At 37.4% G+C, this 72089-nt stretch overlaps 3 protein-coding genes across 12 annotated transcripts; 1 reads left to right on the forward strand and 2 right to left on the reverse strand.

Moving 5' to 3' along the window:
• Window positions 1–2013: 2013 nt before the first annotated feature.
• LOC131542826 (NLR family CARD domain-containing protein 3-like) lies at window positions 2014–17751 on the forward strand. 6 transcript variants are annotated; one of them, XM_058779849.1, is made up of 8 exons: window positions 2014–2095; window positions 6488–6643; window positions 9552–9674; window positions 9870–11756; window positions 11878–12051; window positions 13596–13769; window positions 13968–14014; window positions 16584–17751. In XM_058779849.1, the coding sequence occupies exons 2-8, from the start codon at window positions 6513–6515 to the stop codon at window positions 17102–17104; spliced, it is 3057 nt and encodes a 1018-aa protein (XP_058635832.1). In that variant the 5' UTR covers window positions 2014–2095; window positions 6488–6512; the 3' UTR covers window positions 17105–17751. The 6 variants fall into 6 exon arrangements, with proteins under 6 accessions (XP_058635832.1, XP_058635823.1, XP_058635841.1 ...); XM_058779875.1 differs by lacking the exon at window positions 2014–2095 and adding an exon at window positions 8510–8576 and having other exon boundaries at window positions 6564–6643; XM_058779840.1 differs by having other exon boundaries at window positions 2038–6643.
• A 3440-nt stretch (window positions 17752–21191) lies between these two features.
• On the reverse strand, window positions 21192–39669 carry LOC131542804 (NLR family CARD domain-containing protein 3-like). Of its 2 annotated transcripts, none has more exons than XM_058779819.1 (8): window positions 39583–39669; window positions 38263–38461; window positions 36093–36227; window positions 29239–31137; window positions 28935–29108; window positions 25081–25254; window positions 22455–22501; window positions 21192–22245 (listed from the first exon to the last, which is right to left on the reverse strand). In XM_058779819.1, the coding sequence occupies exons 2-8, from the start codon at window positions 38409–38411 to the stop codon at window positions 21686–21688; spliced, it is 3138 nt and encodes a 1045-aa protein (XP_058635802.1). In that variant the 5' UTR covers window positions 38412–38461; window positions 39583–39669; the 3' UTR covers window positions 21192–21685. The 2 variants fall into 2 exon arrangements, with proteins under 2 accessions (XP_058635802.1, XP_058635793.1); XM_058779810.1 differs by having other exon boundaries at window positions 38995–39638.
• Window positions 39670–39861: 192 nt separating this feature from the next.
• LOC131542953 (polymeric immunoglobulin receptor-like) lies at window positions 39862–56736 on the reverse strand. 4 transcript variants are annotated; one of them, XM_058780094.1, is made up of 10 exons: window positions 56719–56736; window positions 56500–56626; window positions 56092–56403; window positions 55229–55579; window positions 54476–54784; window positions 50519–50821; window positions 50147–50434; window positions 44432–44527; window positions 44272–44315; window positions 43225–44169 (listed from the first exon to the last, which is right to left on the reverse strand). In XM_058780094.1, the coding sequence occupies exons 4-10, from the start codon at window positions 55560–55562 to the stop codon at window positions 43960–43962; spliced, it is 1584 nt and encodes a 527-aa protein (XP_058636077.1). In that variant the 5' UTR covers window positions 55563–55579; window positions 56092–56403; window positions 56500–56626; window positions 56719–56736; the 3' UTR covers window positions 43225–43959. The 4 variants fall into 4 exon arrangements, with proteins under 4 accessions (XP_058636085.1, XP_058636077.1, XP_058636069.1 ...); XM_058780086.1 differs by having other exon boundaries at window positions 56500–56730; XM_058780102.1 differs by lacking the exons at window positions 43225–44169; window positions 44272–44315; window positions 44432–44527 and adding an exon at window positions 39862–40465 and having other exon boundaries at window positions 56500–56730.
• Window positions 56737–72089: the final 15353 nt, after the last annotated feature.

A 72089-nucleotide genomic window follows, 5' to 3' on the forward strand; every position in this document is an offset into this window, starting at 1 on the left:
GTTTCTAAGTATATCCTTGTTGTTTCTATAATTACTGACTGATTTCCATTGGTATCTAGTTTGGTTCCTCATTTTCTCTTTTGTATAGTCCTTTGTCTTAGGCCCGAAACACTGCATGATTTTAGCAATCCTATAAGATCACTGCATGTCACTCTGTGCAACATGGATCTAATACCCCCGCCCGCCCGCACATTTCATGTTTCTCTTATCACGCACGATGTTTGTTCTATTCGACCGAAGTGAAAATCACCAGATATTCCACCATGATTCCAGTTCGAAACGAGTGTATATGTTCCATTCAAAGTGCATTAAAGTGTGCGAGACGTGAATTTTAATAGTATTTATTTACAGAGGTATATTATGTCACACTTCTCCAGAAAGTTTCGTCTGTGTGTGAAGACTGAATGAATGTTCCTATGTGAAGTAAACTTCAACGGTTTTCCATAGAATACTGTGTAGGGATCATATCAATCGGAACACAGTTCATGCACGGAGCTCTCTTCTAACGAGCTGATTATCTGAATCAGGTGTGTTAACTAAGAGAGACATGCAAAATATGCAGAGCAGGGGCCGCGAGGACTGGGATTGGGAACCGCTGCACTAGTGGTAAACAAAACGAGCAAAATAAATCACACTTTAGCAGTTGTAGTTTTTATGTGTGCTGAATAAAAGTGGAAGGGATAAGAGCTTGAGGTAAGCAGTTTTATGTTTTAGTGCCATATGTCGCATTTTTATTGGTTCGTCAGTAAACGTGGATCGTACCAGCAAACACACGGTGCGATGATCATGCTGTATCGTAGGCATCTTTGTATCTTTGGTCGCAAGACCGTAACAACGGCCGTCTTTGAGCCTCTTTCACGGTACAACACATGACCACCGATTAGGAGCCATGATCACAGAAATCACCACAATTGATTCATGATGCCAATCTTTCATCTGGGACAGCCAAAAACTGTGCAGTGTGTTTAGGGTTTAGGTTGTTGTCATACAGGATTCATCCAATCAGATGATGACTCTGAAACTCCCTAGAGTTTCCCATTTTGTTTGGCTTATCCATCAGATATTCAGCCAACAGTATGTGATTGTGACATCAAAGTAACAATATAGGCCACATGGCACAAAACATTGTTGTGATGTCCTTATCTGAATGCCCCACTAGATGGCACTCTAGTTCCTTACTTAGAGGGTGTATAAGAAAAAGGGGATAGAGGAAGTGTTTTTAGAGAGAAGGCTGTGAATGTGCATGTGAGTTACTAGGCTAGTTTAATGAGTTATTAAGTTCCTGAGAAGAATACATCGCTGTGTTTCTTGCCTGCATGACGACATAACAATTGCCACATTCAGACTTTTGATCATAAATGAGAAATAATGTTTAAAATATGAAAACAGAACTATACAAGTGGAATAAATATTCATTAAAATATGCAGACTTGCAATATACCTCCATTACAGGAGTTGTTTTCTAAAATTTTCAGAACAAACACTGTCATCTTATTTTAGTCTCCCTAAATAAATAAATACATTAATGAATAAATTAACAAACAAACAAACAAATAATACAACCAACCTCTATTCAAATCCAAAATTTTATGGATTTGCTAAATGTCCTCTGGAGTTGTTTCTTGACAGATGTGTTTACACATGTGAGTGATAAAAAAGCATTTGCAAAATAATAATATAATAAATACATTTTAAAAAATAATAATAATTTATATACATGGAATCTTACGAAAAACGATTTGATATTTTTCATTTTTCAAAAATGCTAACTAGTATAGTTATTTAAAAACCAGACAAAAAAAAAAAAAACTTATTAAACTTACCAAATGAGTATACTGAGAATTTGTCTTGTGGTGTTAGTAAGTAGTGTTTATCATGTAATAGAGTGGTGAATATCAACATTAAGCATTTACCTTATTATTATTAAACTTAAAAAAGTTTAATTTCATTCATACTCTGTGTTCTGCTCTGAGCCACTAGAGGGAGTGTGATTGTCCGTCGAATGAGCTTCCGAAACGAAAGTGAAAGAAGGAAATAAGAGACGCCTTTTCAAGTCGAAAAAAGGAACACTATTCAAACAGCCTTATGTTTTGTGGTAAGCAAGTAACTTTTTCTTCATGTAACTATGTATTCAAAAGGAAGTGATTTTTTTTTTTTTTGGTCTTCCTTTGGTCATCGAGTAAATGTTTTAAAAGTTGATATGTGTAAATGTTTCTCTACCGTGACTCTTTTAAATGCACAGGGATGACATTATTGTAAGTACAGTAAACAGAAACAATCTCCATGGACCTATGATTATTGATTGTTGCACAAACACAAAAAAAAGGGGTCAGGTGCCTAGGGCCTTTAACTGTAACAAAAGTGATACATTCAGCAACACTGCAAAACAGCAGTGATGAAAATCACACTTCTACTGCATCCAAATGACCACAGCAGCACGTAAACAGTCATAGATTTAAAGCTGAAACAACACTTCACAATAATGAACATGATATTTTTGGTGAGTAAAGTGAATTATGCCATCAAAGAAAGCCCTATTGTTGTCAGGGAGTAAATTTTTGCCCGTCTTGCCTTTTTGCTTGCAAAGTCATTTTTCATTTAGCTGGCTGCCAACCTCACGATTGATCCAACCCGATCTCTTGAAAATGTGTCAATAGAACGAGTTTATGTTTCAATTTGGTGTACTATATGCATAAATGGACTTTGGCGTGCATATGATACACAGTGGTTAGGATTAGGGGTATGGTGTAGATGCGTATCATTTGCATGCATAAACTGCATATCAAATGCATGCCAAACATATGCGTATCATATGCACACCAAAGTGAATATAGCATGGTTTTCTGTTTTTATGTGGCATACTATTTATATGCATTTTCATGAGACCAGGCTCGACTGATGCTAATTATGGCATGGCACTTGAGCTTTGAGAAGCTTCACTCCGCCAATGCCACTGGTACATGAAATGCTAAGAAGAGCTACCTGAATGTTTGGGTACAAATCACATTTCCCTTTATCATGCAGGAATGCAAGTAGTTCCAGTGCTGTTAGTTTGCTTTAGGGAAAGTTATGATACTTTCTAATTCCATGATGAGGTATTTCCAGTCAACATCAGACTCATTTCTAGTGCTCAATGTTCTTCCAAGCTGCTAAAATTGATACCTTATTGTCTGAACATCAATATTTTGAAAGTTATTTTGCACTCTAAAATTGTCTCTCACCTCACCCAGGGAGCTGAAATGGTCCTCAAGCATTTGGATAGCATATTCCACCACAAGATTAAAGAATGACACATCCATTCTTTTTTGGGCACTGGGCTTTGGCTCATCAGCTGCTTTATAATTGTCTCTTTGTGGTTCAGAGCCTTTTCTCCTTAAAGTCCATATAAAGTCAATTCTGAGAATTGTTTGTAGATACATTATAAATGTTAGAAATGCATCGCTGAAACATGTTACAAAGACTGTGAACTATGTAGTACTAAATTGTGGAGTTAGACCGCTAACGGTTTTTCACCATTTTCGTGATCAGGATTTTTGGGGCGGAGCTAAATCATGACTCGATGATGCAATCAAGCCACCGAGCACGGCCCCTCCTCCAACGCTATAAGAGATGTGTTCGACTTGAAGCAGCACTGCAGAACGATCAGTGTGTGACATCAAAGTACAGTGAGAGCTACAGAGAGCAGACGCTCCTGATGCTTTCGAATCGATCTCACGGTACTTTGATGTCATGCACTGATCGTTGTGCAGTGCTGCTTCATGTCGAACACACCTAATAACTAGAGCGCTTTAGCATCAGTGGTTTATGATTCAATCACGAGTTCCTGTCATTACCGTTAGTTACTACATCCTACAGTTTGCTAGCTAGCTATGCCTTCGTCATGTAAATGCTTAATTGGTTGCGATCATTTACTAAACAGATCGGTCTCTTTATCAAATAAGCTGCTAGAGGAAGACAGTTTAGAGAGACGGCAGCATTCCCATGAGTGGGCGTGGTTTCAGCACCGCCAGTGGACACGCCGCCAGCGTTTGAGAGCAGAACGCAGCTTATTTGACAGCTTATTTTTTCAAGATTTTGATACCTTTTATTATTTACTTGACAGGTTTTTTTTAGCATTCAAACTCAAAACACACATTTAATATTGACTTTACACGGACTATAAGCACTGCTTAGACATATATTTCCTCAAGCTTTTTTTTCGGTTGCTGTCTTGACTGCATCGTTAAAGATGATTTCACTGTAGGGTAAGGTAGTGGCAACAGATAAACTGAAAGCAGAGGTGGAGAAAGCAAGACCAAAGGAGGCTGATGCAGTGGCAACAATGTCATGTTAGGTAGTTGCAGCTTCTGCATGGGGCCCTGTACAACCCCGCTGTTATGATCCAAAGGAAACATATGCACAGAACTGACAGTTTCGATTTCTCCTTCCAGTTTTCAACATAGAACAATGTTATGAACCAAATGGACCAGTGGTACAGTACTTTACAACCACAAATAGATGTTAAATTGATGTCTGCTTACTGGATATAACAAATATCTGAACATTGTGTTGTGTCAATGTAAACATTGACAAATATTTGAGAAAACTTAAAAAAAAATAAAAAAATAAACCAATCGCAGCTCGCATCAAGTTCAAGTCACTGATGCTTGCTCATAGAACAACCACAGGCTCAGCACCCGCCTACATGCACTCACTATTAAGAATCTACATCCCCTCCAGAAATCTGAGATCTGCTAGTGAGCGACGCCTCGTGGTACCATCACAAAGAGGCTCAAAATCACTCTCCAGAACATTCTCGTTCACCATTCCTGGCTGGTGGAATGATCTTCCCACCCATATTCGGAGTACTGGATCCCTGTCAATCTTCAAGCAACAGCTGAAAACTCATCTCTTTCGACACTACTTGACTTCAACCTACACATAATAAAAAAAAAAAAAAAAAAATCTTTCTCCTTACTTATTCCTTCCCTTGCTAGCTTGTACTTATTTAAACAATGCCTGAGACTTGGTGTTACAAGAACTTCCTTTGTCGAATTGCCTCTTCAAGATGAATCGCTTCATGTGTTCCCCAAATTGTAAGTCGCTTTGGATAAAAGCGTCTGCAAAATGACTAAATGTAAATGTAAATGTAAATTATAGCTACTAGCAAGCACTGTTTAATTCAGTTTGAAAAGTTGCAAAAATTGCAATTGTGGTTCTATTTGAACTTTAGCTTAAAAGTACATTGATTCATTATATTTTAAATTATATTATAATTAATTGATATATTTATATTATGGGAAATGTAAATAAACTGCATAAATCTTGAGCTGTGCTGCAGTTATACAACAGTAGATTGTGTGCATCCTTAGGAGTATAGCTTTACTACAAAGCACCAGTGTTGGGAACGTTACTTTAAAAAAGTAATTAGTTATAGTTACTAGTTACTTCTCACAAATAGTAACTGAGTTAGTAACTGAGTTACATCATTATAAAAGTAACTAATTACCAGGGAAAGTAACTATTGTGTTACTTTTAAAAAAAATGTTCAAATGTCAAATAACTTTGGATGCCCCCAATATTAAATATGTTAAATTAATGAAATGGACACTAAAAAGAATAAATTATTATTATAAAACATTGTACATTAATCTACACTATGTATCTACTGACACTTAGTATCAGTCAGTCAAGCATTATAATATAATACTATGATAATTTAATATTATATGATGATAGAACTTTAGTAATTAGAATAACCAAGTATGAATGCAAATTTGTCATCAATATAAAACGCACTAAGGATTAATGAGCTGCTGGGTTCATGAATATTAATCACATTGTCTGCGTTCGCTCGAATTGATTTGCTGAAATCAAAACAGGGGCGATAATAGGTGAGCGCCAGCCAATGAGATTGTCGTTTGCGCATTAGTTCCGCCCACTACCGGAGAAACCGGCAGTTCTTAAAAGCTGAAGAATTCCAAAGGAACTCCGTTATTTTGACAGGAAAATACAACAAAGAATATAATTTACATCTATAATGTAGCGCGTCAATTCTGCAAGTTATGAAAGACTCTGCGTGCGTGAACGTGAGAGAAAGCGACGGCGAGTCGTGCGCCTTCACACTAGAGTTTATGGTACGTCAAATACAGCTACACTGCACATCCATTCAGATGAACTGAAAAATTGAATTCTAATAATATAATATAGTAACGCCACATTTTATTGTCAGTAACGGTAACGGCGTTGTAACGGGGGAAACAGTAATTCGTTTGATTACTCGTTACTGAAAAAAATAACGCCGTTAGTAACTCCGTTTATTTATAACGCTGTTATTCCCATCACTGCAAAGCACTAAAGGGAAAATTCACACCAAAATGAAAATTCCGTCATCATTTACTCACCCTACATCCTGCTTTGTATGCTTTCCGTCCATTTAATTCTTTTTGGCATTTTTTTATTTCAACAATAAAAAAAAGGTAATCAATCTATAAACACTCTTTTTAAGAAAAGAGGAGGAATCTGACGCCAAAATGAGTCTCTGTAAAGAAAAAGAAGATGAAGACACTGCCGCCAAAATGAGTTTTCCTGAATCAAGCTGCAATCAACCCAGAGAGAATTTGCCCTCTTCCTTCAATGATGCAGTAAAGACCTCTGACCCCAGGTAAAACACATTTTAGCATTTGGTACACAGTAAAACCTCCAGTGTTAAATCAACACTCCCAGTGTATATATAATCCACACTCATAGTGTTAAAAAAGTAACACTGAAGCAGTGTTAAAGTTAATGAGATAATTAGTTTAGTAATTGAGTGATGATTGAGCATTAATGAAGAACACCTGCTGTTAACAAACTGAACCATTGAAAAAAATAGAAGAAACGAGCAGAAAAACAAGATCTACAACTGACTTCAGCCACGGCCTTAGATGAAATCAACACAAGGTAAAAGAAGACATTAAATCTCTCAAGATCTCAGCAGAGGATGATTAAACAACTCCACAAACAGTATCACCTGCTTCACACGTTACTAACCAGATTGACTTTAGATGTTGATGTTTTAGTTTTGTTTGAATTACCATTATCGAGGTCAGTGTTTGCTTTAGTTGGGCTCTTGACCCTTGACTTAAAACATTACAGTTCCTTTGGCTGCCATAACAGCGTGTTTGTTTAGACATGTTAGTTATGGCAACCAAGTGTCGTTGGTTTGACTTCTATAAAGAAATCACCAGCATTTAGTGATGCACATAACTGGTTTCATGCAGAGCATTGTCACTGAGTGATTAAAATTTAGTTTGTTCACATAAAATATAAAGCTTGATCCATCAGTTTTAAGATTAATCTGAAAGACTTTTGAAAGTAAATCGGCACTGAAAGGTTAAAACTGCATTATCATACAGACATCAAGACTCAGCGTATGAATCTCAACAATGGTGACAATCAACATATTCAGATAAACAGATACTCTGTGAACATTACAAAACAAGCTACTAAAAGTCACAACAAAATAGAAAAACAAAAGGAAATGGTAAGAATAAAAGAAAATACTAAGACAACTGCATAATTTATTCATGTCGCATTGCATGCTGGGAGCCATGGATTAGTTTTGATTGGTGCTCCCAGAATGCACTGCAAAATGGAGCTTTATGTTGATTGTCACCATTATTGAGATTCATATGCTGATTCTTGAAGTCTGTGTGATGAAGAAAAGTACATTTTCAGTGCAGAAAAAGTTTCAAAAGTCTTTCAGATTAAACTTTCAGGTTGTTATGTACAGAATCTCAATAACAAAGTTAACTAATAAATCTATCAGTGACTATACTTCAAATTAATTCAGTTACTCAAGCCACTATACGCTGATTACATCTTTATAAACGTAACCAACTACTGATCACATTTTTTCTTGGCTTTTTTTCTTTTCGCCATAACTAACATGTCTAAACAAACACCCAGTTATGGCAGCCAAAGTAACTGTAAGTCAAGGGTCAAGAGCCCAACTAAAGCAAACGCTGACCTCGATAATGGTAATTCAAACAAAACTAAAACTAAAACATCCAAAGTCAGTCTGGTTAGTAACGTGTGAAGCTGGTGATGATGTTTGTGGAGTTGTTTATTAATCATCCTCTGCTGAGATCATGAGAGATTTAATGTCTTCTTTCTTGTGTTGATTTCATCTAAGGCTGTGACTGAAGTCAGTTGTAGTTCTTGTATTTCTGCTAGTCTTGTCTCTTTTTTTCTCTTTCTTTCAGTGATTCAGTTTGTTAACAGCAGGTGTTCTTCATTAATGCTCAATCATCACTCAATTACTAAACTAATTATCTCATTAACTTTAACACTGCTCCAGTGTTACTTTTTTAACACTCTGAGTGTGGATTATATATACACTGGGAGTGTTGATTTAACACTGGAGGTTTTACTGTGTAGATGCTTTTATCCAAAGTGACTTACGCTGAATTCCAGAAGGCTGTGATCGGTGAATGAGCAATGTTGCAGTACAGAGCAAAAAATAACTTTCCAGAACTTTCATTCCCAGTCAACACGTGAGATCACGCGATGATCACAGTGACATCACAACATTTTCATATGGCGATACTCACAGTGTGAGTAATATGTGAGCTCATTGTGAATTCAAAATGTTGAGTGTGTGTGTGTGTGTGTGTGTGTGTGTGTGTGTGTGTGTGGGGGGGGTTCTTATTTCTGTTAGACATCTACAAAAGTGCTTATTGAGAATTAACAGAGATTTAGATGATAATGTTTTATTGTTTTGTTTGACGTTACCATCGTAGTGAGTAGTGTTTGCTTTAGTTGGGCTCTTGACCCTTGACTTTATAACATTATATTTTTTGGGGCTGCTGTAACTGTGTTTGAAAAGCACATTTGTTACGGCAAAGAAAACCAAAAAGAGACTGCAATCAGGTGGTATTGGTTTATTATGGGTGATAACAGCGCAACCATCACCTAGATTCCGTATGCAGTCTTTGTGAGGAGTTATTAATCTAAAGTTTTTAATAATAGCTCTGTGATTACACAGTATAGGGCCCAGCAGTGTCATAATCGTTTATGAAGGATTTTAAAAGCATGATAAAACACAAACATTTTGAACTACTACTGATTAAGAATCAGTGTATGAATCTCAACAATGGTGACAATCAAAAGCTTCATGCTGCATTGCATGCTGGGTACCTAGTCTCTGTGCAGTGAGTGCACTTTGACCTCACATGTGAGGTTACACTCTTAGCTCACTGTTACCTCACATTGTGACCTCATCAAGAGTATCCTGTGATCTCATGGTGACATCACTCTGAGATCAAATTGTTGACTGGGTTGTTATTGTCCCTCTTAAATATTATCCATACATTTATTATTTATTTTTGCATTTCATTAACAGTTTAATTACAACACTTCTTATGTCACTGAATCTATTTGTTGTACTGTTTATTTGTAAGTTGTTTTGGATTAAAGTTTCTTCTAAATGAATAAATGTAAATCAAGGTTGCATGGAAGATGTAGACATGGAGATTGACAAACATTGATGAAAAGTGGGTTAAAATGCTGTTTGGTTTGTCTGTTGTCAGCAACAGCAGAAAGAAGAGAACGAGATCAGAGTCTCCAGCTCCCAGTGCCGTGCCTGTGAAAAGTGACAGCTCTAATGAGCAACATCCTGGATTTAGTACTGGAACAGTGACCTCTGATCCTCTGTTAGTATGCATTTACTTGCTAATATAAAACAGTGCATCTCAGATAAATAATGCTTTCAGTTAAATAACACCAAATGTTCTCCAAAATGCATGCAACAGGGGTACCTAACTCATATCTGGAAGCCAATATATTTCTGATGGGTCATTGTAATAGCTGTATTTGTCTTTTTTGATGCTCATTTATTTGAATTTCAGAAGGGGGGAGATACAAGAGCTCAGATCTGTGCAGTCCTCTACATCCCACTATCAGATTTACATCAAGCAGGAAAGTACCAAATCAGTCCTGCGGAAACAAACACTGGAGACTGGAGACCTACAGAGAGTCAAAGACCGGCACAAAACTAGCATGAAGAACAAGTACGAGAGATTATTTGAGGGTATCAATCTCCAAGAGAATCAAGCCCTCCTGAACAGGATCTACACAAAGCTCCACATCATGGAGGGAGAGAGTGAAGGAGTGAAGGAAGAACATGAGGTTTTACAGATGGAGAAAACAGCCAGAACAAAACACTTACAAGACACTCCAATCTACTGCAATGACATCTTTAAAGCCTCACCTGAACCAGGATGTGAGGAGAAAGACCAAATCAAGACTGTTCTTACTAAAGGCATCGCTGGAATCGGAAAAACCGTCTCTGTGCAGAAGTTCATTCTGGACTGGGCCGAGGGAAAAGCCAATCAGGATGTAGATTTAATTTTTGTGCTTCCATTTCGAGAGCTGAACTTGATCCGAGATCATCAGTACAGTCTTCACAGTCTCCTGCTGGACTTTCATCCTGAACTTCAAGATCTGGACTCAAAGATTTATGAGGAGTGTAAAGTTGTGTTCATCTTTGATGGTCTGGATGAAAGCAGAATCACACTGATGTTTTCAGATGATCAGAAAGTTTGTGATGTGACGGAGACTTCATCAGTGGGTGTGTTGATGTCAAAGCTCATGAAAGGAGAGCTGCTTCCCTCTGCTCTCATCTGGATCACCTCCAGACCAGCAGCAGCCAATCAGATCCCCTCCAAATACATCAACCGTTTGACAGAAATTCAGGGATTCAATGAACCTCAGAAGGAGGAATATTTCAGGAAGAGAATCAGTGACCAGCATCAAGCCAGCAGAATCATCTCACACATCAGAAGAGCAAGAAGCCTCCACATCATGTGCCACATCCCCGTCTTCTGCTGGATCTCATCCACTGTGCTTCAGAAGCTCCTGGAAGAAGATTTGAGTGCAGAAATCCCTCAAACTCTGACTGAAATGTACATCCACTTCCTGCTGATTCAGATCAACCTGAGGAACCAGAAGTATGAAGAGAGAGATCCAGAGAAACTCCTGCAGTCCAACAGTGAAGTGATTGTGAAACTTGCTGAAGTGGCTTTCAAACAGCTGATGAAGGGCAATATGATGTTCTATGAGGAGGACCTGATTGAGAGCAGCATAGATGTCACTGATGCCTCAGTGTATTCTGGGATTTGCACTGAGATCTTTAAGGAGGAATCTGTGATTCATCAGAGGAAAGTCTACAGCTTCATTCATCTGAGTGTTCAGGAATTTCTTGCTGCTTTCTTTGTGTTTTACTATTACAACAGACAAACATCTGTCACATCCGAGTTTTTTGATTTAATTTATAGTTTACTGGAAGGTGCAGTAGATAAAGCTGTTGAGAGTGAGAATGGACAGCTGGATCTGTTCCTGCGGTTCCTGCTGGGAATCTCACTGAAGTCCAATCAGAGTTTCTTACAGGATCTACTGACACACACAGAGAACAGCTCAGAGAGCATCAGGAGAACCACACAGTACATTAAAGAGAAGATCAAAGATGGACATGGACTCTCCACTGAAAGATCCATCAATCTGTTCCTCTGTCTGCTGGAAGTGAAAGATCAGACTCTGTCCAGAGAGATTCAGGAGTTTGTGAAATCAGACAAACACTCAGAGAAGAAACTCTCTCCTGCTCACTGCTCAACAATCGCCTACATGCTTCAGATGTCTGAGGAGGTGCTAGATGAGCTGGACCCAAAGAAATACAACACATCAGATGAGGGGAGAAGAAGACTGATACCAGCTGTGATCAACTGCAGAAAAGCTCTGTGAGTGTTTATTAATATCTTAATTATTTAAGTTGGATGTCTTTTTTGTAGAATAAAGCTGACATCATTAAAATACAGTTGAGGAATTAGGTTAACAATCATGTCTGTCACTTTCTCTCAGTCTTGCTGGCTGTAATCTCACTGCTCAGGATTGTGAAATTATGTCATCAGCTTTACAATCTTCAAATTCTGTCCTGAGAGAGCTGGATCTGAGTAACAACGACCTGCAGGATTCAGGAGTGAAGCTGCTCTCTGATGGACTGAAGAGTCCAAACTGTCAGCTGCAGATACTGAGGTAAGAAAGGAAGAAAAATTTTCCAACAACTGTAAAATTTAATTTACATTGCATTTTCTTTGATTTTTTTTTTTTTTTGTTTGTTTGTTTGTTTGAAGCTTTTTAAGAGTTTTGGATGTCTGTGATGTTGTTAAAATATGGCAGAAAAAATATTAACATATGTCTTTGAAAAAGAAAAGCAAGTTGAATTGCACTAACAGAAAAAAATAAATAAATAATGCATTGCATTAACAGTGCTTGCATTTAATACCTTGTATTCTCAGGGGCTGAAATTCAACATCATTTTTGAAATTCAGAATTAGTTTTTGTGAATGAATGACTTGTTCTACCTCAGGGGTCCTCAACTCAGGACCTCGAGATCCACTTTCCTACAGAGTTTAGCTCCAACCCTAATCAAACACGCCTGAACAAGCTGATCAGGGTTTTCAGGATTGCTACAAAGTTGCAGGTATAGGTGTGTTATGTAAGAGGCTAAATGATCATCCCATGAAACCAAATATCAGGAACTCACACAAAACAAATCCGTGTATCATTAGTTCATTAGTTTTTTTATTTAATATGGAAAGTAGAAAATATTTGAAAATGGCTCCTTTTTCGTTTTTTCCTTTTTTTTTCTCCAAAAAACTAAAAACAAGAATGCTGCTTAAATTCTCGTTTTTCATTCAGGGGTAAAACAAAAACAAACAAAAAAAACAACAACTTGAATATTCGATTTCTACACGTAAAGCTGTGTAAAGCTGGATATTCTGCCAGTGAATTTGTGGAAGCAAATTTGTAAAGTGAAATAAAATGGACCAAAAATTAAATGGATTGTATATTATGTAATTGTTAATGTAATTGTTCTTATGACATCTAATTCAGTGATGGCCCTTAAAGTAAGGGCTTGTTCCACTGTATTAACTGGACAAACGTCTGTATACAAAACAGGAGAAAAAAAAATAACATTGTGCAATTGTGACTACAGAATCAATAAAGTAGTGATTAAATACTTCAGCCACTTCAGGAACCCAAATAGCAGGGCATCTCCCTTTTGCAATCTTTAAATTTTAAGAGACTATAAATCATGAAATATGCTTCAGAATAACACAATCCGAATAATGATTGTAAACTGTGGTTGATATGTTATCTGTGAGCAATTGTGCATCAATTAATCGCAACAATCCCCTGCTATGGGCACTGCAACTGATACAGGGTACAGTAGAAGTTATTTTATTTTACACTATTATTCGATCCTTCCACTTTTCAAATATAGTGGGGAAGTATGCAATTTTGGACACAGCCAATGAGTCCATGAAAAATGTCAAAATAAGAATCTTTAGAACACACAAGAACAACTGATATGTAGCAAATATATGGTTTGTATGTGTTTACTTTTCTATGTGATTTGGAGTACTTTTTATCGGAATAAAATAGCGGAATAAAAATTATATTTCCAAACAATAAATGAACCTTTTGGTTTTTGCACCTAAATAGAAATCAAATCTGAATGCAAACATGTCTGCATATGAGTATTTTCAAAAAGGAGGATAATTTTTCATCTATAGGTTGTCAGGCTGTATGGTGACAGAGGAAGGCTGTGGTTATTTGTCTTCAGCTCTGAGTTCAAACCCCTCACACCTGAGAGAGCTGGATCTGAGCTACAATCACCCAGGACCATCAGGAGTCCAGCTGCTCAAACACAAACTGAAGGATCCAAACTATAAACTGCAGATACTCAAGTATGGAAAATCTAGTATTTTCTTTCTTTTTTCTTTTTTTTTTTTCATGGTTAAAATTTAGTAGGTATGCCTGATATTATTCACAGTACTGGATGTTCGGATTTTGACATATTAACATATTAAGTTACAATACAAAATGCAATAGTTTACAGTAGATACTGTATGTCTCTGTAATTTGTTATGTTTGTGTTGCTGTAGTATGGACCATGGAGGACAGACCAGGATTTCACTAGGACTGCGGAAATGTATGTTTTAAAACAAACACACAGACACATCCTCACATACCGACTTTGTACTGTTTATGTTGTCATCTGGATCATTCTCCAGAAAAAGTAATTTTTCTTTGTCTACATATAATATTCCCCAAGCAAGTTATGGCCATTTATTACAGCATTATAGGCAATTTTCAGTGAAAAACAGGTCTATTCAGTTTACTGACAATATAGATGTGTCCAAAAAAACGTTTAGGGAGTAAAGTAAATGGAAACAGTGTGATATAATAACAAAACACAGTAAAAAAGTGACTTTTTTCAGAGAAATATATTTTTAGTCTGAGCATGAACAACAAACACAAACAGTACAGTACGTATTGAAAACAATTGCACAAATTAGAACAAAAACATCAACATCTGATCCTCTGTGATTCTCAATAACAGCAGGTGTTCATCACTAACGCACAATCAACATTTAATTAGTCACTTAATTATCTCATTAACGTTAACTCTTTGAGGACTTGAGATTTGACTTATTAATCAGCTGCTGAGTTCATGGGTGGAACAAAAATATGGCAGGACTTTTACTTTCTGACCCCTGTTGATATCACTTCTGTGAGCCCATCACGGAATTTTCGGCGATTCCGTGATGTCACCACAGATTCGGGGGTTAAGAGTCTGTGGTCATTACACGGAATTCTGTAAGATCAGGTTGTCACAGCGCCCTCACTGTGTGCTCATACTAATGTGAGGTCAAAGTGCACTCACTGCACAGAGACTAGGTACCCAGCATGCATTGCAGCATGAAGCTTTTGATTGTCACCATTGTTGAGATTCATACACTGATTCTTGATTTCTCTCTTTGTGTTTGAATGAGGGGGTAGTTAATAATGTTTGTGTCTTATGCTTTTATAATCCTTCATAACTGATTATGAGACTGCTGGATCCTATGCTGTGTAATCACAGAGCTCTTATATTTAGAAGCTATAGATTAATAAAACCTTACCAAGACTGCATTTTGAGTCTAGGTGATGACTGTGTTGTTGTCATCAATAACAAACCAATATCACCTGGTTGCAGTCTCTTTTTGGTTTTCCTTGCCATAACAAATGTGTTTTACAAACACAGTTACAGCAGCCCCAAAAATATAGTTTTATAAAGTCAAGGGTCAAGAGCCCAACTAAAGCAAACACCACTCGCCACGATGGTAACGTCAAACAAAACAATAAAACATCATCATCTAAATCTCTGTTAATTCTCAATAAGTGCTTTTGTAGATGTCTGACAGAAATAAAGTCAGTCTGGTTAATAATGAGTGAAGCTGGTGATTTGTTTATTTCAGTTGATTTCATCTGAGGCTGTGTCTGGAAGTCAGTTGTATGTTTGGAGAAGGTTCTTATAACAGAAATCTGTTAGCTGTGTGTGCACTCATGAGCTCATCATGTGAGAGCACTGTGATATCACTGTGATAGTGTTGAGAAACAGGAAGTAGAATGTCCCCCGGTGAGCTAGCTATGGGCCTGGATGTGTAAAGTGAATTGAGTGTAAACTATAGGCTAGCCTATATGAATGAAATGAGTGCAAATCAGTAGCTGCATTGGGGTCAATGCGCGTCTCTCAGAAATCAGAGCTTTGTCTGGAGTTATATCAACTCGACAAAAATATCCTAAAAACGGTCCTAACTTCAAAACTTTTCGAAATCCAACTGTAAAAACGCATTACATTAGCTCTTTTCTTGAATGGCATTACATGTAATTATACAAGACGAAGAAAAGCAATGTTTGATCAAGGCTTTTGGAGGGTCAAAAAAAAAAAAAAAACTTGTAAATGATCACAGACTTCCGCAACACATGATCTAAGTTATTTAAAGTTCAAGCGAGCTTTATTGTCATTCTGCTATGAGTAGGCTTCTGAACAAACACTTTCTTTCCATTTCTCTCTCTCTCTCTCTCTCTCTCTCTCTCTCTCTCTATATATATATATATATATTTTTTTTCTTTTTTTTTTTTCTTTATATATATATATATTTATATATATACTTTTTGTCTACTAGTGCTCTTATTTAAGATTGTGGATGCTTGTCTCTTGTCAAAATTAGTTATTTTTCTTTTTTGATAAAGTTTTAAATAAAACATATTTACAAAGTTATAATTTTAATAAAAAAGAATACCTTCTTTAGTTATACAAGGCATATTTGTTAAATGAAAACTACGAATCGAACAGATTTACATTTAAAATGGTATTTTCATGTAATTCGATGAACTTCCGGTTTAAGCCACACCCACTTCCGGATCTATCTGAATACAGATACAGATACAAATAATTTTGAGATTGTCACAGATACAGATACAAATAATGGCTCCGCTGCACACCCCTAGTGTTGAGAAACAGGAAGTAGAATGTCCCCCTGGTGACTGATATTTGAGCTGCCTCCTCTCAACCTGCTCAACATTTTGAATTCACAATGAGCTCATATATTACTCACACTGTGAGGATCACCGTATGAGAATGGTGTGATATCACTGTGATCATCGCGTGATCTCACGTGTTGACTGGGTGTGTTGTAAAAGTTCCCTCTTTTCTTCTCTCTTCTTGTGTTCAGATGCCTGTGATCTCACACTGGATCCAAACACAGCACATGCTAATCTCGTCCTGTCCGAGGAGAACAGGAAGGTGACACGAGAGGAAGATCATCAGCCGTATCCTGATCATCCAGACAGATTTGATGGCTTTGAGCAGGTTCTGTGTGGAGAGAGTCTGACTGGACGCTGTTACTGGGAAGCTGAATGGAGTGGAAGGGGAGCTGATATTTCAGTAGCTTATAAAGGAATCAGGAGGAAAGGGCTGAGTGAAGACTGTTGGTTTGGATACAGTGAAATGTCCTGGAATCTGTATTGCTCTAGTAGAAGTTATTCTGCTTGCCACAATCTAAAGAAAACAGATATACCTGCTCCTTCATCGTCTAAAAGAGTAGGAGTGTATCTGGACTGTCCATCTGGCACTCTGTCCTTCTACAGCGTCTCTGACACACTCACACACTTACACACATTCAACACCACATTCACTGAACCCCTCTACGCTGGATTCAAGGTTTATCCAGACTCCCCTGTGTTATTGCAGTAGAACAGCAAAACCCCCTAGACATACCTGCCATGTAAAAACACAGCTAAATATGCTTAAAACATGGTCCTAGATTTAAAGGGAGACAAAACCCTTATTTATTATGATGCCATCTATTTTTGATTTTACAAAGTTTGAACTTGTACATTATTTTATGAAATTTGTTATTATTTGTGATCTGTTGTTATCACGTGAAACAGCATATTTGAGTCATCCTATTGTTATAGTCAGAAAAAAACAATACTACTACTATTACTCCTCTGTTACTATTACATGTCCCACATTTTGAAAACAATCACCAATCATTCAATAAGAAAAACAAATCCTATATTATTACATTGTGTGGTTGGTGTTTTGGTCAGCGTTTATTTAAATAATCTTACAATGCCATCGCCAGCAATACTCAGACTGTGCTAATACCAATCAGCATTATTACACTGAGTGACATTGCTAGTTATGGTTATTTCTGTTTAGACACTCGTATGCTGATTTGTTTCTGTTCCTGTTATATTGAGTTCTAGTTTCCTATGTTTATTTCCAGTTTTCTGTGTTTATATTCTCATTTGTTTCTAATTATGATTAGTTCATCCTTTGTTTTATTCACTGATTGTCCTGTCTTGTCTTAACATGGTCAGCTTGTGGTTTAATAAAGCCCATATAAATATGAAACATACATGTTTAATTATAAAAAGAAAAAAAAATCATGAAGGTGTGACGTGATGGGTTGAGACAATGAAGTGCAGATCCATCTGCAGGCTTTATTACACAAAACGTGGTCAACTACAGGCAAACAGTGGTAAACAAGGCAACACAAAATAATAATCCAGGATACAGGTGAGGGTTGATCTACGACAAACAGCATCCAACAGGGCTAGACAAAAGGTCATTCAGTATACAGGCGAAGGGTCAGGGCAGGCAGCGAAAAAGCAAGACAAGATAAACAGGTTAGGATCAAAGAAACGGGAAATCAGGCAATGACAAGACCAGACTAGACTATGGATGGCTCCTTAACGCTGCTAATAGCTGAACAATACTCAGCCCTGAATGTGTGTGTTAAATAGTCCATCTGATAGGGTACATGTGTTTCTGCTGATCAATATGGATTGTGGGAAATGTAGTCCAAGGTGAAATGCAACAGTCTTTGTGGTGCAAGGAGACCTCTGGTGGAGAACTGGAGGAAGAACAAGGACCATATATATACTCAGTTAAGGACCTTATAACTCAGTCAGAACAGCCAAACAAAATCTAATGTTAAAAAATCAAGGGCCATAAAGACCTTGGACCAGTGTGTGTGTTACTAGGTGAAATAAAACCCACAAAAAATTTAAAAAACAACACTTTTTGCTGTGCAGGGCCCACAACCGATCTGATCCCATTCTCAATGGGAAAGTGCTTAAGCAACATTGCTCAAAAAGTTGCCCTGTGTGTCATCAGCCTAACAATCCTTTAACACACTGATTCTCAAAGTGTGGTAGGCGTACCACTAATGGATGTCAGGTGTGCTGTGGGAAAATTATCAAAAACATCCTTATCTCTATTATATTTTGTTATTATTTTAAATAAGTGCTATGGTCATTGTAATGTCGGTTTGTGGGTTTTACAAATTTTTAACCAAAGAAAAGCATTCAAAAGAGCTTGAGACTAAACCTAGCAAGGCCATTGGATCCTCAAATTATCAGTCAAACCTCATAACTCACCTCCATTCAGAATGAAGTGCCACGCTGCGCAGTTTGAAGACAGGTGTCTACTTCTTCGCAATACAAGGGTAAATAAAGAACTGATGTTTGAATAAGTAGAGCGTTTTCTTTACTCAAGAAACGCTGTCTATAAAGTCTAATGTTTTTGTGTGTATAAAGAGCAGAGAAGAGTCTTAGCATTTGCTGTCTAGTTGTAGCCAATACACTTTTGTACGTTTTAAATATCATCGCTGTTCGTATTTTATATCGTGAGATTTTGGCCAAATGTATTAACAACAAGAGAAACTGAGCGCCCATATAGCTACAATAAACGTTATAACCTGCAAACTTGTGAAAACGTGATGCTATTAATTTACTGCCTCAGAGGCGCTGTTCTAATGATGGACAAAACACAGACAAAACTGTAACTCACTTGTCAAAAACCTCATTAACTCCATTTGAGCATGATTTTCAGAAAGTAAGTGCAAGTGTCTAATCATATATATAGCCAAAATACCAGCTCTGAACACTTTTGTGTTTTTTTGCAAAGGTGTAAAGTGGCTAAATGATGCCTGTGTTATTTATTTTTTGATCAAGTACTGTACATTTTTTACTTTACATTTAAGTAGCCTACAGTGCATTTTTTTTAAATTTCAAGTACAGTGCAGTTTTTATTTAACTTTTAGGTATAGTACATTTTAATTTAATAATTTGTTTTATTTACCTGTTTGTAAGCACAGTGCAGTGTTAATGTTCAAACTATTTACAATGTTTAAAGTGGCCAACAATAATAAATATTCTTATTAGGAATAAAACTGCCTCGTTTTTGAACTGTGCATAGTAGCTGAATAATTAGTCCTACTACACTACTGTATTTTAATGTTGGTCATTACGGGGGTACTTGGAGAGCCAAATATTTTCTGAGGTGGTACTTGTTGTAAAAAGTTTGAGAACCACTGCTTTAACAAATTTGCCTCAATCTGAAGGTGAAGGTACTCCTAAACAACACTAGGTAGATTGTTCCAGAATTTGGGCACTAAATAGAAAAGGATCTGCTGCCCGCAGTTTATTTGGATATTCTAGGTATTATCAAATGGATGAGGCAAATCTTTCAGGGCTTTAAGTAATTAACAAGATTTTAAAATGTGTACAATGTTTAATAGGGAGCCAGTGCAGTGTAAGCAGATCAAATTTAATGTTACATTCAACATTTTTCATTTAATTTCTGAAAGCAGTAATGGATTTAGTTTGACAGGGGCATTTTAGTCACAAGCCCCTATTAATTTCTGACCCATGGCCAGCAGCCTTACAGATGCTCCACCTATAGTCTTTACCTTCGGCTCTGAGTCGTTCACAAGCTGCATGCGCAATAAAGAGCTGCATCGTTTTTGACAAATGACAGAAGACATTTGCTAGTTTTGCTTCCAACTGTGGATTGTAGGTAAATATCCACCTCATCCAGCACTGTTTTTTTTTATCTCTGTTCCTTTCGCTGCAAATGATCCAGCGTGTGAGTGAATTGTCCGAATGACTCAAACTGAATTGCGAACAATTTCAGACCTATTTGCAAACCTGTTTGACCGATTAGTTATAAAAAGTGATTAATTTGCATATCTGGCACCACCAGTTCTGATTCTAAACAGCGGATAAAAAGCACAAATGACTTGATTGTTGAAATATTATCAGAGAAAATGATTCTCAGGTCAGTATATGTAAATCCCACTGAAATATAAGGATTCATCAGTAATATTTTACTAGAGAAGATGCCCCGATAAAAATAATCTAGCAACACTCCTGACTATTAGAAGAGATCTTAAATCATTCAACTGAACACAATTTCAAGATCTTTTGTGATTTATACATTTCTCATCTGAAAGAGAGCTTGTATGGAAGGTTTTGTGTGTGTGTGTGTGTTTGTGTGTACATTCATTCTCTGATTCACATGTATACACATTTGAGAAAAGAGGATCAAAAAGCAGGGGCATTAAACTCAGTTCCTGGAGGGCCAGAGCCCATCAGAGTTTAGTTTCAACCCCAATTAAACACACCTGATCAACTAAAGCAAACACTGATCTCCATGACGGTGGCATCATTTTAACCAATAAAACATCAACATCTGATCCTAGATGTTGATGTTATCCAGGTTTGGTAAATTTTAACATCGCAATCACAAAGAGTCGGAAATTGTTTCTTCTAGAATAAGACACGTGTAAGTCCATTTGATTCTCTGTAGGATTCACATGAGAAAATCCTAAATATGTTTCATCTTATAATTTTCTAGTTTCTTGTGCCATTAAATGTAATAGTCTCATGTCTGGATAGAAATATGCATATGGAAATTGTATGCAGACTAAGTTATGAATAACAACAATTATACATTAAGTATAAGTAAAAAGTCTACACAATGTTTTTTGTACAAGGTCATTTTATTGAGCAATATCAACAGCAATGCTACTAACAAAATCAGAGAAATCATCTCAGAGAAATTTTCTTAACACACTTCTAAAAGTCTTGGTGTGTTAGATTTTCTTGTTTTCGGCTGAGCAGTTGTTTAGGTGGCTTGCTAATGTGCTAGATTTCTTCTAAACACACATAAAATAAGTTAGTTTGACCAAAGTTCTTGCAAGGAGAAGAATTTATTGAGGGTAGAAGTGTAGCACAGTTCCTCAACAGAGATGTTAGCGCATTGGCCTTCAACAATCTTAACTGTAAATTATGTCTGTGGGACAGAGTTATATACTTAAATACAAAAAGGATAGAAACAATCGATACAGTACAGGATAACAGTACAATAAAATACAGGAATCTCCTTAGGAACTATGTCCATTTCTTCTATTTGCTAACTACATCTGTTAACTATCTTTGTAACTACTTCTGAATCAGTTCAATTCTTTAAGTCCCTGTGTCTCTAACACAAAAACACGGATGAGCCTGGATATAAACCAAATCCAGCATAGAGGGGTTCAGTGAATGTGGTGTTGAATGTGTGTAAGTGTGTGAGTGTGACTCTTTCTGTGTCTGTGTGTGTCTCTTTGTCTGTGTGTGTGTCAGAGACACTGTAGAAGGACAGAGTACCGGCCGACACATCCACATACACTCCTACTCTGTTAGAGGATGAAGGAGCTGGTATGTCAGTGCTTATTTTATTGTGTAATGCAGAGAAATTGCTACTTGTGCAGTAAACAGTCCAGGATTTTTCATTGTATCCAAGAAAACACTCATTACTGTTTCCTTTCCGCTGTATTCCTTTACATACCACTGCTATGTCAGCCACTCCACTCCATTCAGCTTCCCAGTAACAGCGTCCAGTCAGACTCTCTCTACATAAAACGTTACCATAGTAATCAAATCTCTCTGGATGATCAGGGTATGGTTGATGCTCTTTCACTCGGATCACTTTTCGATTCCCCTCGGTCAGAGCAAGACGAGAGTCTGCTGTATTTTCATCTAGTGTGAGATCACAGTAATCTGTGGTTGAGAAAAAAAAAAAACAGCAAAATCATTCATAACGTGGTAAAATGAGTGAGAATAAAAAAAATAAAGTTTTCAAGTAAAACTACCCCTGGGTAAATAGTGATCATGCCATCTATCTTTCTTTGACTGTATTATTATATATAAATGCATAAATGTATATCATGTTAAGTACTATATGTGTGGTTGTGTTTATTAAAACTTACATTTTTTCAGTCCTGGTTTAATTCTCTCCTCTCCTCCATGACCCAACCTATAGAAGCCCAAACACACACCACACTGGTAAGTATGAAGGGATAACACAATAAGATGATGTTGTAGTCATGCTTAGGTATAAAACATAAAAGACAACGTACATCCAGTGATACACAGATTTATTTCAATTTTTCAAATCATCTTCATAAACTATATATTTTTTGAAAGCTCAAAACCTCTGAATTTGACTATGAAGTTCCAATTAATACAAAATAACGGAAATAATACTTTAAAAAAATGGAAAGTATGTTTTTATACAAGAAATTAAATAAAAAAATCACTCGGTGTGATATGCCCTGTGATGTTGTTCATCTGAACCCCAAAAAAAAAAAAAAAATCTTTAGGATTGCCTAGGACCAGATTTTTTTTTTAATTATTATGTCCTGATATAGAAATCCATGGAATTCCATGGGTGTCCTAACTTTTTTCACAGCTTTTAGAACAAGCACGTTCTCAATAACAACCAGAGAGCTTAAGAACAAGCATATTCCCAATACAACTACACAGCACAAGCATGTCTGATATCGGAGCAGAATCAACGTTGAACTGACAGTGCATCCGAAACTGGAAAATGCTGCCTTTAGATGTATCCTTCGCTGCCTTGATTCCCACAATCCTGTGTGTTCTATCCTGTTCTATATGATGGTTGTGCAAAATAAAGATAGCATCTGAAGTTATTTCTAGTGAGAAATAAATATTAAGCAATTACATATTTGCTTATTTATCACCAAAGCTCGTTCTATTTTGTTGTAATCATTGAACCGTTAAGCTGCATCAGAAGCATGTCCGTTTTATGAGTTACCTACGTGAACAAATGCTGCCTGCGAAGTCATTGGCTGATAGGCAGCATGACAGCAGCCTAGGTTTTCGGATGCAGATGACTTCAACTGGACAACAACCATATTCTCTTTGGAGCTGTGCCACAGCAGAAATGATTCCGTTAGCACCATGGTCGTTATTTCCTGCTGCTTAAATCTGTGCTGTAAGTGCAATAAAAATAAGGGCAACCTGACTAGGTTAAAGGGATAGGGACTATTTGAAACACACACAGTTTAGCCAATCTCATGATAATCTTGAGTACCTATTGTGTAGTAATGCATCATTCACAACCCCCGAAGAGTCTTCAGTTTTATCAGATTTCTAAAAGAAAGATTTCTAAAAGAAAGATTCACGATTCTCTCCGAAAAGGTCGCATAAACTAGCACAAACATTTAACTGAAAACAACTAGGCTAAATGAGCCTAAGCAACACTGATAGCCTTAGCAACACGCATGTTGCCAATAACCTGAGAGCATTAAAAGGAACTTAGATTGTGAAGACGTTCGAGAGAGTGAAACATAGCAGCTGTGAAGAGGATGCTTGATCTCTTGATATCCTTCTTGGGAATGAAGTTCCCATCTGAAATAGTTCTTGAGTCGGTCACATATCTCGTGGAGTCCATGTCAATAATGTAATGATGCGGGAAGTAATGATAACTCAGTCAATTCCGAATCAGGCAGCTGATCAATGCGGTGAATTCCCGTGTTCAAGTTAATGAACTTGAATGAATCAGAGGTGAGTCCATTGGGGAAACGAATTACACTCGCTAAATTCCAGATTCCTAGTGATGATGGTGTTTTGCCTGCCGAATTCACCATTTAATTAGCTACTGAGCAATGTGAAAACTGCTGATGATACTGAGGGACCTTATATGTATGAATGCTTAGATAGGTGTCGTATTCCTGTAGGTAGATGGGGATCAGCTGAGAGTCAGATGATGCGAGCTTGACTAACGTGACCTGTCAGAACTAACGCTACGCTTGATTTCTCTGAATCACACGTATGCACATTTGAGAAATAATCTTAGATCAAATGTAGGACATATTGCAGTAGCGTCTCCTGACTGTAAATTTAGGTGGGGAAGATTCTGGGTTGTAGAGCGAATTTATAATAAACTCATGAAAACTGTGTGTTTATATCTAATCTAATCACTGAACACATGCACACACACTTTGGCAGAAATCTAATGTCCTCACGTTATTCAGCCTGTGGGTGGCACGCTAATGTTGACTGACAGGCTTGAAGTTCACACACATTGAATGCTATAGAATTACTGCCTTAATATTGTCTCCGAATGTTGATTTAGAATGTTACAAGTTGTAGAGGAATTTAAGTGAAGAAACGAATACCATGTCTCATCTCAAAACAAACATATTACAAACACAACAAAATGAATGTTATATAAAGGCTTTTTCACTTTATTAATTCAAAATAAAATAAATGTTGCAGAATGCTGAACACATTTACAGTTTATTATTTATTCAGTTTATATAGAGGTCTATGTTTTGGGTGGATATTTTGGTGGGGATTGTATGCAGCATTTTTTTTTAAATTAGGCCCCTGGTGTCCTTTTGGAGTGTCCAAGTGTTCTCGGAAATACACCTAAATATGCTTTGACAAAAACTTATCTTTGAAATCATAGGGTAAATTATTGTTTATATATACAATAATTCTATATTTTAGAAAAGGCATTTTTCACTCTATTTGAGCTTCTATTTTATGTGGGTTGAAGGTTAAATAGATAAATATTTGTCATACTTGAGTATCTGCAGTGAGCAGTTTGGATCCTCCAGTCTGTGTTTGAGCAGCTGGACTCCTGATGGTCCTGGGTGATTGTAGCTCAGATCCAGCTCTCTCAGGTGTGAGGGGTTTGAACTCAGAGCTGAAGACAAATAACCACAGCCTTCCTCTGTCACCATACAGCCAGATAATCTACAGATGAAAAATTATGAATGGTTAGTTCTGAAATATTTTTTATTTTGACAGAACAGAGCTAATGGATTTATTATGAGTATTATGCATTAATTAGACCAAATTATTTAGGTCTAACTAAAATTGTGCTTTTTACCAATGAAGCAGTTGGATGTGTCAGTTCATTGTTACTGATACATTGAACGTGTGTGGGTGTGACTGTTTTTAAAGCGGCTCTTGCATACTGTGCAAGTTCAGATTTACAGATATAAAAACATAGAACAACAGGAAAAGTCATTGAATAATAGCTGATCCAAATGGAGATCATAGTTATTTTATCTATTAAATTCATCCCTCTTCAAATAAAATAATAATAATCACATGCCAGTGCTACTACACAGGACTAAGGTGAGCAACTACCGAGCCTACAGGGATGTCGAGATACATTGGCAAGTTAGCTAAAAGGTTAAAGCCAAATCTTATTTCATTATAAAGTAATTTTATTTCACAATAACAATTTATATCATGATATAGTCATTTTTGTTATTAAAAATAAGAACGTAGATGCAAGTAACAAACTAAAGGACAAATACTATAAAACAAAGACACAAATGAAATAATTAGGGCCCTATCTATGAAATCTGTGTTATTTTTTTCGGAATTCCATTTAAATTTTTCTAGACTATATTTTAATGGTTACTTTATAAAAATATTAATCAAAAAGCATGTCTAATTAATTAAATTCATGAAACGTATTATGAATCAGTATTATGAAACAATTTAATAGCTATTTATTAAAAGCTATTTATTTATTTATTTTTTAAAGCCCTAGGAAATACACTTTATTATATTATTAAACACTTTATGTTTCTGTGAATCTGTTTTCCATTAATTTTCTGGATTCCATTTTAATAGTTTCATTACATTTTCAAAATCAAAAGCATATCTAATTAATTTATTTTTTATTTTAAATAATTAATTTAGGCTATTTATTTATTTATTTTTCAGAAATGCTATGTTATGTATTTACAATTTTCTGGTAAATAAATGATGGTAAATATTTTTTTTCCTGGTAAATATTCCTTACATATCGTTTTAATAATATTTTTTATAGTAATAGTAGTACTATCATTACATTAAGTAATATATTTCTGTCAAGTTAAACCAAACTTTTATTTTGACAGGTTGCTGCAAAGACCTTTAAGTTTGTTTGTATATGATATGACGTTAGTTTTCTCAAAAGAAACAGTAAAATACTCATGACGTGACTCTCAGAGCAGTACTGGAGATGTTGTTCATGTACTCATATACTCATATATTGAGACGGCAGAGGCTGAAAACACCGCGAGCGTCACGCGTACTTCAGTACAGTAGGTAGTCAACCAGAATGCCTATTACCACCGCAGCAGCAAATACAAATTACTCAGATGTGAAAGTCGTTCGCGAAATCACCACCAGGTGGCGCAAAGGGAAGGTTGACACGCTGGGGTTTTTTTGTCCTTCACCCACCCGCTCCCGCTATTCACTCTTTGTTCACCCGCTGTCTGCTTAATTAGAATAATTTCTTCCTGACCCGACCGTTCTCACTAAATATAGATCTCGTTTCCAGAATCTCACATTTAAATTTAAGCTACTGAAAGAGAGATATAGGCTAATGAATAAAAGTGTAGCCTGCACAAAATTGTATTTGTTATTTTATTCGTCTTGTCATTCATTTAATATTTACAACACAATAGGAAAAAGTGTCGCAGAGAGATAAAAAAAGTTTGTACAAAAAAAGTTGTACAACTTACTTTTTGTAGTAAGTTGTACAAAAATAGCCTTTTATTAATCTTGTCAAAATACTAAATTCGTTTGACATTTTTCCGTTAACACGGTAGGAAAAGTGTCGCAGAGAAAAATAAATAAATAGGACATCTGTCATTTAAAATGATAGGTTAAGCAAAATATAAACAAAACCGAGTTGATCGTCCTTCAAGGACAGATCCACACTTTGCTCCACACTTACTCCCCATATCTCCTCACTGGACGCGCCTTTAGAGAGAAATGCATCTTCATGCATTACATAGGCTAATGAAAGACTTTTTAATTTTCGATTTGAATTATTTCGTTGTAAAGTAGTATTTTAATACTGGGAATTAAATAATACAATGTGCTCACATTTTCACTAAAATTAACCCTTTAAAACCTAAGGGTAAAATAGGTCATTTTCACACATTTTGTTTATTTGACTGTAAAATTCTAACAGAATGTGCTATTTTTAAGTGCAAGGTGTCTTTTTTTTTCAGAAAACAAATGGCTTTCCAAAAAGTACAGTTTTTGACCATTAATCTTGTGTTTTGAGTTTGTGAAGAGAATTTAAATAGACAAAAATAAAAAAAACGGAATATTTTTTTGTATTATTATTTAGAAAAAAAAGAGAAAAATCATGATCGAAATAATCCAACACTTCTTACTTCAAAATTCAACTATAATACATATATACAAGTATTTTTGGGACACTGGGTTGCACAGTTTTCATTCAGGAGGCTTTTTTGTTCATACACGCACACATGTACACATGCATGTACATGCGTGCACCCATTCATTTACATGCACGGACTCATTATAGCGACGCACACACCACATGTGAAAAAGTCTCACTCAGCCTGCTCCCAAAGTCTCATCAAAAATCATCCTAATCGACTCTTATGCTGTTTACTCCTCCTTGACCATGTTTTTGTTCATTTTGTTTATTATTTTATGCAATAACAAACTCCGCGCTCCCTATCTCTCCCGGAAATCTGCCGTCATTTGTTGACGGAGCGCAAGAAATTACCGTAATAAGCCATATATTGCCGAAAAGCGCATGTTGTCTGCTATCAGGAGCAATTTGAATTATTTTGATAGTGCAAACGGTAGAAGAGTTATGGTAACATGAATACAGCTTGGTCTGATGTGTCGGCGCCGACACAGCCGGTTTTAAAGGGTTAAGGAAGGAATTAATAAAAAGAAAAACATTCTACGATTTCCTAATTCGGGCATGTCATGTGCCGGAGTTGTCTAATGTAGCTAGTTCCTGTTAAATAAGGACAGATAACAAAGTAGGTCCGTGACATGTAGAAACTGTAACGTTTATTGTACGAATTAAATGTAGAGTTTAAACATTTGTATTTGTGAGAAATATTAAGTAATGTGACACTGACATTTACTATGCTGCTTGAGTTCGTTCTGAATAACAAACGCACTAAAGTACTAAATTTGCTTCTGTGAATATGAATTATTTTAACTAGTTTATCTTAGATTATAGACCAACTGCAACCAATTTCAGCAGAGTGCTATGCAAAACGCGAGGGAATGTGCTCCAACGCGTTCAAATTCGTACTTTTCAAAGTCTGTGGTTAAAGCGCCACTTAGCGGTAAAAGGCAGCAAATACACTTTTTAAATGTTACCGCCGCGGGAACATACATATTTAAATAGTAGAATCTTTAATTTTCTGTAAAGGTGCTTTGCAACGATTTGTATCGTGAAAAGCAATATACAAATAAACTCAAATTGAATTGAAACTTGAATTGAATCTATTCATCCCAGTGTTTTACTCAGGAAATACGGCATTTATTAAAATAAATTATTAAAGTACCGGTACTAGTAAAATGCGGAATCGTATAATTTTTAGAAGCAGGGTCTTGTGATACAGAATGTTCCAACCCTGTTCACAAACCTCAGTATCTCCAGCTGGCACTTTTCACTCTTCAGTCCATCAGAGAGCAGCTTCACTCCTGAATGCTTCAGGTCATTGTTACTCAAATCCAGCTCTCTCAGGTCAGAGTTTGAGGATTGCAGAGCTGATGATAAACTCTCACAACACTGACCAGTGAGATTACAGCCAGAAAGTCTAGAGCGAAGTAAATTAATCACTTTTTTAATTATTACATTTTGAAAATAAATATGACATTCATTTTTGTGAACATCATAAATTATTCCTTTCAGAGAGGATAATGCATTTTACTCATTGTAATACTCACAGGGCTTTTCTGCAGTTGATCACAGCTGGTATCAGTCTTCTTCTCCCCTCATCTGATGTGTTGTATTTCTTGAGGTTCAGTTCATCCAGCACCCCCTCTGACATCTGAAGCATGTAGGCGATTGTTGAGCAGTGAGCAGCAGAGAGTTTCTTCTCTGAGTCTTTGTCTGATTTCACAAACTCCTGAATCTCTCTGGATAGAGCCTGATCTTTCACTTCCAGCAGACAGAGGAACAGATTGATGGATCTTTCAGCAGAGAGTCCATGTCCATCTTTGATCTTCTCTTTAATGTACTGTGTGGTTCTCCTGATGCTCTCTGAGCTGTTCTCTGTGTGTGTTAGTAGATCCTGTAAGAGTCTCTGATTGGACTCCAGTGAAATGCCCAGCAGGAACCGCAGGAACAGATCCAGGTGTCCATTCTCACTCGCAAGGGCTTTATCTACTGTATTTTTTATAAAGCTATAAATTAAATCTATAAATTTAAGGGTGTCTATGTTTTTTATTACATGGCAGTAAAACAGATAGAAAGCAGCGAGAAACTCCTGAATGCTCAGATGGATGAAGCTATAGACTTTCCTCTGATGAATCAAAGATTCCTCCTTAAAGATCTCAGTGCAAATCCCAGAATACACTGAGGCGACAGTGACGTCTATGCCGCTCTCAATCAGGTCCTCCTCATAGAACATCACATTGCCCTTCATCAGCTGTTTGAAAGCCACTTCAGCAAGTTTCACAATCACTTCTCTGTTGGACTGCAGGAGTTTCTCTGGATCTCTGTCTTCATACTTCTGGTTCCTCATGTTGATCTGAATCAGCAGGAAGTGGATGTACATTTCAGTCAGAGTTTGAGGGATTTCTGCACACAGATCTTCTTCCAGGAGCTTCTGAAGCACAGTGGATGAGATCCAGCAGAAGACGGGGATGTGGCACATGATGTGGAGGCTTCTTGCTCTTCTGATGTGTGAGATGATTCTGTTGGCTTGCTGCTGGTCACTGATTCTCTTCCTGAAATATTCCTCCTTCTGAGGCTCAGTGAATCCCTGAATTTCTGTCAGACGGTTGATGTATTTGGAGGGGATCTGATTGGCTGCTGCTGGTCTGGAGGTGATCCAGATGAGAGCAGAGGGAAGTAGATCTCCTTTCATTAGCTTTGACATCAACACACCCACTGATGAATTCTCAGTCACATCACAAACTTTCTGATCATTTGAAAACATCAGTGTGATTCTGCTTTCATCCAGACCATCAAAGATGAATACAACTTTACACTGCTCATAAATCTTTGAGTCCAGATCTTGAAGTTCAGGATGAAAGTCCAGCAGAAGTCTGTGAAGACTGTACTGATGATCTCGGATCAAGTTCAGCTCTCGAAATGGAAGCACAAACATGAAATCTACATCCTGATTGGCTTTTCCCTCGGCCCAATCCAGAATGAACTTCTGCACAGAGACGGTTTTTCCGATTCCAGCGATGCCTTTGGTAAGAACAGTCTTGATCTGGTCTTCCTCCTCACATCCTGGTTCAGGCGAGGCTTTAAAGATGTCATTGCAGTAGATTGGAGTTTCTTGTGAGTGTTTTGTTTTGGCTGTTTTCTCCATCTGTAAAACCTCATGTTCTTCATTCACTCCATCACGGCCTTCACTCTCTCCCTCTATGATGTACAGCTGTGTGTAGATTCTGTTCAGCAAGGTTTGATTCTCTTGGAGTTTAATTCCCTCAAATAGTCTCTCGTACTTGTTCTTCATCCTGGTTTTGTGCTGGTCTTTTACTGTCTGCAGCTCTCCAGTCTCAAGTGCACATGTCTGCAGGACTGCTTTAGTTTTGTCCTGCCTGATGTGATTCTGATACTGGGATGTAGAGTACGGCACAAATCTACACATCTCATGTATCTCCCCCCTACTGAAAAAAATGAAAGACAAAAAAAATGTAAAGAGATTGAGCCTCATTCATGAAACACGAGCAGAACAAATGTTTGTGTAAATCGTTCGTAAAGCTGTTCTGACGTAAATTTTTGGATTCATGAAAATGTTTCTATTTTCAAAATGTTAGTTGGTACGAAAGAAATCTACACCTGCTCCCTACCAGGTGTAAATGGTGCATAAAACGTTCTGTGTTCTGTTTGGCAAACTGATGACACTGATTTTTGATGCACTTCCATTATAATATTTTACAAGATTGTTTGCCCGGGGTTTTTTAAATTATAATTTTATTTTTTTTTTGTAGCTGAGAGTTGATAAACTGCTTAGCTCCGGTTTAGCTTTAGGTAGAACACAGCGCTTGTCACTGTCACTCTTTAGCCAGCCGTCCAATCAATGGAGGAGGGGCGGGACAAATACCACACCGACCAATCATCCTACTTATACAACAACTGAACAATAGAGAAGTTAATATTACTGGTTACTGCTTTTTTATATTCAGTAATATCCTTCAAAATGAGATACTAGTAATACGTTACTACCGTAGATATTCCACTTCATAGCAACCAAATCAGAACAGCTGGAAAAAAATTTTTTTTTACAGTCTATGGGAAAAACGCTGTGCCACCAATGCGTTTTCAAGCGCCACCAGCTGGCCGTTTTCAGAAGAGCTCCTGTCATTTTTCAGGTGGCTAAAAACACTTTGGTGGACACACGTTATTGAATATTTATTGTTAGCCATATGGCCTATTAGTCTTTTTTTGCATTTATGCAATATACTGGAGCCAAACTTGAGGACGTGAACCAGAATATTCCACTGCGTTCCTCCACACAAAATTTGCGTAGCTGTAGTCATAGGCGGGGATTATGCTAATTGTTAATGTGCGTGCATGAGCGCCCTATTTACTAATGATTGGAATTCATTAACATACGCATGGTTAACTATCAAATCGGACATTTATGAAGCGTTTGTGAATCCAGAGGAGAGTTTTCGGGAAGGTCCGTTTTACGCGCAAACCCACTGGCACCTATATTTGATCATCACATTAAAATGATTCTAATTCCTAGTTTTGCATGATGATATGATGAATAGATGGCTAATTTTTAACAGCGGATTCAGTGGCGTTAGAGCTGATCTGCGCATCACTGCACACGTCTGTGGTGCATTACGGCTTCACTCACAGCCACCGGAGCTGATCGCGGCCACTCAATGTTGGTGTTTATACCGGCTGCGCCGTGGCCCAGAACTCATGCTTCTCACATCGGTCACATCACATTTCCTTACTGGGTGTCTACACCCAACCCATTATAATCAGTGATGCTGTCTACACTGGATGCAGCACAATGCAACACGAGAAATCCCAACAGTAAACTGATGCCTCGTTCTAATCTATTTATGACGTACTGACACAAAGTTCAAATGTTTTGCAGCGGTCGCTTTGTCGCGTCCTGTTGCGGCGCAGACAGTCAGTAACGTAGCAGATTGAAAAGTTAGTATCTTTCTGCAGTCCAATAGACAGCAGTGCGGTAGTGGCTTGAGTCTGTTGAATGGTGATTTAACGATACAATGTCACCTAGTTGGAGAGACTCAATGTCCCAGTCTTTTACTCTCACAATGAGCTTATCATACTCGTTTGCTACATTAGTAGGCCCTGTGATTTCCACGATGCAGAAAACATGGATGGAATCGCGGAACCCAGTCATAAAAACGAAATAACTGTATAATGTGGAATTTCATGGAATTTGTCATATTTTTGATGAATAAATGAAAAACAGGTCAGTACACTAAAAGGTGATTTCAAGTTTTCCTTTGTCTTTTGAGTGTTACAAGCTGATTGTGCATAGATAAGATCCCTGAAGTTGCAAAGACTAAAGTCTCAAAACCAAAGAGATATACTTTATAAACGTTAAGACTTTTATGCCCCCCTAAAACGGCACATTCAAACACGCCCCCACATGTCTATGTCACGATGTGGAAATATTTGCGTAATGCCGCCCAAATGTTCATGCAAAGAAAGAAGGCGTGGTTTCAGTAACCGCAGTAGTGTTGATGCAGCCATGTCAGGGAGAAGCTGTGTGTTTCTATGAGAAAGCAAAAGCACTTCATTTGGCCTTCCGAAAGTAGATGCATTTAGGAATCATTAAGATTACTTACAACAGAACAGCAACACATTTTATGGACGACCATTTCGTGAACCTAGGAGAGGAGGTAATTCTGACTTTGCTATGACAATCTGGCGCTTCTGAATCAGCGACTGTAAGTATGTTTTGTTATTAGTTTAAGCATTTGCTATTGACTGTTCAAATGCGGAGTTTTGCGTGTTGTGTGTGAGAGAGGGAGACAGGGTCACATCACAGTGGAGTCAGCTGTCTTAACCGTGGCTTGTGTGCTGCAAACACATATGAGCTTCATCACTGTGTCTGTCACGCGACTCTGTTCTCCTTTCGGGCTTGAACTGATGGTAAAACTAAGGACATTCTTAACTGTCTTTATATTTATTTTGAAAGCTGAAGCTCGCGATTATGGAAAGGGACGTTACATTTCCGACGAGTGCTTGTGGTGTTCGGCCAATCACAATGCACTATGTCAGTTGGCCAATCAGAGCAGACTGTGCTTGTCGGAAGGAGGGACTTTGTAGAAAACGAAGCGTTTGAGAGAGGCGGGGTATAGAGGACCTACAATAATGAACAGTATTTGAAATATAATGTGTTTTTTGAACATTAAAGCATGTCAACATATTCTTTTACACCAAATACACAAAATAATGATCTTTAAAAAAGCATCATATGACCCCTTTAAATCAAATCGTGATATAGACTAATGTCTGTGAATATTACACTGCAAAAAGACTATTTAAATACGAATCCTCATGTTCTGCATGTTCATTTGATTACCAGAAAATACACAACACAGAATTTGTGAAAAAAATATTATTCATTATTATTATTTATTAATTGTAGATGTTTACATTTGGAAAAGCTGTGCTTGTTGGATTGGCAGTAGCTTGTTGCCCTACACAGTTACCTTGTTTATTTTCTTAGAACAATATATATATATATATATATATATATATATATATATATATATATATAACTTGAATTATTTGTGTTTTTAAGTTATTTATAATAAGTAGAGATGTTCCGATACCCTTTTCCCTTCCCGATATCGATTCCAATAACTAGGCTCAGGGTATCGGCCGATACCGAGTACTGATCCGATACCTGGGTGTGTATCTGGTTATACAGATGTATGCACTACTAGCCCTGTATAAACTGATATGAATATTTTATGGTATCCTTCACCATACATATATATATATATATATATATATATATATATATATATATATATATATAGTCTGGCGAGTAAACAAAAAAATATAATATATATTGTTTGGAAAATGGCACAGCTTTTTAAATATCTAAAAGTACACTTTTAACATCAGTCAGTCAAGCATTATATACTGAATATATTATGATAATCAAGTATTATTTAATGATAGAACTTCAGTAATTAGAATTAAAACTTGGTAACCATGTATGAATGCATATTAGTCATTTTAACTGAACTTAGGACTGGTGGTGGTGCTTTTTTGGTCATTCAGTGGTCCTGTAAAAAATGGGGGAAAAACTATCAATAATACTGATAAGATAATAATCATACTATGAATTCTACTAAGAACAATATAAAACGCACTAAGGATTAACAAGCTGCTGGATTCATGAATATTAATCACATTGTCTGCATTGACTCGAACTAATTTGCTGAAATCAAAACAGGGACGATAATAGGTGAGCGCCAGCCAATGAGATTGTCATTTGAGCATTAGCTCCGCCTACTACCAGAGAACTTGGCAGTTCTTAAAAGCTGAAGAGTTCCAAAGGGACTCCATTATTTTGACAAGAAAATACAACAAAGCATATTGTTTACATACCATGCAGAATTGACGCGCTACCCTCTCTCTCTCTTTGCGTGTGTCGAGTCGTATTTTATAGCGTCCCGACCTCCCGCAGAATGCTATCCGAACCAATCACAATGTAGAGCGCCCAAAAGGAGCACGAGAACAGAACAGACTGGGCATACAGACAGACGTAATGCCATACTCCATCTGTGGTGCGTATTTTTTCTGCCCCCCATGTTAATGGTTTAAAGCGTTCACACTGTACACTGTTGCGGTTCGGCAGTGCGTTCTAGGAGCGGTGCGTCTGCAGCAGTGCAAAGATCATTTCCGCACAGAGTCTATTTTTTTCTGTGCTGCACGCGCTGAATTAAAGTGGCAGCGCATTGTTCGCGTTAAAAATGAACATGGATTGACATGGAAATGTAGTAATTACACCATATATGCATATAATTAAAGTCTACTGTTTCACAGTCAACACATGGCTTTTTGGCTAGATTTAAAACAAGCAAAAGTGTTTACTTTTAGATAAACAAGGCAATAATAGATGGCACTCATTAATTATAATTATTGAGTTTAAACGTGTGTCCAAACCTTTGACTATACTGTACTATAATATAGCCTACACATAAAGAATATCGGACAATATTTCGATATCGTTCTTTTGTTACTTCCTAATATTAGTATTGGCATCGGCCCCCAAAAACCTATATTGGTTGGGCTCTAAATTGTATAGCTTGAATGGACTGCAGATTTACATTTTTAATCATCCATTTAACAGATGTTCTTATTCAAGGCGGTTTAACAAATAAAGAACAAAATCGATCCAGTGTGGAAAGTGATTTTTGCATATTCCTTGAATTGGCCCTGTCTTGTGACTGTGAAAAGATTCAGGAAAATGATTCTGTGTCTCTCTGTAATGGTACCAGGAAACAGGACTCATCACTCACTGATTACAGGCTTCTGGAATGCATTGTATGTCACTTTGGATAAAAGCATCTGGCAAAGCTTTTAAAATGTTAAAAGGACAGTGCCTTACCTGTGGTCAGAGGTCACTGTTGCATCACTGGATACTGCACCACTTAATTGAGGGGGTTCCCTCATGGATCTGTCACTCTTCATAGACACATAGCTGGGTTCTGGAGACTCTGATCTCTGTATCTTCCTGCTGATGCTGACAAAAGTCAAACATAAAGGCATTTTACACTCACACTCACAAACACACACACACACACACACAAGCGTCTGGTTTGCTATCCTTGTGGGGACTCTCCATAGGCGTAATGCTTCTTCTACTGTACAGACCGTATATTCTATTGTCCTACACCAACCCTGCACCTAAACCTACCCCTTACAGGAGACTACAGGCATTTTTAGGTTGTGTGATTTAATATCTAGTAGGGATATCTGTTGTCTGCTGACACACACACACACACACACACACACACACACACATGCACATACATACATATTGCCTGAATGCACTGCAGATTTACATTTACAAATATTAATTTAACAGATGCTTTTATTCAAAGCGGTTTAACAAATAAAAAAAAAAAGTTATCCAGTCATAGGTTCTAGATTCTGGAAAGTAATTTTAAGTGTTGGGGAAGCTACTTTGAAACTGTAGCTTGACCAGCTACAAGCTACTCATAAATTAAAGTAGTTAAGCTACGTTCGAGCTACCTTTCTGAAAAAGTAGCTAGCTACAGGCTACAGTACAAGTCACTATCAAAAAGTAGCTAGCTACATTGAAACTACTTTCATTTTTTAATTATTATTGTTTTAATGTTTTTTTAATTAATTTTTTTTTTCATTTAACATTACAAATAACTGAATTGTTAATAAAGAATTATAATAAAGTTACAAGTAAAATATAATGAAGTCACAGGCTAAGTAAGATATTTGGGGTTTAAAATGAATGAATGAATGAATTGCTGTACACTCAAAGCACTTTACACTCATGAGGGGGTCTCTCCTCAACCACCACCAGTGCGCTCACCACACACCAGCTACAGGTGCAGAGGAGAGAGTTAAAACAATATCTTGTAATGCAACCATGATTTCAAAAAGTAGGGTGAATTCAGGTTGATTGAGATACTTTTTCAAAGTCATTTCAATTACAAAAAGTGTCCCAATCATTTGATTTTGTAAACTATCCAATACACACAATAATAAAATAGTTATATAGTTAGATTATCTCAAACTGACTGTCAAAGTGCAAAATCACTACAAACGTAACATCAGAGCAAGAACAAAATGTACTTAAACTGGACAATGAGGAGTTATAAAATAAGCAGGTTAAACACAACACTGACTGTGAATGGAGCCACTCTTGAGACGTCAATCATCAGCTGTGCGCGTGAACACTGCGCTTTTGTGGAATCCCGCCATAACCATCCTTTACCAAATGATAAGCACACTACTATATTGTGATTTTATTTTCTGTTTGATTAGTGTTCATTACAAAACTGTGGGAGGACAGATTATATTATGAGGGTTCATCATTGTGAACTATACATTTGATAGAGTGCAACAAAGCAGGAAAATTAATCAGTTTAAAAAGGCGATTATTCACCTCCTGTGTGTGCTTAAGTCTTCGATGTAGACGGCATTTTAACCTTTGTTTTGAATAAATTACAGTTGATTCATGTGACATATCCACTCCTGTACATCCTTTGCAAAATCATGAGACGATCTCTTGTCGGTGGACAGACTGTAAAACCGTGAGATGTGTAATATCACAATAGATGGTGTTAATGAACAAATTTATTTTGTGATCTAGTTAGAAGAAGATGCTGCGCTGCTTCGATGCATCATAGGCTCGTGACTCGTCAGAACGCAAAACAGAATGTAGCTTTTGGTCGCGCTACACCACTACTTGCTGGAAAAAGTAGTTAGCTACTGGAACAGCTACACTGTTTTAAAAGTAGCGGAGCTACCGTCACGCTACTGAAAAATGTATTTATCTTAGTAGCGTCACTACTTGTAGCTAGCTACACCCCAACACTGATCATGTTTGCCTATGCCTTGAATTGGCCCTGTCTTGTGATTGTGAAATGATTCAGGAAATGATTCTGTGTCTCTCTGTAATGGTACCAAGAGACAGGACTCATCAATCACTGATTATAGGCTTCTGGAATGCTTTGCATGTCACTTTGGATTAAAGCATCTGTCAATGCTAAAATGCTAAAAGGACAGTGCCTTACCTGTGGTCAGAGGTCACTGTTGCATTACTGGATGAAGAGTGCAGACTGCTTATGTATTCATCACTCATAGACACACAGCTTGAACCAGGATATGGAGAACTCATTTCAGATGCAGTGCCCTCACCTTCTCTCTTTTCAGGGACACTCATTTTTAGAGGCAGTGCCTCTCTTAAAAAGAGAGACTGATGGCAGACTTTTACTACAAAAAATAGTAAAAAAGCAAGTTAAAGTGGCATCTGCACAAACATAGAAATGCAAATAATGTATAGACAAAATATGAATCCTGAACAGGGAACTGGCAATGTATGTAGTAAGAACTGCAGTTGTGTATAGTACATTGATGCTGTACTGCACAATGGGACATTTTACGGTAGTTCAAACGTTTTCAAATCTGATCATGGGGACCCACCGCTCTGCACATTCTGTGTCTCTTATTCAACACATTCATACTGCTTTTCCACTGGGGCTGAAGCCAGAGCCCAATTGGGAAATGGTCGATTTTAAATGAGCATGATGACTGGCTTCAGTTCCAACACCAGCCCCAGTGGAAAAGCGTTACAAGTTGAGCAAGTTGATTTATCATTAATGCGATAATTGAGTGATGATTGAGCATTAGGCTGGCCACAAACTAGAAGATTTTAAGGCCCTATTTGAGGCTTGTCGCAAATTATTTTTTGTCCATAAAAAATCTGTTGTGTGGTGTCATTGATAGAGCGAGCAAGCGTTACTTACCGTATGTTACGTGCTTCTATAGCTGAAACTTGGCAGCCACAAACATGCAACGAAAGCAGAGAACATCACCCATATTCTTTTTCATACACGGTAGCATAGTCTTGTATTGTTTCCACCAGCACGGCACTTTTTTTTCATCACTAATTGATGGATGCCAAAAGTCCCCACCCCAACACTGATCAGGCATAACATAAACATGAATTTGAGGCTTTATGCACTCTGCCCGTATGTGGGTATGGCACACCGAACATGTCACATTCACGTTGCTGAGGAAATATTAAAGTCATACTTTTAAAGGTCTAGATTAAATTATAAAGGAGTAAAAAGCATTTAAGTGTTCTGTTTTAATAGAACAAGATTAATACAAATGAACTGAATAATACTTAGTATAGTAGCAACTATATTACCCAACTTCACACCTCTGTTTACAGTCTATAATTATTAGTATTAAAGAACGACGATTTGAGAAAGTCTGTTATCAAAAAGCACTTTAATCGTAAAGTCTCACAAAATTAAAATGATCCGATCAGCTTGATGATCAGCTTACATACCTATGATTTCATGAAGAAAAAGTTTACCACAACTTACCACAAAATACGCTTCTTTTAAACAGTTTTAAAGGCTCGAAATGGTGTCTCTTCCTCCTCTTTTACTTTCGGTTCTGGGGAGTCTTTGTGCTCCCTCTAGTGGCGCAGAGCAGAATCACATTCTCAGGTGAGTCTCTAAGCAGTTATGTTACTGAAAAAATACAGTATGAATAAAAAATAAAAATAAGTGGTCTAACATAAGAGCTTATATGATCTACTTTTTTGTTTAATTGCAGTTTTCAACTTAAAATAATAAAGAAAATAGTCAAAAGGTGTAATTAAAGGTAAGATAAAGTGTGTAGGGATTGTTGGGCTTTAAAGGGATCATCAGATGCCCATTTTACACAAGTTGATATGATTCTTTAGGGTCTTAATGAAAAGTCTATAACATACTTTGGTTAAAATTTCTCAGTGGTAGTGTAAAAAACACCTTCATTACTCTGTCAAAATCAGCTCTGTTTTCACTTCAAAGCAAAAGGAATGTTAATCCTCTGTGTCTTCAGCGGCTCAGATGTCGGGACTAAATGATGACTGCTTTATTCATTATTACATCCGACAACTAAACACTTCAATCGCATAATCCGAGACATCTTGTTAGAGATGGGGAGTCGACTCCAAAAGAGTTGATTCCTCGACTCTGAATAGCTCTAGAGTCGGAGTAGACTCCAGCACTCACAACTCTCATTGTGAGTCGACTCCGAAATCGCGAATGTCTTCACTGATTCTCACATCTCTATATAGTGTCTGGCAATTTAGTGCAGTATATCAGCAAAGAGTGAACGAAATTAAGTGAGGATCCGTTTGCAGTGCAGTCCGTGAGCGGAGCAGAAGCAGCAGCGCGGGCTCATTACAGGGACCTGCAGAGAGTTCCTCAGGGGCAGGGGCTCAAATGTAAAAAAAGAAAGAAAACATATTGGTCAAAAGTTTGGATACATTAATATTTTATATTTTTGCAAAAAGTCACTTATTTGCATTTATTTGATCAAAATTTTAATATACCGGTACTTTAAAATACATTTTACGCAATGCTGATTTATTAGCAATGTTGGGAACCTGTCATACTTTTTTCAGGTTTCTTTGATTAATAAAAAGTTAAATAAGAACAGCATTTATTTAAAATATAACTTTTGTAACAATATACACTACCATTCAAAAGCTTGCAGTCAGTATTTTTTTTTTTTTTTTTTTAAAGAAATTAGTTTTTATTCAGCAAGGATTTGTTAAATTGATTTAAAAAAAATTTAAAATTTATCAATGAACCCCAAAAAAGTATCATAGGTTCCAAAATAAATAAATACAATTGAAATAAAAAGCTAAATATTAAGCAGCACAACTGTTTCCAACATTGATAATAAATCAGCATATTAGAATGATTTCTGAAGGACCATCCATTGAAGACTGGAGTAATGATGCTGAAAATTCAGCTTTGAATCACAGAAATAAATGATATTTTAAAGTATATTAAAATAGAAAAACATTGTTTTAAATTGTAATATTTCACAATATTACAGTTTTGCTGTTTTTTGTCTCAAATAAATGCAGGCTTGATGAGCATAAGACACTTTCATAATGCTGCATAATTATCAAAAATGGTAATATAATACAGTCTTTTCACGTCACCATTTCGCCGCCTACACTTCACATAATAGGCCTGTAGGTGGCACTTGGGCTTCATTAACTATGAGAGTTTCATGAAATAGTAAACGGTGTAGGATATCTTACAGAAATATAAGTGAATTGAATAGCCTACTGATTACCATTATTGTGACTTTTGTTTTGTGCAGTGCTTTTGTAGTCATTCAGCATATATTTTCTCAGCGATGTAGGCTAATTTGATTTATGAGACAGAGACAGACCGCAGATGCAGATCGCTCCACAAATAAGCTCGTCTGTCCCATGTCATTTTCTACCGATTTATGAAGAACGGAAAATGACTGCTCCACTTCACATTATTGTCCAATGAACTTTGAACTTGAGCCAGATTATGACTGGTTTGTGTAGCCTATTATACATGACAAACGGGCATTGATTAAATATTCTAAAATATATAATATATGGATTTTTAATTCAATCGAATTAAATCGATATTTATTTTATATTGTTTTTTTTTCCTTCCGTCGACCCACTCACTGAAAGAACCATATGGCTTGAGAGCCTAGGTTTCTGAACAGACTGGAGTATCAGTCAGTCGAGCAAAACGCACGCAATCCATAGCAACGCCTCAGATTTGACAGATATGTAAGAATAAACAGGAATTTCCCGACATTTGAACGATTAGTTACTGTTTTTTACACATTGTCATGTTAATTAGAATTAAAATGCATTTTGTTTTATTGACCACAGTTTCATGATATTTGTCTGAGAGGGGCACTTTTGAATAATTTTGAAAAAGGGCAGGGGCTCGAGCCCCCAAAGCCCCCCCACCCAGTAGCCCCTCACTGCAGAACAAAAGATCCAGGGGGCAGGGTTGGATCCACATCCAAGGGGTGGAGATTGGTAGGTTTAGGGATGGAGATGGGTAGGTTTAGAGGTGGGGATGGGTGGGTTTAGGGATCAGGGGGTGGAGACGGGTAGGTTTAGGTAAATGTAAGGTGGGAGGAGTTGGATCTAGATCACACCACACCCTTGTGTTCTGCAGTGAGGACCATCTCCCCCCACCCCAACTGTGTAAGGTGGCAAATAGGTAAATAAGAGTAGAATAGCAGTGTCTGTTTATGTGCATCAATCCAAGTGAAAACGGTGAGAGATGTTGAGGCAAGTGAAAAGCGTTTGGTTAATGATGAATATTGATCTATCGTGCGTCCTGTTGCCGAGCCCTGCCTTAATGTAATGACTGACAGCTAGGAGGTGTGCTCGGCTTGGAATGTGTTTTCAAATCCACAATGAAACTACATTCATCGCGGTGTATTTAATAAAACTGCAATTGAAATGTCATATATGTAAATGTCAATGCATTTAAGAAAAATAAAAGACATTTAAATCAACATTTTGCTACCCTTTTGCTGCACCTATGGCTCAGAATGCATTTTGAAACTCTCATTGAATTTTGCTACAATTATCACGCGGTCTCACGATGAAAATGCAATCCCAAGTGTCCTACCCCTAAGTCTAAATGCATCTAGGAAAAGCAGCATTTAAATGATAATTTTGCTACAGTTTTTGCTTGGACATGTTAAACATATCTAATCAATTTGGGTAATATATTTTCATTTTAAATAAAATTTTAAATGCTTCATTTTAAATTTGAATTACAACTTAAAAAGCTTTAAAATATGTTTTTAATTTGCATATTAAAACTAGTGTAGAAAATTGCAAATTTAAATTATATAATTGAATTTTCATTTTCATTTTGCACTAAATGTTGCACATACATATGGTATGGGAAAATGTAAATTTCAATACAGAAATATATTGCCATTTTACATATTGCATTGCCATTTTGCTACACATATGCTTCCATAGATTACAATAAAGTGTTTTTAATCAAGACCAAATGGAAAAAAACTAATTAATTAAAGATTAACGTTGACAGACACTAGCTGTTTTCCAGGCTATGGGTGTTTCCACACTGAAAAAAAAAAAAAACATTAGAAGTAGTTAATCATTTGTGCATGTTAGTATTTGACAGTGACTGATGTCGGTAACTAACAACATTTATTAATTTAGCAGATCATTTTATCCAAAAAGGTCTATAGACAAGAATAATACAAACATATGAATCCAAAGCAGAGCACAGGCTCTATCATAAATGTAATTTACGACTATTTTCAGTTTTTTTTTTTTTTTTTTTTTTGAGGATTGCGATTGGCATGTTACAATATAAATACTTTTCTAATTTAAAATTAATTACACTTTTAAATATCCAATTTAAGTGCATAAGCTGTTTTTTTTTACAATTATAAAATACATTTAATACCTCATTATCTGCATGATAGGAACATCACATTTAAAAACAAACTGACATGCATGACATTAAGTACAATTATAACGATAAACTATCATTGCTAATATTTTCTTCCACACACCTGCACTCATCACAGATTGTCTTAATGTTCATAACCTAATGCTTCTCTTCTGGCAAACTGATGCTTACAAAGATTAAAGATGAAAAACTTTTATGAAAGAAAAAAAAAAAAGTTCTGTCTTCAGTTCACATTTCACTTGAATTTTGAATTCAAGTGAATTTCATTTGAAATAGAAATCATGTTTCCTTCTGTCAAAGAGAAAGATTTCAGCTTCTTTCCCAACAGTGACCTGTAGGTGTCGCTGACTGCTCAATAACTTCTTCAATGAAACTGAATGATTGTTACAAGTCTCAGTCATTATTCTCAGTGACAGGTTCAAGTTGTGTGTAAAAAACAAAAATCCAGTGCTAATATTATTTTGGTGTGATACTGTGATTGACAGATGCATAATCACAGTGAATCTCCTCTTTTCTGAATCTGACTGTAGCGTCGCTGAGAGACTCTTCACGCTTCTGGAAACTGACAGCAGAGTACAGGAGCCCATCAGAGGGGGTTGTGGGTGACTGGACTGTTGAATAGAGATGAGTAGATTCAGGATCTGAGACTTGAATCTCTTCTTGAGCCTGCAATAAGTAAAATCCCGCAAACATGAACTCTTAATTCAAAGGTACAGCTTTCATACCAATTTCTCACATATTTAAGCACAGATCAGTTCTGAAACTCACAGTTTCATGATCTCCTGTCTCTCTTCTGTCTGATGAGATGACATCTGTGTACGACGAAGTGAAAGAAAATGGGAGATGATTTTAACCGTGTGTGTATTTCTGACCAGCAGAGAGCAACAAATTAATTTATTAAATGTTCAGTAGCATGTTTTTGTCTCACCGTGTTTGCTACTGTGTTTTATTTTGAACAACACGAGCGCTAAACACACAGCCAGCAGGCCCAACCCCACAGAAACAGCAACTGTCACAGGAAAGCCTGAAATCACACAGAATTGTCAAAAACATTGATATATTTTTTATTTTATTTTTTTTTTTTGTCTAAAGCATTGTGTGTTACTACTACTGAGGCACCGATTACTATCGTCCCTGTTATATTTAACAATGTTATATAATTTTTCACACTTAATAGATTTATATAATCCATTATTATAACGCATTTCCAGAACTATTGTTACAATCGCATCTGAAAATAAAAACTCTCTCAGACAAAATGACACTAAAAGCACCAGTAGGTGTCGGGCAAATCATTTTCTTAGTGAGTCATGGAATCGTTTAGTCAAATGATTTGTTCAAAATGGCTGATTCATTGAGGGACAAAGCAAGTAACAGTGGGCCTGTCCAAGTACCCACACTAGCAGTCTCAGCCAGGACGTAAGTGCACTAGACTATAATGGGTATTTGAGGCTAAGCGTATCCCATCATGCATCATGTTCGGGATATAAATTGTGAGACTTTTTGCCGAGATCTTGAGAGATGTGTTTTCAACTGACTCTCCGAAGCCAGAATGAAAGACGCTCTGGACAGTTTATAGACCACTCATCATTTGCACGTTTTTAAGCCTTGCCAATACATTCAAGAGATTTCAAAGGGGTCATCAGATGCCCATTTTCCACAAGTTGATATGATTCTTTAGGGTCTTAATGAAAAGTCTAACATAATTTCGCAATTGTTGTGTAAAACAACATCCTTTTTACCCTGTCAAAAACAGCTTCGGTGCATGTCCCTTTAAATGCTAATGAGCTATGCTGACCCCGCCCCTCTCTTCCGTGGGGTGACGAGCCATTCTCATGAGACTGTAAACTTTAGTTGCGGAACTTTCTAACTAGCACGTTACTAGGAAAGGTGATTTGCAAAGATTCATAAAAAATAACCTTACTACTTCTGTAGGTGAAGCTGGATCACGAATGATTTGCGTGAACATAGACGCATTTATTTAGATCGGGGGCACATTCCCTACAAAAAACAAGGTAATCCTCTGCGTCTTCAACGGCTCAGATGTCGGGAGTAAATGACGACTTCTATGTTCATTATTACATCCAACAACAAACATCTCAATCGCTTAGGAGCCATTCTTATTTACACCTGTGGGTATTTAAACAAGCCAGCTCTTTATGAGTGAGTTGTCGAGTCATTCATAGACAGTTTCATTCAAAAATGTGGATTCATTCAGTAATGAAACCAAAACGTGTTCGGAGAAGCACAATGGCTCTACTGTTTGGACTATTTTCATTGCCAAAATAGAGCAAAAACAGTCAATATTGATATATTTTTTTATTCTATGGCACCTTTAAACCATATTAGTAAACTTCTGGTGTCCGGTTTTCTGAGTGCACACATCTGAAGCACACAGTCAGTGTCACAGCATGTCTGTGAAGGTAAACAGCTGGGAAATAAATTGTATGTTTATATTAGATCTGTGTGGCAGCAGCAATATACAGTAAATAAATCAATGAATCCACTGCTCTCTTGTCTCCTCTGAGACAACAAAAAATAATGTTTTGTGCTCATCTGTGCAGCCAAAGACTGCATGTTTTGTTTATCTCATTTGTATTCCCTACCACTAGATGGCAGACATGTAGTATTCGATTCTAGACCAAACGTGTTGGAGGAAATAACAGAGCAAGTGAGCAATCCTGTAATTGATGCGGAAGCAGTTCAGTTCATAGCGTCTGAGTAAATTGTGAGATTTGTGAGAGAAAATCGCCAAATGGCTAATAAAAAGTTGTACCGTGAGAATGTGTTGCAAATATTATTTGCCGATTCTGAATCTGAAGGGGAATATTTACATTTATAATTACGTTGCATAAAGTCTGCAACACATATGTAACAATCTTTTGGTTACATAAGTAGCTGTGTTACAGACTCGGTCTGTTACATATGTGTAACAGTAACTGCCTATTATAATGAACCCAGTCAACACGTGAGATCACGCGATGATCACAGTGACATCACACCATTCTCATACGGTGATCCTCACAGTGTGAGTAATATATGAACTCATTGTGAACTCAAAATGTTGAGCAGGTTGAGAGGAGGCAGCTCAAATATCCAAGAGGGTCTGGCTGCAGACATAGGAGCAAGTGGAGCTCCACTCAAGAGCGGAAATACGTCACCTCCACGAGCGATGCGGCCGCCATGTTGGTCCGGGCAAGACAGAGGTGTCTTTTAAACTGATCCACAGGTTTTATCCTGTCAAGTAATTTCTACAAAGGTTTAGAGCTGATGTAGAGCTATCGTGCTCTTTTTGTTTAAATGCTGATGAAACAGTGGACCACTTATTTTGGTCATGTCAATACACTCAGGAGTTTTGGTATGATATTGGTGCTTTTGTTAAGATGAAGCTTTTGCCAGAATTTTCTATACAAATGGGAAATATTATATTTGGGTATTTTGACTCAGACCCCACAAAAGAAAATATTTGTTTTATTATAAATTTACTTCTTTTCTTAAGCAAATTTTATATTCATAAATGCAAATTCTCAAATTGTAAACCTGTCTTTGTGGTCTTTTTAAGAGACATGGAGAATTATATTAATTTGATTTCAGTATATAATAATAAGAAAGCTATGAATTTGCTCTGCACTTAAAGTTTTTGTGTAGGAAGTCTTATGTCAAACAATGACCCTTTATTGCATTTATTTATTTATTTATTTTATTCATTTTCTAAAACTATTATTATTATTTTTCCTTTATTTATTTTTTACTGTTTTATTTTATTATTGTCTGTTCAAGTGTTATGTGGGTATTTTGTATTTTGTACTATTTTGTATGTTCTTGATTTCAGCAATAAAAATAAAATGTTGGTCCGAACAAACTTTTAAAAACTTAATCTTTTTCATTTATTTTGTTAAAGCTTTCGTTTTGTAATATTTATTAATTGCTATATAAGCATATATAAATGGTGCTTTGCATATAGTAACCTCTTTGTAAGCAGTGTTGATATTTTCTGTACTTTTATCTTCGGAATAATAATAATAATAATAAAAACTAAGTTTTACGGTTTATGACACGACAGCACTGTCTTTTTTCTCCCAGCAATTTGCACTACAGACATTAAAACATAGCGGTAGGTTTAAAATACACTTTTGAGGGCCTCTGCCTTTTGTTCATGTTTGTTTTTAACTATACATATTTCAACTACCAATGTAACATTCCATACATTTTAGAAAGTAAACACTATGTTTGTGATATTTAGCAGTGAACATTAAATGAAACATTATTTGTACTTTAAGCTAAATAACAACATATACAAATCAACCACAGTAAAATAATGAATAATTTCCACAATTTAAGTTTTAATTGTTTGAGTAAAAAAAAAAAATCTTACACTATATTGAAAACACATGAACTGCAAGTAACCGTGATTGTTACAGTAAAGACACATTGCGCCGCACGCTCTCTCACACACACACACACACACACTTCACTCTGTACCAAGACCTCCATCGTCCATAAAGCAATCCCAGCTACAGTAGCCAGAGCGGTCATCTGAGGAGTAAAACCCCAAAAGCACTCCCCGTTGTCCATTTCCCTGGTGGCCCCACAGTCTTTATAGGATACAAATATTCCATTGTGTTTCTTCATCCTTTTGTGCATAATTTCATGAAAGCTCTGTGCGTTCTGCTTACACTGCACGTTAGAAAAGTGTCAGTTCGCCATTGTAGCGATGATAAAATAAAATTATTTGAGTTAAAATTTAAAGAAGACGCCATCTTGATTAATTCAAGTGGAGGTGACGTATTTCCTGTTCGAGAGTGGAGCTCCACTCGCCCACGGTCTGCAGCCAGACCCCTCTCCAAATATCAGTCACCGGTGTTACATTCTACTTCCTGTTTCTCAACACTATCACAGAGATATCACAGTGCTCTCACATGATGAGCTCATGAGTGCACGCCCAGCTAACAGATTTCTGTTATAAGATACAACTGAAACATACGTTACCATCGTGGTGAGTAGTGTTTGCTTTAGTTGGGCTCTTGACCCTTGACTTTATAATGTTGTATATTTTTGGGGCTGCTGTAATTGCACATTTGTTATGGCAAGAAAAACCAAAAAGAGACTGCAACCAGGTGACACTGGTTTGTTATTGATGATAACACAGTCATCATCTACACTCAATATGCAGTCTTGGTGAGATTTTATTAATCAACAGTTTCTAAATATAGAAGCTCTGTGATTACACAGTATAGGACCCAGCAGTCTCATCAGTTATGAAGAATAAAAGCATAAGACACAAACATTAACTATCCTCTCATTTAAAACAAAGAGAGACATCAAGAATCAGTGTATGAATCTCAACAATGGTGACAATCAAAAGCTTCATGCTGCAATGCATGCTGGGTACCTAGTCTCTGTGCAGTGAGTGCACTTTGACCTCACATTAGTATGAGCACACAGTGAGGACGCTGTGAGGTTACACTTTTAGCTCACTGTTACCTCACATTGTGACCTCATCATGAGTATCCTGTGAGATCAGGGTGAGATCACTGTGAGATCAAATTGTTGACTGGGAAGTGTTATCCAAATATGTTGCACACACCTGCACTCTTCACCGATTGGCTTAATGTGCATTACCTAATTCTTGTCTTCTGGCAAACTGATGCTTACAAAAATTAAAGACTCTTTTATGAAAAAAAAAAGTTCACGTTTCCTTCAGTCACAGAGAAACATTTCAGCTTGTGTCTTATCATGCTTTTAAAATCCTTCACAAACAGTTATGAAACTGCTGGGTCCTATACTGTATAATTACAGTGCTATTATTAAAAACTTTAGATTAATAACTCCTCACAAAGAGTGCATACTGAATCTAGGTGATGGTTGCACTGTTATCATCAGTTCACAATGAGTTCATATATTACTCACACTGTGAGGATCACCGTATGAGAATGGTGTGATGTCACTGTGATCATCGCGTGATCTCACGTGTTGACTGGGCAGGGACCTGATTATAGCACTTAACACCTGCAAAAGTCAGATTTTCATGATATGTAACCTTTAAAAACAAGACCCTATACAGAGGATTTTTTTTTATTTGCACCGTATCATGGATTTTTGGGGCTTTTTTCATTTTGTTGCCATTTTTGCCATATGCTCCTGTTAATTTCTGACCCTGGGGAGGGGATCTGTGTGCCTCTTCTGCTGCAAGGCCCATTTCAAGTTAAACAGGCGAAACATGGAAAAGACCGCTACTGGTTGGTTACTTCCTGTTTGTGGTTTAAAGCTGGTGTGAAAATGACTATATTCATCACACATCAGACTGAAGCTGCAGACTTTACCACAGCATGCTGCTTTAAAGGGACAGCGCACCAAAAAATGATCTCAATGAAAGAAGATTTCTTGGACAATTTTTTGTGAATTTTGGTAATCAAACAGCATTGGACCCCACTGACTTTCACTACATTGCATTGAAACACACACACACACAATATAAACGTTTGTGCTCATCTGAAAGAAAATGTTATTATTATTATTATTATTATTAAGCAATGTATTCTGCTGCTCAGTATTGGCAAGTTGGCAAGAAAAAAGTAGATTTATTACATTTACATATTATTACATTTCTGGTTACACTATCCCTTTAATTCAAGTATTTTACCTCTGGTCACATGTAGCTGAACTTCAGTGAATATGAAGGACCCCGAACTCTCCTCTCCACACCAGTATTTCCCAGAATCCTCTGCTCTCAGATCACTGATCTTCACAGTAAAGGTTTCTTCAGTCAGAGAGAATCTGCCATTTGGACTGTTATTTGATGAAACACTAACTCCGTCTCTGATGCAGATATTCGGCTGATCTCCTCTGCAGAAAAACCTCTGACTGTGATTCCTGATGTGTTTACAGCTGATGGACGCTGATCCTCCGACAGACGCTTCATGAGTGACCGCTGAAGAACACAACATTAAATATGATGAGATTGATAACAGAATGATCAGAAACATCGAGACTTCTCCCAAATAAACATCCTCACCGTCCTTCATGATGATCATGAGCTCAAAGGGAAGGTTAAACACATCTTTCACTGCACACCAGTATTTCCCAGCATCCTTTGCTCTCAGGTCAGTCATGTTCACAGTGAAGAGATTGAGTTCAGTGTCGTCCTTTACTGAAATCTTTGGGTTTTTAACATGATCTTCATCTGATTGAATGATATTTCGAGCATCTTGAGTGAAACACTTTCCTTTGCACAGAAGCTTTATTTCTTTTGTGTGGTTTCCATCATAAGGACATCTGATCTCAGCTGAATCTCCTTCACGTCTGATCACTGGAGGCACTAATAGTCAAAGAGAATAGAGAAGTATATATACACTGTAAAATACATGCATGTATTATTGAACTGCATGGTTTATGGTTGCTGTACATACTGGATAAAGTCAGTTGGTGTTTACTGATGAGAGAAACAGAAGTCAGATGCGTGTGTCTGGTTTCTGCTCCACACCACCACAGTAAACTCCAGCATCTCTCAGCCTCACATTACTGATGCTCACTGTAAAAACTCCTGCTGTACTCTCAGAAAACTCAAAGCGCTGCTTCTCTGATGAACTGATGTTCTGACAGATCTTCTTCTTGTTCTCTTTGCAGATGTGTCTGATGATCTCGTGTTTCTCAGGGTAATTACAGGTCAATTTCACACTTTCTCCAATAATAGCAGCTGATTTGCTTGATGCATGAAAATTATCAACTATACAGAAAAACAGTTAAAAATATAGTATCAATAACTTGAAATATTTTCCCCTCATTTTAACTGCTAGAAAGTGTCCAAAAACAAAATTAATCACAAATAGAGCATTTTACTGGCCAACATGGGGAAGTTAAGTGTCTTTCACTAAATCTCATGATGTTTTTATAGCAAAAATATCCATATTCCATATTTCAGCCACTAGGTGGAGCTATGCTGAAATTCTACACAACTCTCAGGTCATGCCTCAGTAGAAATCGTGATCAATTCCCTTTGATCGATTCCCACTGGAAGAAATTACGTTATGGGGGACTTGCCTACCGCGGCACCTCCCACTGTTGTTTTGCCTTTATAGAAATAAAAATCATCTAGTTCAGATGGAAAACGATAAGTTTCTTAAAGGGGTCATGACTTGTTTTTTTGTTTGTTTTGTTTTTTATATAAAATTATTTTAATATGTTTCTTGAGGTTTACTTATAATGTTAATAATGTTTTTTGCACACAAAAAAGAAAAAAAGAAAATGTGGAAAAATGATCATTTTCAGCCCTCATTCTGAACCTCTAAGAAACAGGCTGTTTTTAAGCAGTGTCTCCTTTAAGAGTTCTCAGGAATCAGCCACTGTTATGATTGGCTTACATTATTGCACAGGAAAGGTATCAACTTCCCTTCGCTACATGTTTTGAGTGTTTTGACAACACAATCAAAATAAAATGGTCATTTCCAAACAAAGCATTATGAAATCATTTACTTATGGATTGTGTTTCAGCTGCAGTCAGATCTAGCACTGCTTCATCTTTCAACAAACGTTTCTTTGTGAACTCTCCATGACTCTGTGCCTCGTTTACTGCCAGTCAAATACAGCCCAGCAATGTAGTGCAATGACCGTATCCTTAATATAAAATCTTGAAATATGTTGTTCCCATACCCAAAATACTTATTTTATAGTAGGGCTTGGTGATATAGCTAAAACATAAATCAACCATATAATGTTTCATGTCGTTCAGTATCGATAATTATTGACATTTTTATAACCGTTTTTAAAACAAACAGCAATTAATCATCCAGGTGGATGCTGCACACTAGTGGTGGACGAGGAGATGCCCCCTGACAATGTAGAGCGCTTTGAGTGCTTGGAAAAAAGCAGAAAAGCGCTATATAAATGTAATGAATTATTATTATTATCATTATTATTATATATATTTTTAATTTAACCAATTTATTAAGACAAACAACAAATGTCTTGGTTTCGGTTTTAACCTAATCAAGATCTTCTCCGCTTTGAGCTTCTATATTACATTTACATTACATTTACATTTAGTCATTTAGAGGACCCTTTTATCCAAAGCGACTTACAAATGAGGACAATAGAAGCAATCAAAACCAACAAAAGAGCAACAACATGCAAGCGCTATGGCAAGTGTCGGTTAACCTAACGCACATGTAGCAATATTTTGTATGAATAAGGCAGCACTGGCACATCTTATGGCTTCAGCTAGATAGACGCACAGACGCACACCCAACATTCAATTGCATCGTTTTTGCATTCAAATACTTTTTTTTTTATTCGACTATTCATTTTTTTATTCAGAATCTACTCATCACAGGCAGGCACAGCACTCATTTGATTTGAGTATGTGTTTGTGTTTGCTTTCTGTGCCTATATAGTGTGCTATACCAAACATATTTTCTGTTGTTATCAGTGTTGGGCAGTAACTAGTTACTAGTAATTTAGTTACTGTAATAATATTACGTTTTGCAGTAACTAGTAGTGTAACTAATTACTAATAAGATGTCAGTAATAATATTACAGTTACTGTCCATAAAACAGCTTAGTTACTTTTGATGCCTCAACCCCGCTGATTTAAAATCTAACAATCAAATAATTACTAGATTTATTTTCATAATTTTCACGACTCGCACATGCATGTGATGTCCCCAGTGCAGCAGGCAAGCGTGGAATATGGAAAAGCTTACATTCAGCAGATACAAATATTGCATTATATTGATTTTGTCAGGAAAAAAGATCTGTTGTGTAAGTTGTGGCTTTACTTTACTCTGGCATTACATCCCTCTGATCAGCATGTGGTACATTATATTAATATAATGAATAATATTTTTGGAAAATGAAACAGTTTCTTACAAACAATATAAAATATGCGATTAAACAAAATTTAATCGCATATCGGTAACGGAAAAATTACTTCAAGCTACACATGACAATTAATGAGATGAATACAAGACTTCTACTTGAATGCCACTATCGATCGTTATTGAGTGTTTGTAATAACTTCTGACTGCGATCCAATGTGGATTTTGGTCAAATGATGAGGCAGAAATATGTTGTGAGTAACATTCTAGAAGAATTTTATCTGGAAGATACACAGTTACAACTGCTGTGGGGCGTGAAGAAAAATTTATGTAACTAGTAGTGTAACTAATTACTTTTGCCAGAAAGTAATAAGTAAAGTAACAATATTACTTTTGAAAGGAGCAACTAGTAATAATGAGTAATATATTACATTCTTTGAGTAACTAGCCCAACACTGATTGTTATCGATGAAGGTGTACAGATAAATACAGATACCGTTTTATCGCCCAGGCTTATTTTATAGTCACTGTTATGCACACTGGTCATAAACACAGCTCAGAGGCTTCTTACCAGTGGCCCGCCTTAACGAAAATCTAGCACAGTTCTAACAAAGGTAGAATGCAAAATCTTTCAATACAAGCATTTCAAATATCGCATGTCAATTGTATTTCATGCAATATTTGAAACTTTCAACCCACGGGGGAAAAAAAATCAGTAAGCTGGCAGTAATGGTGAGAAATTCAGTGGGAGCGGGGGGTAGCGGGATCAAGAAAACAGTCCCTCACAGGGCTCTGGTTGGGTCTGTCAGAAAGCTTTTAATTAGATTTTGTCAGCACGGTCTCACAATGATCTGAGACAATATTGGTGAAAATCAGACAAACTGTCTAAATGTTTGAAAAAATAGGCTTTGTTAAATTAAATTAAATTAAATTAAATAGTTTATTTTTCTCCTCCTCTCGATGCAATCAGACAGTTCTTGATGCTTGATTAACTGAGTTACATAATTTACTGTGGTTAATGTCGAGACTGTCCTTTATCTGTGTGACAAATTTCACAACTTCTCCACAGGCAGCTCAGCCAGAGTCTCATGAGCGAAAGAAGAATAAGAACACTAACAGTAACAATAGGTGCCTAGACTTATAAATAATAATAAAAATACCTGGATTGATCTTCAGTTTGACCTCAAGGAACGGATCATCATCAGCAGCAGTATTCACTCCACATCTGTACGTCGCTTCATCAGCTGCAGTTAAATCACTGATAAAAACCTTCAACAGTCCTTTACTGGTATCATCATAAATGTGCACTTTATCATGACGGATCCATCGCTTCTGTTCATCAACAGGGATCTTCTGTGATGAATCTTTCTGGATGAATTTCTTGTTTTCTTTGAATTCTTGTGGAAATTTACACGTGATGAAGACTGATTTACTGATGTAGGCCTGAACCTGGACAGAAGTTATTTGACCTGCAAGACAAGATTTGATTTATTACATCATTAACCCTCTGGGGTCTGAGGTCATTTTGGGGCCCTTGAGATGTTTTGACATGCCCTAATATTTGTGCTTATTTCAGCTACTTAAAACATACTATTGACCAACATTAATTTTTTTTTTTTTTTTTTTTGTATTCAGCACAAACTGTGCTACAATAATATGTGACCAAGATGGATGTACATGTTTGCATATTTTAGAAAAAAATAATAATATGCGTGGTTAGTAAGTTTTGGGAAAATAAATGTAGCTGAAATAAGGCCATAAAACCCACACTAAATAGTTCTGAATAAGACTTTGGAGTAATCAGTCTTGTAGGCTAGAATATTTACTCAGTCAGGAGGGATTTACTTATTAATTTAATTTAATTTATATTAATTTATAAGGATTTTGTTTCAGTAAATAGAAATTAAACTCACTATAAACATTCAGCTCAATCTCTTTAATGAAGGTGATGTGAGTAATTGATGTTTCTGAAGGTGGTTTATCTGATCCGTCTCTCTCCACTCCACATAAATAAACTCCACCATCCTCTGCAGAAATGTCTCTGATGGTCACAGTAAAATGATCTTTCTGTCTGTCAGTCAGGATGAACTTCTCCTCAGATGATTGTGATGATTGAGAGCTGTTCAGCACATGCACAGGATCCACGTTCACTCTGTAGAAGACTTTGGTGTGTGTTTTAAACTTATGATCATATTTACAGTTGAAAGTGATCGTTTGACCAATATATGCAGATCGGATAACAGACATCCCACAAGAAGAAGAGTCTGAAAATGATTTCAACAAAAGCATCGTGACATGCACTGAAGTCTTAAAATCGTATTATTATTATTAAAGGTGCACTACAGGGAACTTTGATGTCTCTATCACCATCTGTTTGACACACAAAGTGTCATGTTCCTTGCAGTTCATTTTTAACATTCTTGTTTTTAGGTATATTTATGGTTGTCTGTGATCAGAGCAGATCTGTCATTCTTCATTAAGATATATTAACAGACAAATGTACATCCTGCGAGGCATATATCCAGAGAAAACATCATCTGAACATGTTTGTAGGAATGGCATGAATGATGTAAAGCTGACCTTATAATCGTAATTATAACTCGTATAATCTGACTCAACTGCTCAAATTATGAATCATTGTAATCTTACTGCTGTAAATCATGATGTAGGTCACCAATTTAGGTTCATTTTTTATTAACACAGTCTTTCGTAATATACTTTTAAAATGTTCTATAATACAAATAATCACTGTAGTAAGTTAAAGAATCACACGTACCGCTGTTCACCTTTAAATCAACATCATGACTCCATTTCTGATTGTCTCCACATGTGTATTTCCCATCATCCTCTCTGCTGAGGTTCCTGATGAACACTGTGAAGAATCTGCTGTTTTCATCATCACACAGAGTGAATCTCCCGTTATTAACCCAGCGGTGCTGAAGCTCAGTACTGATTCCTGTCGTACAGTCACTGTTTCTTCAGAAATACTTTCCTTTAAACTGATCATAAGACTTTCTCTGGTTTGAGCTCATGCACTTGAACATTACACTCCCTCCAGAGCATCCAACCACTCTGAAACAAACCTGACCTGCCAAACACAAGTTAATTTGCCCTTAGGTTTTTATATGTAGACTCAACCTGGGCCATATAATATATCATATTATTTGACGAGTAAAGAACTGACCTGAGATCAGACAGAGAGTGATGAAGACGGTGATGTTGATGATGGCGGCCGTCATTCTGGATTGGCTTCAGTCTCGCAGATATTCAGAGAAAAAACAGATCAGATCACAATCCAGGGAAAGCAAGAGCTGATGAAATTGAATGCAATGTAAATTGCTTAAGATAAAAGCATCTGCCAAATACATCAAAGTAAATGTAAATGATCATTACAAGCACACACATCCTCTGTTGGTCTCGCTCACATTTCTGCTTCCTTATTCTCTATAAGGTTTCCACCCAGCTGCACTGCAGACAGAGCCGATGTGTGTTGAGATATGTGTGAAAGATATACAGAGAAACATGCTGTATAAACGCACACAACACAGATAACACATCAGTATTTTAATATCAAAACATAATGAGTAACTGTTTCAAGGGTTTCAAAGCTTCATCCTGCATTCATCACAGAAATCACAGAAAAGCTGACACGAGGGACAGTATTTTCAGTAAGAGTGCATACATGCACTGTGGGAATATAATGTTCATTGAATGTTGTGAAAGGCCCTGGAATTGACAGAGAAGCACCCTGTGATATAAGAGATCAGCAGGCGCCTCTGGTATGTCATCATTTGTATCTTTTACAATCTATGTGTGGATCCCACATCCTTTCACTTCTGCTTTCAGACAAAATCAACCACAACCTCTCACAACCATGTTCTTGAAACACTTTGAGGGTTTAGTGCATTGCAGGAGCATTTCTGGTGTTTATGACTGTGTTTGGATGTCATCTCATTGGTACTGAATTCAAGAAACATGTGCAAAACATTTATCTCCTTGTCATGACGATAATAAGAGTTTTATGGTCACCATAAAACTCATGTTCATCTTACTATGCTTTTTTTTTTTTTTTGGTGAACATGCTAGACTTCAGATTCATTAGCTGTTATTGATAAATGAGTGAAGAAACTACAAAGTGCAGTAAATGGTAAAACTGTTTGTGGTACAAATCAGCGTGTTTATGATTCTGATAATAAGATAAAACGATTTTCAACATAAAGCAGCATAATGAACTGTTTTTGTACAGGTATACAGGTAAAACTGGAAGTGACTGATACCTTAAGTCTCAAACACAAGTAATGGAGTTGTGTACTTCGTCCGCCTCTGGTTTCCATGCGTGACTTAAATTTCAGACTCTGTGTGCAAAGACCTTAACAGTTAATAATATTTTATTTCAATATTTATTTTAAAATTCCAGTTAAAGTTTTAGTAATTTTGTTGTGCGTTTTATATATATATATATATATATATATATATATATATATATATATATTTTTTTTTTTTCATTAAGCTTTAGTTGTTATTATAGCACTTTAACAAACTTAATTTTGAGTTTAATTTTGTTAAATGTTTAGTTACAATTTGTTGTGCGTTTTAGTCATTTTATTATTTTTTTATATATCTATATAGTTTTAGTGTTTAGTATAAGTTAATGTTTTTTAAGTAATGAATTTGTTTATTTTACTTTATTGTATTTTTAAATGTATTTTATTTATTTATTTATTATTATTATGTTTTGTTTTTTGATGTGAAGACAAACTCCTTCATTCTGGCACATTCATACATGACCCTGTCAATCATTCATTCACAATGACTTGGATTGGAGTGATTATAACTTGGCACTATTGAAAGAAAAAATAAATATGTATTTAATCATATTTGAGTGATGCATATTAGCAGGTACAGGGTTTATGCAGATTTTATGAAGGTAAAGAAAAATGTAAGATTTAAGGGATAAACTGAATGCAGCATGTCAATATGGTCTCTAAATGCAAATTAATAACACTTCAAAGTTTGAAAATACAACTTTCAACAGATCTCCATTACTTTTTCATTCTTTTAACAAAGTGTGTAACTAAATAACATTTACTGAACCTTCTGATCACACTTCAATAAACCGATGCTCTTCCTCAGTATTTCTGTCTTTATACAAAGTCTTGTTTTCTGAGAAACTGATCAAAATAAAGTGATTTCACGATCAAAACGAACAAATATCTGCCAATGGGCTCAGAAAAATCTAATTAATTCAAAGGGAAAAAACTTCATTTTGTTCAATTTCAAGGAAAACAGGACTTAATATGTGACCCTGGACCACAAAACCATTCATAAGGGTAATTTTTTTTAGATTATTTTACATTTAACTATTTGACAACAACTATTTGAAAATCTGGGGAAGAAACTGTTCTTGTGCCTGGCTGTCCTGGTGTGTGTGTGTGTGTGTGTGTGTGTGTGTGTGTCAGTCTGGTATATGTGGCACAAGTTTGCCTATTTAAACATGAAGCTGGTTTTCCTAACTTAGCATAAAGACCAGGTAGGAAGAAAAAGTAATCACAAAAATATTAGAAGAAATGTAGCAGGAACATTATTACACTATTCACATAATATGTTGTGTAATTAAATAATTAAAATTCACTAACAAACTACAAAATACATAACTTTTAAAACAGATCAGATAATGCAAGCCTGTTAAATAAATAAATAAATAACTGCTGCATGACATATATTTAATGAACCTAAATAAAAAAAAAATTTAGAAAATGTTTGACAGTCAGCTTAAAAAATATATACTTATAAAGCCAAAGCCAAAGCCTGTGCTGTGCTGTGCAGCAGCTACTGACACACAAACAAAGGGGAGCAAAAGAAAAAGCCTCACTCAATATCAGATAATGTTTGTACAAACTGAACATGGCAAATCCAAGATGCAGGATGACTGCTTGACTGATCACTTACAACAATCGGATGACAATCTGAAAAAAGAAAGAAAAAAAGAATAAATATTTTCATTTTTGAAAATAATTATAACTTTACTTGAATATGACTTTTATTTCTTCCCTGGTGTATACACATGCATACATGTTTTACTTTTATAGTAATTATTTGTTATTAAAAAGCAGAAATATTATTATTTTTACTATTATTATCTCATAAGGATAGGCTACATTGGCTTGTGTGAGTCTTCTGTCTCTCGCTCGCTCTACCACACACGCTGAGAGAGAGAGAGAGAGAGAGAGAGAGAGCGTTCAGTGTGCGTCAGTGTCGCTCGCTCTCACTCAGACAAATCTGAGACAACACTGATTAAATGTGAAAATATTAATTGTAAATGGCTACATTTTTTTAAACTAACGTTACCTTGACCGACATGAATGTGAAACGAAAGGAGGTTTTCTCAATTCTAGCAGATCTGCGCAAATGACGTCACACAGAACGGCATTAACGGTAATTAACGGAGCTGAAGAGCGGGCCGTACAAAATAAAGACGGAAAGACTCGTTTGAACAGTGAACAGTAGGCTTATGGTACATTTAAATGACAGGCCGTCGATTTTATACTTGTGTACACAAAAAATACTTTACCTCGTGAAAGCTCTCCCGTCAGGCGACGTCCATCAGAGTCCGGCTGTGCGCGTCACGTGACGACCGCAGCTTATATAACCTCCGGTTCTTTCGCGGGCTTTGCACGTGAGGTGTCAAATAGTTAAAGTTACATTTATATGTATTGATTTTTTTTTTTTTTTTGCCAGGAAAAATATAACATGAGGTAATGATTGTAGCCTACATCTTAGATTATTTAAAAAAAAAAAAAAAAAATTAAATAAAATGAAATAAATTACACACACACGTTTGTTTTTGTGAAAAGTGGGGACATCCCATAGGCGTAATGGTTTTTATACTGTACAAACTGTATGTGCTATTGTCATACACCAACCCTACACCTAAACCTACCCCTTACAGGAGACTTTCTGCTATTTCAGATTTTCAATACACTCCACTCTGTGTGATTTATAAGCATTTTGAAAAGTGGGGACATGGGGGAATGTCCTGAAAAGTCACCTTCTCCTTGTAATACCTGTCATACCCTTGTCATTATACACATCTATGTCCTGATTTGTCACAAAAATGCAGTAGCCCTTCACTGCAGAACAAAGGCGCATACACACACACACACACACACACATATATATATATATATATATATATATATATATATATATATATATATAGTTGCAGTTATTAATAATAAAGTTTCACTCACTGATTTCAGAAGATTTGCTGTGGTACTTTTATTTGGACATAATAAAATCACTATTATAACATCTGAAATCATATTTTGTAAAAGTTTACCACTTCTTACTGAGGTATCAGTTTTTGCAATCACACACAGTCAGAAAGTGTCAATTTAGATTAAGGGAACATTTTTAAATTATAAGCAAAGTCCATTTGAGGTCAGCCTAAAAATTAATAGAAATATTAAAATAATAATAAAATTGAATAAATAACTTTGACAGGCAAAAGGTTTACAACTTTAAAGTATTTTGTTTAAAAATATATATTTTTTGTAATTTTATAATACAGCCTAATTGATTGATTGTGTGTGTACAGTTTTATTTTTTTTATTTTTAATTGTGGGGACCAAATATTCAGATAAGGAGTAAATAAGGAGTAAAACCTGAATTTTTCACATTTTAGGACTGAGACTTCTGGCCCACAGTCGGGCTGAATGTGGCTAAATGTGCCGTTTCTCAACCAGAATCGGGCCAGATCCACAGATCCAAAACCTAGCCAAATCTGGCAACCATTACTGTGCCAGGCCGGACCTGGCTCAATTCTGGCAAGCCGCTGCCAAGTGAGCCGACACTCAGCCGCATTCGGCCTGATTCCGATGCTGAGATGCTGGTGACCAGCATCACCAGCAAGACCAGGCTGGTAGACCAGCATCACCAGCAAGACCAGTAGACCAGCATCACCAGCTAGACCATGCTGGGTGACCAGCATCACCAGCAAGACCATGCTGGTAGACCAGCATCACCAGCAAGACCAGTAGACCAGCATCACCAGCAAGACCAGTAGACCAGCATCACCAGCTAGACCATGCTGGTAGACCAGCATCACCAGCAAGACCATGCTGGTAGACCAGCATCACCAGCAAGACCATGCTGGTTGACCAGCATCACCAGCAAGACCATGCTGGTAGACCAGCATCACCAGCAAGACCATGCTGGTAGACCAGCATCACCAGCAAGACCATGCTGGTTGACCAGCATCACCAGCAAGACCATGCTGGTAGACCAGCATCACCAGCAAGACCATGCTGGTTGACCAGCATCACCAGCAAGACCATGCTGGTAGACCAGCATGGTCTTGCTGGTCCACCAGCTAAACCAGCACCAAACCAGCATATACCAGCATAGACCAGCATAAACCAGCATGGGAATTACGCTGGTCTATGCTGGTTTTTCCAGCAGGGCAGGCTGCAGTTATACCCTTCTCCGTCGTTTTCTACAAAGCCCCTCCTTCCAACAAGCACAGTCTGCTCTGATTGGCCAACTGACCCTGTGCATTGTGATTGGCCGAACACCACAAGCACTCGTCGCAAATGTAACGCCCCTTTCCATAATTCGCGAGCTTCAGCTTTCAAAATAAATGTAAAGAAGTTAATAATGTCCTTAGTTTTACCATCAGTTCAAGCCCGAGAGGGGAGCAGAGTCACATGATAGACACAGTGATGAAGCTTGTATGTGTTTGCAGCATACAAGCTGTGGTTAAGACAGCTGACTCCACTGTGACACTAGGCTTGTTCGAATTCTTGTGGTGCCGCAAAGATCGGTTGCTGCCTGTCAAAAGCAATGCATTCTGGTTAGAACACTTGTCCGACTTTGACCGGCGTTGCTGCCGCCTTACGATCACATGTGCCATCAAAATACCGCGAGAGCAAAACGAGACCAGCCACTGAGGTCAGGAGCTGCGTGTTCTGAGCGTCCGATATAGACGTTCATGGAACCTCCATACAAGGTTGAAAACTAGTTCAAATGTGGTTAGTGGACATATTTTTAACATAATTTAAGGTTCATTTACACTTAATTTATACTGTTTCTGGACCAAATAAACACTCTCAGGATGCATTAGATTTAAGCTCATGTTTTTTCAAAGTAATATCCATTTATAATTGCAAAGCAACTCACAGACACTGTCCAAAAATCATGAAAATAAAAGAATCTGAAATAAAAGAATCTTCACTGAGTTTAATTAAATGATCAAATAACTAATGATTAAGCATTTGGTAAAATCAACTGCAAGACAGTAAATCTCTGAAGATCTCAGCAGAGGAGGATCAAACATCTCCACAAACAGCATCACCAGCTTCACTCATTAGATTGACTTTATTTCTGTCAGACATCTATAGCTTTTATTGATAATTGCCAGAGTTTTAGATGTTGGTATTTGTTTCATTTGAACTCACCATTGTGGTAGACAGTGTTTGCTTTAGTTGGGATCTTGGTCCTCGCGTTTCTTGTATTCGCTTTTCATTGGCTGTCGTGAGTGACTGTGTCTTTGTGAAACACAGCTGTTGTGGCAAAGGAAGCCAAAATGAAGCAAGATCAGATGTTATTAGCTTCTTTTTGATGATGGTAGAATCATCACAAATTGAGCATCTGATGTTATTTTAAGTTTTGTTTTATATTTTAGCATTTATAGCCACCAAACCTTGTGAAGCTGTACCAAGAGAATGGGAATGATCGCTTATTTTTTTTTCCTTCAAAAAAAGTTTATTGTCACAATTTTCGTTTTTGACATTTCAACACTAATTTTTTCCTTCTCAAACACACATACATTTTAAAACAAGCAGTAATAAATAGAATGAATACACATGGTTAAAAGGAAATACAATAATTGCTAAAAACAAGCAATTAAAACCATTGTGTTTGTGTTGTTTTTAAAAGTCTATTTTGTGTGTGTGTGTGTTAAAAGGTGGGAGTGTTACAAAAAAATACATTTTAAAACAAGCATCTCTGTTTTTATTTTTCAATAAAACCAATTCCATTTTTTTAAAACACAATGAAACCACCAATTAAAAAGTTCTTAAAAGTCATCCGTTGTGCAAGACCGGGGGTGAGTCCTTATCAATCTGTCTTCACCCCGCTCTCCAGAACAGGCGCGTGAGATGTTGTTGCCTTATGGGCTCAGCGGAGATCCCCTCTCCTCCGGCCCGCTGGCCCGCTGTTCCCGTAGCCAGAGTGGTGAGGGTGCATCTACGGGCAGCCAGGAGCGGTGGCGCCCGGGACCCTTCCATGCGCGACCCCGGCCCCCTCGTCTGAATATCGCCGTCCGGTACCCCTGCAGCATTGTTGTTACCTTTAGCTCGCATGCATGGAGGGATACCGTAACGCGCTTCCCCACCAGCAGGTTTCTGGTGGCCCAGATGGCATCCTTGATGACGTTGAGGGTGAGCCAGAGCGAGGTAAATTCCTGTGCTGTTAAGTCCTTCAAGCCCCGGCCCACCCCAAGGATGGCGAGCTGGTACCCTAACTGGGCCCCACCCGCTGGTAGGCACGGGAAAAACAGAGGGCTGGTCTTGGCCCACAGGGCCCGCGCGGCGCCGCACTCCCAGAGCAGATGTCGGACGGTCTCCGGGGAATTGCACCCGGACCGAGGGCAGATCGCGTTTTTGGCCATGCCTCTGGAGTGCATAACCGCTCTGACCGGGAGGATCTCATGAGCCACCATCCACGATAGGTCCTTGTGCCGGTTCTGGAGAGCGGGGTGAGAAGCGTTCCTCCAAACTTGTTTGGCCTCACTTAGTGTGAGGCCTGGAATTGGACTCACCGGTTCCCGGTCCTGCACAAGAGAGACGAGATGCTTGTGGTTAATTAAAATGGTGACTTCTGCTGTCTCTAAAAGGTATTTCGATTAGTCACCAGAAGGCGATTAGTCACCAGAAGAGACAGACGGCAGTGCGTAAGGGTTTTAATACTCATTCTTAGCTTTGTTGTTTAAATTAATTCCTTGTTGCTAGGAAAGAATAGTTCGTTTCCTACCTATTTCTATTCTGCTTTTTCGTTGTGGTTTATATTTTTGATTGCACTAACTGATCATTATAATAACTGCCCTTTAGCTTAAACTCCTTTCCTGCACTTAAGTGCGAAGTGTTAGTTTCGATTTGAGCCATTGCCCTGCGATTGGCTGGTGGTTGTGCTAATTAAAAGCGACCACAGCTTTTTTTCACTCTAGACTGTGTATTTGTTTGAGGTGTGTGCGCTGACGCGGAAGCGTCTGCGGAAGCGTTCAGCCGTCGTGTTCAGCCTCCTCGTGTGAAGACCGAGGAGTGTAAAGACCTGCGACTTTTTCCTGTGCGACTTGAACCGAGCAACGACACCGAGCTACACACTTAAGTATCTTTTTCCTTCCTCACTCTGCTCTCCTATCTTCTTTCCTTCTACCTCTATCATGTGTCTCCAAAACATTCCGGTTCTCTCTCAGCCACGCTCTAACATCACTCGCAGACGGCAACGTAATACTGCTAACCTACGCCCTATCTCTACATCTTCCACTACACCTCTGGCTTTCTCTGTGGGTCTCTGGAATTGTCAGTCAGCCGTCAACAAAGCTGACTTCATTTCTGCCTTTTCTTTAAAATCCACTCTCAGCATCTTGGGCTTGACTGAGACCCGGATTCGTCCAGAAGACTCAGCAACCCCAGCTGCTCTCTCTACTAATTTCTCTTTCTCTCATACTTCGCATCAAGTTGGTCGGGGTGGGGGTACTGGCCTGCTCGTTTCACACAATTGGAAATACTCAACCCGCTCTACCCTTTGCAATTACAACTCATTTGAATGTCATGCCATTACTGTATCAGCTCCGATAAAACTCCAGATTGTGGTAATCTACCGTCCCCCTGGACAAATTCTAGCCACCTTCCTAGAGGAGCTGGATGGGTTGTTGTCCTCTTTTGTGGAGGATGGCATTCCACTCTTAGTCTTTGGTGATTTCAACATTCACCTAGACAAGCCTTATGCTACACTGTAAAAAATGATTGTGATTTTAACAGTAAAAAACTGTAAAATACCACAGTAATAACCTGTTAAATGATTAAGAGTAAGTTTCCTTACTACATACAGTGAATAACTGTAATAGATCTAACCTTTGTTTTCGAGAAAGTAGCCTCAGAGTCGACACTCATAGACTGTGTCTGAAACCACTCCCTACACCCTCATTCACTAGTCCTACATTACTTCACTATATAGTCCACTAGACAGAGTGATTGAGAACATATGAGTGAATTCAGACACTGATGAACACCTGCTGTTAACAAACACAATCACTGAAGGAAAGAACAAGAAACAAAACTACAACTGACATACAGCCACAGCCTTAAATGAAATCAACTGAAATAAAACAGCAGAGGATGATTAAACAACTCCACAAACAGCATCACCAGCTCCACTTTTTACTAACCAGTTTGACTTCATTTCTGTCATATATCTACGAATTAACAGAGGTTTATATTTTATTTCAAATGTTTTGTTTTATCTCACCATTTTGGCGATCAGTGGTTGCTTTTGTTATGCTCTTGACCCTTGACTCTTTGAGGTTAGTTTTTCTTTGGCTGTTATGACTGCGTTTGTAAACACATTAGTTATGACAAGAAAAGCCAAGAGTGTTTGTAGTTTTGGTTAAAACTTAAAAGTGGTGATCATCTTCTAATGACCTGGATCGCTGATCTCAGTTAGTGTCAAACCATGTGGGTGATTTGTAATTAATTTCATATTGGCTATGGTAATAATATTACTCCACAAGTTAAGCTGACAAACCATTATGAAAGAATTTAAAACCTTTTATGCACAAAACCTTCAGAGTTACAGCATCATTTAGAAACACACAGACATCAGGAATCAGCACATGAACCTCAACAATGGTGACTATTAATAATAAAAAAAAAACAATTCATGCTGCAAAGCATGCTGGGTGCCAGTACAAAACTCCCAGAATGCACTGCAGCATGAATAAATTATGCAGCTGAATGTTCTTAATATTTTCTTTATTTGCTTTTATTTTGGTGTTGTTTTTGTTGTTACTTTTCAGTAGACTGTTTTGTGATGTTCAGAGTTGAACCGTTTTTAAATTTTTAATATCGTTTTGATTGTCACCAATTTTGAGATTCATACGCTGATTGTTGATGTCTGTGTGTGTTTAATTTCTGCTGTAGTTCAATACATTTATTTGTGCATATTCTGGTTAGAGCTGTTTCACAACATTTGATTACTGTAGCAATTAATGGTGCAATTAACATATCACATGTTTAATAAGAGACTTAACATGGGATAACCAGTGAATTAAACTAGATCATGACGGTTTTGACATCACAAACATCAGTCTCCGATGATGATAGATCAATTTGGCGCTTTTGCTTTAAAAACTGTGCTTAATAAACACAGCGAATTAAAAGCAACCAAACAAAAACCAATGTTAAAGAGTCACGAGTCAAGAGCCCAACTAAAGCACCCACTGATCGCCAATATGGTGACTTCAAATGAAAGTACAACAACTAAAATCTCAATAAGAGCTTTTGTACACATGACAGAAATAAAGTAAAAGTGGTTAGTAATAAGATGCTGTTTGTGGAGTTGTTTAATCACCCTCTTCTGAAATATTGAGAGATTTCATGTGTTTTATTTCAGTTGATTTCATCTTGGCTTTAGCTGTAAGTTTTGTTTCTCTGCTCTTGTTTCTCATTCCTTCAATGATTCTACTTGTTAACAGCAGGTGTTCATCAATAAAGCTCAATCCTAATTTAATTAGTCACTTAATTCTCTCATTAATTCATCACTGCTTCAGTGTTACTTCAACACTCTGTAGTGTGGACACATAGAAGTGCTCTTTATAACTGAGGATTTTGCTGTGGGATTAAAGGGGTTAAATTTGTGAGATGACAAAACATTCTGTGGAACGTCATTTTAACAGAAATATACCGTAAATTTAATTTACGGAACAAACTGTAAAAAACAGTAGATTACTGGCAACCACAGCTGCCGGTATTTCACCGTAAAATCAAGAAAATAAACAGCAAAATACTGTAAAACCTAACAGTCAACTTCCTGTTGTGTTTTGTGGGTCACCATTGTGCTGGAGAGTAGAGCCTGTGTTTAAGTCAAGGACGGACAGAGAGACACTGATGTTATGCTGCATGTTGCTTTATTCAAAGGCACTAACTGTGTAGCTACTGATATAAAGAGAATCTCTTTGTTAGTTTTAATCACGCATGTATGTGTGTTGCTGTTATTTGCAAGAGTTTTGAGCTGAATTGGTGACTTTGCATAAATCAGTAAGATTTTCTTCATGGATTTAAACAAAGTAGTTGTCAATACTCTTATGCTCACATTACATAAACATTATAAATATTAGTTTATAAACAAATGGCAGTTGGATAATTTAAGCGTAGTCGGTTTCTGCAAATAAAATGTCTTAACTGAAAGGTTTGTGTATTAACATTGTATCAGTTAATGAGATACGGTTTTTCACTGTAAATTTAAACAGTTCTGTAAATCCTAAAATGTTGCTACCGTCTTTTTCACGGTAAAATTCTGGCAACCACAGCTGCCGGTATTTTTCCGTAAATTTAACAGATTTTTTTTTACAGTGTACAGACTTCCACTCGCTACTAGCTTCATTTGATCTCAATCGCCTTACCACTACTAGCACGCACAAATCAGGCAACCAACTTGATTTAATTTACACACGCAATTGTACTGCAGATAACATTCTGGTACAACCGCTACATATCTCGGACCATTTCTTCATTACATTTACACTACATTTTGCTACCCGTGTGCCACCAACCCCCCTACCGGTTACTTTTAGACGAAACCTGCGCTCCCTTTCTCCTTCCCATCTTTCCTCTGTGGTATCCTCCTCTCTTCCCTCACCTACCCATTTCTCATCTCTGGATGTAAACGCAGCTACTGAAACTTTATGCTCTACCTTAACTTCTTGTCTAGACGACATTTGTCCTCTCTCCTCTAGGTCAGCACGGACTGCCCCTTCTAACCCCTGGTTATCTGATGTTCTTCGTGAACATCGGACTAAACTCAGAGCGGCAGAGAGAAAATGGCACAAATCAAACAACCCGTCGGACCTGAGTAGGTATCAGTCTCTGCTCTCATCTTTCTCTGCTGATGTCCACACTGCCAAATCCTCACATTTCCACAACAAGATCAACAGCGCTCCAGACATGCGTAATCTCTTCAGAACATTTAATTCTCTCCTCTGTCCCCTCCACCACCTCCCACCACTTCTATTACAGCTGATGACTTTGCTACTTTTTTTACAGACAAAACTAGATCGATCAGTGATCAGTTCTCACCTCCACGCACACAGGACCCCCAACCAACCACTTCCACCGCTAAACCTCCCATTTTCTCCTTCTGTCCCCTGACGGAGGCTGAAGTATCCAAACTTCTCCTCTCCAACCATCCTACAACATGTCCTCTTGACCCAATCCCTCGCACCTTCTGCAAGCAATCTCTCCCACGCTCTTACCGACACTCACACACATCATCAACACATCACTCCTCACAGGCATCTTCCCCACTGCGTTCAAGCAGGCTCGGGTAACCCCACTGCTCAAAAAACCTACATTAAACACTTCTCTTATAGAAAACTATAGACCTGTCTCTCTCCTTCCATTCATAGCGAAAACACTTGAACGTGTTGTCTTCAACCAGGTCTCATTGTTTCTTTCACAGAACAACAAACTGGACGCTAAACAGTCAGGTTTCAGGAGTGGCCATTCAACTGAGACTGCACTTCTCTCGGTCACTGAAGCCCTGCAATTGCAAAAGCCCATTCCAAATCATCAGTCCTCATTCTGCTGGATCTATCTGCCGCGTTTGACACTGTCAATCATCAGATACTCCTCTCCACTCTCTCATCACTGGGCATCGCTGGAATTCCACTTCGCTGGTTTGAATCCTATCTCACTAGTAGGTCTTTCAGGGTGGCCTGGGAGGGAGGTATCCAAAGCACATACACTGGTCACTGGGGTTCCTCAGGGATCGGTTCTTGGACCCTCCTCTTCTCCACATACACTACATCACTGGGTCCCATCATACAGGCACATGGATTCTCCTACCACTGCTATGCTGATGACACACAGCTCTATCTCTCTTTTCAACCAGATGATCCAACGGTAGCTGCAAGGATCTCAGGTTGCCTGGCAGACATCTCGGCATGGATGAAAGAACATCACCTCCAGCTCAACCTGGCAAAGACTGAGCTTCTTGTCTTTCCTGCCGCTCCAACTCTACAGCATGACATCACGATCCAGTTAGGTTCATCAACAATTACCCCATCAACTTCGGTCAGAAATCTTGGTGTAATCTTTGATGACCAGCTGACCTTCAAAGACCACATTGCAAAGACTGCTCGATCTTGCAGGTTTGCACTACACAACATCAGAAAGATCAGGCCCTTTCTGACGGAGCATGCTGCACAACTTCTTGTCCAGGCCCTTGTCATTTCTAGGCTGGACTACTGCAATGCTCTTCTGGCTGGACTTCCATCAAACACAGTCAAACCTCTACAAATGATTCAGAATGCGGCACGACTGGTCTTCAAGGAACCCAAAAGAGCCCATGTTACACCTCTCTTTATCTCATTGCATTGGCTACCAATCGCAGCTCGCATCAAGTTCAAGACACTGATGCTTGCTCATAGAACAACCACAGGCTCAGCACCCGCCTACATGCACTCACTATTAAGAATCTACATCCTCCAGAAATCTGAGATCTGCTAGTGAGCGACGCCTCGTGGTACCATCACAAAGAGGCTCAAAATCACTCTCCAGAACATTCTCGTTCACCATTCCTGGCTGGTGGAATGATCTTCCCACCCATATTCGGAGTACTGGATCCCTGTCAATCTTCAAGCAACAGCTGAAAACTCATCTCTTTCGACACTACTTGACTTCAACCTACACATAAAAAAAAAAAAAAAAAAAATCTTTCTCCTTACTTATTCCTTCCCTTGCTAGCTTGTACTTATTTAAACAATGCCTGAGACTTGGTGTTACAAGCACTTCCTTTGTCGAATTGCCTCTTCAAGATGAATCGCTTCATGTGTTCCCCAAATTGTAAGTCGCTTTGGATAAAAGCGTCTGCAAAATGACTAAATGTAAATGTAAATGTAAAATTTCTTTAAAAACTTTTTGATAAAACAATACTCTTTTGACAAATTAAAAGACACTGGTGTTTTCAGGTCAACGGGTAAAATCTTTAAGGTTCTTAAATAAGACCCCATCCAAAACCGTGTCATGGCTGCCGTCTTGTTATCTTTGGATGGGGTCACAGCATACTTTATGTGGAGGGCGGTGAAGCGGCTGCCTAAAAACAGGTGGGGGTCTGGGAGGCCTTTTCCTCCATTCTCCGGTTTTCTCTTCACGACTTCTCGCTTTAGGCGCTCCCACTTGGACCCCCACAGGAAGTAAAACACCGCCTTCTCCAGCTGTGCCAGGAATCTCCGGGGTGGACTAAAAACAGAACAGACAAGTAAAATCAGGGGTAAAATCACCGATTTAAAAATTAAAACCTTGCCTTCAAAAGTCATCTGTCTTAGTCCCCAGAACCCCAGTCTTTGCTTAACTTTCCCTAGCAAGTCAGTCCAGTTTTCCCTTCCACCTCCCTCTCTATCAAATTTCACCCCTAAAATTCTAAAATCGGTCTCTTTAAAAGTCACGTCCAGTCCACCTATGTCCGCTCCCTCCCACGGCCCGAAGAGCTGGGCCTCGGATTTGCTTCGGTTGAGCTCAGCCCCCGAGGCCCGACCGTACCAGTCAGTCAAGTCCATTGCTCTTCGTACTGATAAAACGACCGTGGCTAAAAGGGTTAAGTCGTCCATATATAAAACACAAGTGGCTGTCAGTCCGCCCGTCCCAGAAACGTGAAGTCCTTTGATCCATTTGTCCCTTCTCAAGATCTGTGCCAGTGGCTCAATACAAGCCACGTACAGAAGAGGAGATAAAGGACACCCCTGACAGACACTACTGTGAAATGATCGCTTATTGTGAAGATGGACAAAATGCATGAGTTATTTTGAGAAAATCCATCATGTGGTCACGTACAGAGATCAAGATTTTGCACATGAATCACAACAACGGTGACAATCAAAGCAAACAAAAAAGCTTCATGCTGCAATGCATGATGGGTGGCTTCATAGAACAAACTCATCCTTAATTCCTGAGTTTTTTTGTTTTGATTGTCACCGTTGTTGTGATTCATGCACAAAATCTTGATGTCTGTATGTGACCACATGATGGACTTCCTCAAAATATGTGTGACTACATGATGAGCTTGCTCAATTTTTGTGTACATTTTTGTGTTTCATCCATAAATATATACATAATAGTCGAAACACAACATGAGAGATTAATTTTGTTTTGTCATTAACAGGAACGTGTTAATACTTGATTTCAGTTTTCTCTATTACAATAATCATGCTTTTACAAACACACTGTTACAGGGGCCTAAAAAAGCTAACACAAGAAGCACGAGGACCAAGATCCCAACTAAAGCAAACAGTGTCCACCACAATGGTGAGTTCAAATGAAACATAACATCTAAACCTTTTTATTATCAATAAAAGCTATAGATGTCTGACAGAAATAAAGTCAATCTAATGAGTGAAGCTGGTGATGCTGTTTGTGGAGATGTTTGATCCTCCTCTGCTGAGATCTTAAGAGATTTATTGTCTTTGATTTGCAGTTGATTTTACCAAATGCTTAATCATTA

This window comes from Onychostoma macrolepis, chromosome 01 (assembly GCF_012432095.1).
Source record: "Onychostoma macrolepis isolate SWU-2019 chromosome 01, ASM1243209v1, whole genome shotgun sequence".
Lineage (NCBI taxonomy): Eukaryota > Metazoa > Chordata > Actinopteri > Cypriniformes > Cyprinidae > Onychostoma > Onychostoma macrolepis.

Coding starts and splice junctions, on each gene's coding strand:
- LOC131542953 (XM_058780094.1), bottom strand. CDS start 55,562: ATGTCTGTTATCCGATCTGCATATATTGGTCAAACGATCACTTTCAAC. Junction 44,528..50,146: donor TCAGCTACATGTGACCAGAG/GTAAAATACTTG, acceptor GTGTGATTTCAG/GCTTTCCTGTGACAGTTGCT. Junction 44,170..44,271: donor AGACAGGAGATCATGAAACT/GTGAGTTTCAGA, acceptor TACTTATTGCAG/GCTCAAGAAGAGATTCAAGT.
- LOC131542826 (XM_058779849.1), top strand. CDS start 6,513: ATGAGTCTCTGTAAAGAAAAAGAAGATGAAGACACTGCCGCCAAAATG. Junction 6,644..9,551: donor GTAAAGACCTCTGACCCCAG/GTAAAACACATT, acceptor GTCTGTTGTCAG/CAACAGCAGAAAGAAGAGAA. Junction 14,015..16,583: donor TTCACTAGGACTGCGGAAAT/GTATGTTTTAAA, acceptor TCTTGTGTTCAG/ATGCCTGTGATCTCACACTG.
- LOC131542804 (XM_058779819.1), bottom strand. CDS start 38,411: ATGAGTGTCCCTGAAAAGAGAGAAGGTGAGGGCACTGCATCTGAAATG. Junction 31,138..36,092: donor ACAGTGACCTCTGACCACAG/GTAAGGCACTGT, acceptor CATTTTTTTCAG/TAGGGGGGAGATACATGAGA. Junction 22,502..25,080: donor TGCTCACTGCAGATACTCAA/GTATGACAAATA, acceptor GGGCTTCTATAG/GTTGGGTCATGGAGGAGAGG.